Below are 72,089 nucleotides of genomic sequence, written 5' to 3'. Positions count from 1 at the left end.
CTCCCTCCAATTACATACTGACACTCCTTCCCACTCCCTCCAATTACATACTGACACTCCTTCCCCCTCCCTCCAATTACTTACTGACACTCCTTCTCCCCCTCCAATTACATACTGACACTCCTTCACCCTCCCTCCAATTACAGACTGACACTCCTTCCCCCTCCCTCCAATTACATACTGACACTCCTTCCCCCTCCCTCCAATTACATACTGACACTCCTTCCCCCTCCCTCCAATTACACACTGACACTCCTTCCCCCTCCCTCCAATTACATACTGACACTCCTTCCCCCTCCCTCCAATTACACACTGACACTCCTTCCCCCTCCCTCCAATTACATACTGACACTCCTTCCCCCTCCCTCCAATTACATACTGACACTCCTTCCCCCTCCCTCCAATTACACACTGACACTCCTTCCCCCTCCCTCCAATTACATACTGACACTCCTTCCCCCTCCCTCCAATTACATACTGACACTCCTTCCCCCTCCCTCCAATTACATACTGACACTCCTTCCCCCTCCCTCCAATTACATACTGACACTCCTTCCCCCTCCCTCCAATTACATACTGACACTCCTTCCCCCTCCCTCCAATTACATACTGACACTCCTTCCCTCTCCCTCCAATTACATACTGACACTCCTGCCCCCTCCCTCCAATTACATACTGACACTCCTTCCCCCTCCCTCCAATTACATACTGACACTCCTTCCCCCACCCTCCAATTACATACTGACACTCCTTCCCCCTCCCTCCAATTACATACTGACACTCCTTCCCCCTCCCTCCAATTACACACTGACACTCCTGCCCCCTCCCTCCAATTACATACTGACACTCCTTCCCCCTCCCTCCAATTACATACTGACACTCCTTCCCCCTCCCTCCAATTACATACTGACACTCCTTCCCCCTCCCTCCAATCACATACTGACACTCCTTCCCCCTCCCTCCAATTACAGACTGACACTCCTTCCCCCTCCCTCCAATTACATACTGACACTCCTTCCCCCTCCCTCCAATTACATACTGACACTCCTTCCCCCTCCCTCCAATTACATACTGACACTCCTTCCCCCTCCCTCCAATTACATACTGACACTCCTTCCCCCTCCCTCCAATTACAGAGTGACACTCCTTCCCCCACCCTCCAATTACATACTGACACTCCTTCCCCCTCCCTCCAATTACATACTGACACTCCTTCCCCCACCCTCCAATTACATACTGACACTCCTTCCCCCTCCCTCCAATTACAGAGTGACACTCCTTCCCCCACCCTCCAATTACATACTGACACTCCTTCCCCCTCCCTCCAATTACATACTGACACTCCTTCCCCCTCCCTCCAATTACATACTGACACTCCTTCCCCCTCCCTCCAATTACATACTGACACTCCTTCCCCCTCACTCCAATTACATACTGACACTCCTTCCCCGCCCACCAATTACAAAATGACACTCCTTCCCCCTCCCTCCAATTACATACTGACACTCCTTCCCCCTCCCTCCAATTACATACTGACACTCCTTCCCCCTCCCTCCAATTACATACTGACACTCTTTCCCCCTCCCTCCAATTACATACTGACACTCCTTCCCCCTCCCTCCAATTACATACTGACACTCCTTCACCCTCCCTCCAATCACATACTGACACTCCTTCCCCCTCCCTCCAATTACATACTGACACTCCTTCCCCCTCCCTCCAATTACATACTGACACTCCTTCACCCTCCCTCCAATCACATACTGACACTCCTTCCCCCTCCCTCCAATTACATACTGACACTCCTTCACCCTCCCTCCAATTACATACTGACACTCCTTCCCCGCCCACCAATTACAAAATGACACTCCTTCCCCCTCCCTCCAATTACATACTGACACTCCTTCACCCTCCCTCCAATTACATACTGACACTCCTTCACCCTCCCTCCAATTACATAATGACACTCCTTCCTCCACCCTCCAATTACATACTGACACTCCTTCCCCCTCCCTCCAATTACATACTGACACTCCTTCCCCCTCCCTCCAATTACAGACTGACACTCCTTCCCCCTCCCTCCAATTACATACTGACACTCCTTCCCCCTCCCTCCAATTACATACTGACACTCCTTCCCCCCCTCCAATTACATACTGACACTCCTTCCCCCTCCCTCCAATTACATACTGACACTCCTTCACCCTCCCTCCAATTACATACTGACACTCCTTCCCCCTCCCTCCAATTACATACTGACACTCCTTCCCCCTCCCTCCAATTACATACTGACACTCCTTCCCCCTCCCTCCAATTACATACTGACACTCCTTCCCCCTCCCTCCAATTACATACTGACACTCCTTCACCCTCCCTCCAATTACATACTGACACTCCTTCCCCCTCCCTCCAATTACATACTGACACTCCTTCACCCTCCCTCCAATTACATACTGACACTCCTTCCCCCACCCTCCAATTTCATACTGACACTCCTTCCCCCTCCCTCCAATTACATACTGACACTCCTTCCCCCTCCCTCCAATTACATACTGACACTCCTTGCAACTCCCTCCAATTACATACTGACACTCCTTGCAACTCCCTCCAATTACATACTGACACTCCTTCCCCCACCCTCCAATTACATACTGACACTCCTTCCCCCTCCCTCCAATTACATACTGACACTCCTTCCCCCTCCCTCCAATTACAGACTGACACTCCTGCCCCTCCCACCAATTACATACTGACACTCCTTCCCCCTCCCTCCAATTACATACTGACACTCCTGCCCCTCCCACCAATTACATACTGACACTCCTTCCCCCTCCCTCCAATTACATACTGACACTCCTTCCCCCTCCCTCCAATTTCATACTGACACTCCTTCCCCCCACCCTCCAATTACATCCCGACACTCCTTCCCCCTCCCTCCAATTACATACTGACACTCCTTCACCCTCCAATTACATACTGACACTCCTTCCCCCTCCAATTACATACTGACACTCCTTCCCCCTCCCTCCAATTACATACTGACACTCCTTCCCCCTCCCTCCAATTACACACTGACACTCCTTCCCCCACCCTCCAATTACATACTGACACTCCTTCCCCCTCCCTCCAATTACATACTGACACCCCTTCCCCCTCCCTCCAATTACATACTGACACTCCTTCCCCCTCCCTCCAATTACATACCGACACTCCTTCCCCCTCCCTCCAATTACATACTGACACTCCTTCCCCCTCCCTCCAATTACATACTGACACTCCTTCCCCCACCCTCCAATTACATACTGACACTCCTTCCCCCTCCCTCCAATTACATACTGACACTCCTTCCCCCTCCCTCCAATTACATACTGACACTCCTTCCCCCTCCCTCCAATTACATACTGACACTCCTTCCCCCTCCCTCCAATTACATACTGACACTCCTTCCCCCTCCCTCCAATTACATACTGACACTCCTTCCCCCTCCCTCCAATTACAGACTGACACTCCTTCAACCTCCCTCCAATTACATACTGACACTCCTTCCCCCTCCCTCCAATTACATACTGACACTCCTTCCCCCTCCCTCCAATTACATACTGACACTCCTTCCCCCACCCTCCAATTACATAGTGACACTCCTTCCCCCTCCCTCCAATTACATACTGACACTCCTTCACCCTCCCTCCAATTACATACTGACACTCCTTCCCCCTCCCTCCAATTACATACTGACAGTCCTTCCCCCTCCCTCCAATTACATACTGACACTCCTTCCCCCTCCCTCCAATTACACACTGACACTCCTTCCCCCACCCTCCAATTACATACTGACACTCCTTCCCCCTCCCTCCAATTACATACTGACCCTCCTTCCCCCTCCCTCCCATTACATACTGACACTCCTTCCCCCTCCCTCCAATTACATACTGACACTCCTTCCCCCTCCCTCCAATTACAGACTGACACTCCTTCCCCCTCCCTCCCATTACATACTGACCCTCCTTCCCCCTCCCTCCCATTACATACTGACACTCCTTCCCCCTCCCTCCAATTACATACTGACACTCCTTCCCCCTCCCTCCAATTACATACTGACCCTCCTTCCCTCTCCCTCCAATTACATACTGACACTCCTTCCCCCACCCTCCAATTACATACAGACATTAATTCCCTCTCCCTCCAATTACATACTGACACTCCTTCCCCCACCCTCCAATTACATACAGACATTAATTCCCTCTCCCTCCAATTACATACTGACACTCCTTCCCCCTCACTCCAATTACATAATGACACTCCTTCCCCCTCCCTCCAATTACATACTGACACTCCTTCCCCCTCCCTCCAATTACATACTGACACTCATTCCCCCTCCCTCCAATTACATACTGACACTCCTTCCCCCTCACTCCAATTACATACTGACACTCCTTCCCCCTCACTCCAATTACATACTGACACTCCTTCACCCTCCCTCCAATTACATACTGACACTCCTTCACCCTCCCTCCAATTACATACCGACACTCCTTCCCCCTCCCTCCAATTACATACTGACACTCCTTCCCCCTCCCTCCAATTACATACTGACACTCCTTCCCCCTCCCTCCAATTACATACTGACACTCCTTCCCTCTCCCTCCAATTACATACTGACACTCCTTCCCCCTCCCTCCAATTACATACTGACACTCCTTCCCCCTCCCTCCAATTACATACTGACATTCCTTCCCTCTCCCTCCAATTACATACTGACACTCCTTCCCCCTCCCTCCAATTACATACTGACACTCCTTCTCCCCCTCCAATTACATACTGACACTCCTTCCCCCTCCCTCCAATTACATACTGACACTCCTTCTCCCCCTCCAATTACATACTGACACTCCTTCCCTCTCCCTCCAATTACATACAGACATTCCTTCCCTCTCCCTCCAATTACATACTGACACTCCTTCCCCCTCCCTCCAATTACATACAGACATTCCTTCCCTCTCCCTCCAATTACATACTGACACTCCTTCCCCCTCCCTCCAATTACATACTGACACTCCTTCCCCCTCCCTCCAATTACATACAGACATTCCTTCCCTCTCCCTCCAATTACATACTGACACTCCTTCCCCCTCCCTCCAATTACATACAGACATTCCTTCCCTCTCCCTCCAATTACATACTGACACTCCTTCCCTCTCCCTCCAATTACATACTGACACTCCTTCCCCCTCCCTCCAATTACACACTGACCCTCCTTCACCCTCCCTCCAATTACATACCGACACTCCTTCCCTCTCCCTCCAATTACATACTGACACTCCTTCCCCCTCCCTCCAATTACATACTGACACTCCTTCCCCCTCCCTCCAATTACACACTGACCCTCCTTCACCCTCCCTCCAATTACATACCGACACTCCTTCCCTCTCCCTCCAATTACATACTGACACTCCTTCCCCCTCCCTCCAATTACATACTGACACTCCTTCCCCATCCCTCCAATTACAAACTGATACTCCTTCCCCATCCCTCCAATTACAAACTGATACTCCTTCCCCCTCCCTCCAATTACATACTGACACTCCTTCCTCCTCCGTCCAATTACATACCGACACTCCTTCCCCCTCCCTCCAATTACATACTGACACTCCTTCCCCCTCCCTCCAATTACATACTGACACTCCTTCCCTCTCCCTCCAATTACATACTGACACTCCTACCCCCTCCCTCCAATTACATAATGACACTCCTTCACCCTCCCTCCAATTCCATACTGACACTCCCTCCCCCTCCCTCCAATTACATACTGACAATCCTTCCCCCTCCCTCCAATTACATACTGACACTCCTTTCCCCTCCCTCCAATTACATACTGACTCTCCTTCCCCCTCCCTCCAATTATATACTGACACTCCTTCCCCCTCCCTCCAATTACATACTGACACCCCTTCCCCCTCCCTGCAATTACATACCGACACTCCTTCACCCTCCCTCCAATTACATACTGACACTTCTTCCCCCTCCCTCCAATTACATAATGACACTCCTTCACCCTCCCTCCAATTCCATACTGACACTCCTTCCCCCTCCCTCCAATTACATACTGACACTCCTTCCCCCTCCCTCCAATTACATACTGACACTCCTTCCCCCTCCCTCCAATTACATACTGACACTCCTTCCCCCTCCCTCCAATTACATACTGACACTCCTTCCCTCTCCGTCCAATTACACACTGACACTCCTTCCCCCTCCCTCCAATTACACACTGACACTCCTTCCCCCTCCCTCCAATTACAGACTGACACTCCTTCCCCCTCCCTCCAATTACATACTGACACTCCTTCCCCCTCCCTCCAATTACATACTGACACTCCTTCACCCTCCCTCCAATTACACACTGACACTCCTTCCCCCTCCCTCCAATTACATACTGACACTCCTTCCCCCTCCCTCCAATTACAGACTGACACTCCTTCCCCCTCCCTCCAATTGCAGACTGACACCCCTTCCCTCTCCGTCCAATTACATACTGACACTCCTTCCCCCTCCCTCCAATTACATACCGAAACTCCTTCCCCCTCCCTCCAATTACATACTGACACTCCTTCCCCCTCCCTCCAATTACATACTGACCCTCCTTCGCCCTCCCTCCAATTACATACCGACACTCCTTCCCCCTCCCTCCAATTACATACTGACACTCCTTCCCCCTCCCTCCAATTACATACTGACACTCCTTCCCCCTCCCTCCAATTACATACTGACACTCCTTCCCCCTCCCTCCAATTACATACTGACACTCCTTCCCCCTCCCTCCAATTACATACTGACACTCCTTCCCCCACCCTCCAATTACATACTGACACTCCTTCCCCCTCCCTCCAATTACACACTGACACTCCTTCCCCCTCCCTCCAATTACAGACTGACACTCCTTCCCCCTCCCTCCAATTACATAATGACACTCCTTCCCTCTCCCTCCAATTACACACTGACACTCCTTCACCCTCCCTCCAATTCCATACTGACACTCCTTCCCCCTCCCTCCAATTACATACTGACACTCCTTCCCTCTCCCTCCAATTACACACTGACACTCCTTCACCCTCCCTCCAATTACATACTGACACTCCTTCCCCCTCCCTCCAATTACACACTGACACTCCTTCACCCTCCCTCCAATTACATACTGACACTCCTTCCCCCTCCCTCCAATTACACACTGACACTCCTTCCCCCTCCCTCCAATTACAGACTGACACTCCTTCCCCCTCCCTCCAATTACACACTGACACTCCTTCCCCCTCCCTCCAATTACACACTGACACTCCTTCCCCCTCCCTCCAATTACACACTGACACTCCTTCCCCTCCCTCCAATTACACACTGACACTCCTTCCCCCTCCCTCCAATTACAGACTGACACTCCTTCCCCCTCCCTCCAATTACATACTGACACTCCTTCCCCCTCCCTCCAATTACATACTGACACTCCTTCACCCTCCCTCCAATTCCATACTGACACTCCTTCCCCCTCCCTCCAATTACAGACTGACACCCCTTCCCTCTCCGTCCAATTACATACTGACACTCCTTCCCCCTCCCTCCAATTACATACTGACACTCCTTCCCCCTCCCTCCAATTACATACTGACACTCCTTCCCCCTCCCTCCAATTACATACTGACACTCCTTCCCCCTCCCTCCAATTACATACTGACACTCCTTCCCCCTCCCTCCAATTACATACTGACTCTCCTTCCCCCTCCCTCCAATTACATACTGACACTCCTTCCCCCTCCCTCCAATTACATACTGACACTCCTTCCCCCTCCCTCCAATTACATACTGACACTCCTTCCCCCTCCCTCCAATTACAGACTGACACTCCTTCCCCCTCCCTCCAATTACATAATGACACTCCTTCCCCCTCCCTCCAATTACATAATGACACTCCTTCCCCCTCCCTCCAATTACATACTGACACTCCTTCCCCCTCCCTCCAATTACATACTGACACTCCTTCCCCCTCCCTCCAATTACATACTGACACTCCTTCCCCCTCCCTCCAATTACATACTGACACTCCTTCCCCCTCCCTCCAATTACATACTGACACTCCTTCCCCCTCCCTCCAATTACATACTGACTCTCCTTCCCCCTCCCTCCAATTACATACTGACACTCCTTCCCCCTCCCTCCAATTACATACTGACACTCCTTCCCCCTCCCTCCAATTACATACTGACACTCCTTCCCCCTCCCTCCAATTACAGACTGACACTCCTTCCCCCTCCCTCCAATTACATAATGACACTCCTTCCCCCTCCCTCCAATTACATAATGACACTCCTTCCCCCTCCCTCCAATTACATACTGACACTCCTTCCCCCTCCCTCCAATTACATACTGACACTCCTTCCCCCTCCCTCCAATTACATACTGACACTCCTTCCCCCTCCCTCCAATTACATACTGACACTCCTTCCCCCTCCCTCCAATTACATACTGACACTCCTTCCCCCTCCCTCCAATTACATACTGACACTCCTTCCCCCTCCCTCCAATTACAGACTGACACTCCTTCCCCCTCCCTCCAATTACATAATGACACTCCTTCCCCCTCCCTCCAATTACATAATGACACTCCTTCCCCCTCCCTCCAATTACATACTGACACTCCTTCCCCCTCCCTCCAATTACATACTGACACTCCTTCCCCCTCCCTCCAATTACATACTGACACTCCTTCCCCCTCCCTCCAATTACATACTGACACTCCTTCCCCCTCCCTCCAATTACATACTGACACTCCTTCCCCCTCCCTCCAATTACATACTGACACTCCTTCCCCCTCCCTCCAATTACATACTGACACTCCTTCCCCCTCCCTCCCATTACATACTGACACTCCTTCCCCCTCCCTCCAATTACAGACTGACACCCCTTCCCTCTCCGTCCAATTACATACTGACACTCCTTCCCCCTCCCTCCAATTACATACTGACACTCCTTCCCCCTCCCTCCAATTACATACTGACACTCCTTCCCCCTCCCTCCAATTACATACTGACACTCCTTCCCCCTCCCTCCAATTACATACTGACACTCCTTCCCCCTCCCTCCAATTACATACTGACACTCCTTCCCCCTCCCTCCAATTACATACTGACACTCCTTCCCCCTCCCTCCAATTACATACCGACACTCCTTCCCCCACCCTCCAATTACATACTGACACTCCTTCCCCCTCCCTCCAATTACATACTGATACTCCTTCCCCCTCCCTCCAATTACATACTGACACTCCTTCCCCCTCCCTCCAATTACATACTGACACTCCTTCCCCCTCCCTCCAATTACATACCGACACTCCTTCCCCCACCCTCCAATTACATACTGACACTCCTTCCCCCTCCCTCCAATTACATACTGATACTCCTTCCCCCTCCCTCCAATTACATACTGACACTCCTTCCCCCACCCTCCAATTACATACTGACACTCCTTCCCCCTCCCTCCAATTACATACTGACACTCCTTCCCCCTCCCTCCAATTACATACTGACACTCCTTCCCCCTCCCTCCAATTACATACTGACACTCCTTCCCCCTCCCTCCAATTACATACTGACACTCCTTCCCCCTCCCTCCAATTACATACTGACACTCCTTCCCCCTCCCTCCAATTACATAATGACACTCCTTCCCCCTCCCTCCAATTACATACTGACACTCCTTCCCCCTCCCTCCAATTACATACCGACACTCCTTCCCCCTCCCTCCAATTACATACTGACACTCCTTCCCCCTCCCTCCAATTACATAGTGACACTCCTTCCCCCTCCCTCCAATTACATACTGACACTCCTTCCCCCTCCCTCCAATTACATACCGACACTCCTTCCCCCTCCCTCCAATTACATACTGACACTCCTTCCCCCTCCCTCCAATTACATACTGACACTCCTTCCCCCTCCCTCCAATTACATACTGACACTCCTTCCCCCTCCCTCCAATTACACACTGACACTCCTTCCCCCTCCCTCCAATTACATACTGACACTCCTTCCCCCTCCCTCCAATTACATAATGACACTCCTTCCCCCTCCCTCCAATTACATACTGACACTCCTTCCCCCTCCCTCCAATTACATACTGACACTCCTTCCCCCTCCCTCCAATTACATACTGACACTCCTTCCCCCTCCCTCCAATTACACACTGACACTCCTTCCCCCTCCCTCCAATTACATACTGACACTCCTTCCCCCTCCCTCCAATTACATACTGACACTCCTTCCCCCTCCCTCCAATTACAGACTGACACTCCTTCCCCCTCCCACCAATTACATACTGACACTCCTTCCCCCTCCCTCCAATTACATACTGACACTCCTTCCCCCTCCCTCCAATTACAGACTGACACTCCTTCCCCCCCCCTCCAATTACATACTGACACTCCTTCCCCCTCCCTCCAATTACAGACTGACACTCCTTCCCCCTCCCTCCAATTACAGACTGACACTCCTTCACCTTCCCTCCAATTACATACTGACACTCCTTCACCCTCCCTCCAATTACATACTGACACTCCTTCCCCCTCCCTCCAATTACATACTGAGACTCGTTCACCCTCCCTCCCATTACATACCGACACTCGTTCACCCTCCCTCCCATTACATACTGACACTCCTTCCCCCTCCCTCCAATTACACACTGACACTCCTTCACCTTCCCTCCAATTACATACTGACACTCCTTACCCCTCCCTCCAATTACAGACTGACACTCCTTCCCCCTCCCTCCAATTACATACTGACACTCCTTCCCCCTCCCTCCAATTACAGACTGACACTCCTTCCCTCTCCCTCCAATTACATACTGACACTCCTTCCCCCTCCCTCCAATTACAGACTGACACTCCTTCACCTTCCCTCCAATTACATACTGACACTCCTTCCCCCTCCCTCCAATTACAGACTGACACTCCTTCCCCCTCCCTCCAATTACAGACTGACACTCCTTCACCTTCCCTCCAATTACATACTGACACTCCTTCCCCCTCCCTCCAATTACATACTGACACTCCTTCCCCCTCCCTCCAATTACATACTGACACTCCTTCCCCCACCCTCCAATTACACACTGACACTCCTTCCCCCTCCCTCCAATTACATACTGACACTCCTTCCCCCACCCTCCAATTACACACTGACACTCCTTCCCCCTCCCTCCAATTACAGACTGACACTCCTTCCCCCTCCCTCCAATTACAGACTGACACTCCTTCCCCCTCACTCCAATTACATACTGACACTCCTTCCCCCTCCCTCCAATTACATACTGACACTCCTTCCCCCTCCCTCCAATTACATACTGACACTCCTTCCCCCTCCCTCCAATTACATACTGACACTCCTTCCCCCTCCCTCCAATTACATACTGACACTCCTTCCCCCTCCCTCCAATTACATACTGACACTCCTTCCCCCTCCCTCCAATTACATACTGACACTCCTTCCCCCTCCCTCCAATTACATACTGACACTCCTTCACCCTCCCTCCAATTACATACTGACACTCCTTCCCTCTCCCTCCAATTACATACTGACACTCCTTCCCCCTCCCTCCAATTACATACTGACACTCCTTCCCCCTCACTCCAATTACATACTGACACTCCTTCCCCCTCCCTCCAATTACATACTGACACTCCTTCCCCCTCCCTCCAATTACATACTGACACTCCTTCCCCCTCCCTCCAATTACATACTGACACTCCTTCCCCGTCCCTCCAATTACATACTGACACTCCTTCCCCCTCCCTCCAATTACATACTGACACTCCTTCCCCCTCCCGCCAATTACATACTGACACTCCTTCACCCTCCCTCCAATTACACACTGACACTCCTACCCCCTCCCTCCAATTACATACTGACACTCCTTCCCCCTCCCTCCAATTACATACTGACACTCCTTCACCATCCCTCCAATTACATACTGAGACTCCTTCCCCCTCCCTCCAATTACATACTGACACTCCTTCACCATCCCTCCAATTACATACTGAGACTCCTTCCCCCTCCCTCCAATTACATACTGACACTCCTTCCCCCTCCCTCAAATTACATACTGACACTCCTTCCCCCTCCCTCCAATTACATACTGACACTCCTTCCCCCTCCCTCCAATTACATACTGACTCTCCTTCCCCCTCCCTCCAATTACATACTGACACTCCTTCCCCCTCCCTCCAATTACATACTGACACTCCTTCCCCCTCCCACCAATTACATACTGACACTCCTTCACCATCCCTCCAATTACATACTGAGACTCCTTCCCCCTCCCTCCAATTACATACTGATACTCCTTCCCCCTCCCTCCAATTACATACTGACACTCCTTCCCCCACCCTCCAATTACATACTGACACTCTGTCCCCCTCCCTCCAATTACATACTGACACTCCTTCCCCCTACCTCCAATTACATACCGACACTCCTTCCCCCTCCCTCCAATTACATACTGACACTCCTTCCCCCTCCCTCCAATTACATACTGACACTCCTTCCCCCTCCCTCCAATTACATACTGACACTCCTTCACCCTCCCTCCAATTACATACCGACACTCCTTCCCCCTCCCTCCAATTACATACTGACACTCCTTCCCCCTCCCTCCAATTACATACTGACACTCCTTCCCCCTCCCTCCAATTACATACTGACACTCCTTCCCCCTCCCTCCAATAACATACTGACACTCCTTCCCCCTCCCTCCAATTACATACTGACACTCCTTCCCCCTCCCACCAATTACATACTGACACTCCTTCCCCCTCCCTCCAATTATATACTGACACTCCTTCCCCCTCCCTCCAATTATATACTGACACTCCTTCACCCTCCCTCCAATTTCATACTGACACTCCTTCCCCCTCCCTCCAATTACATACTGACACTCCTTCCCCCTCCCTCCAATTACATACTGACACTCCTTCCCCCTTCCTCCAATTACATACTGACACTCCTTCCCCCTCCCTCCAATTACATACTGACACTCCTTCCCCCTCCCTCCAATTACATACTGACACTCCTTCCCCCACCCTCCAATTACATACTGACACTCCTTCCCCCTCCCTCCAATTACATACCGACATTCCTTCCCTCTCCCTCCAATTTCATACTGACACTCCTTCACCCTCCTTCCAAATACATACTGACACTCCTTCCCTCTCCCTCCAATTACATACTGACACTCCTTCCCCCTCCTTCCAATTACTACTTACACTCCTTCCCTCTCCCTCCAATTACATACTGACACTCCTTCCCTCTCCCTCCAATTATATACTGACACTCCTTCCCTCTCCCTCCAATTATATACTGACACTCCTTCCCTCTCCCTCCAATTACATACTGACACTCCTTCCCTCTCCCTCCAATTACATACTGACACTCCTTCCCTCTCCCTCCAATTATATACTGACACTCCTTCCCTCTCCCTCCAATTACATACTGACACTCCTTCCCTCTCCCTCCAATTACATACCGACACTCCTTCCCCCACCCTCCAATTACATACTGACACTCCTTCCCCCTCCCTCCAATTACATACTGACACTCCTTCCCCTCCCTCCAATTACGTACTGACACTCCTTCCCCCTCCCTCCAATTACATACCGACATTCCTTCCCTCTCCCTCCAATTACATACTGACACTTCTTCCCTCTCCCTCCAATTACATACTGACACTCCTTCCCCCTCCCTCCAATTACATACTGACACTCCTTCACCCTCCCTCCAATTACATACTGACACTCCTTCCCCCACCCTCCAATTACATACTGACACTCCTTCCCTCTCCCTCCAATTACATGCTGACACTCCTTCCCTCTCCCTCCAATTATATACTGACACTCCTTCCCTCTCCCTCCAATTACATACTGACACTCCTTCCCCCTCCCTCCAATTACATACTGACACTCCTTCCCCCACCCTCCAATTACATACTGACACTCCTTCCCCCACCCTCCAATTACATACTGACACTCCTTCCCGCACCCTCCAATTACATACTGACACTCCTTCCCCCTCCCTCCAATTACATACTGACACTCCTTCCCCCTCCCTCCAATTACATACTGACACTCCTTCCCCCTCCCTCCAATTACACACTGACACTCCTTCCCCCACCCTCCAATTACATACTGACACTCTGTCCCCCTCCCTCCAATTACATACTGACACTCCTTCCCCCTCCCTCCAATTACATACTGACACTCCTTCCCCCACCCTCCAATTACATACTGATACTCCTTCGCCCTCCCTCCAATTACATACTGACACTCCTTCCCCCTCCCTCCAATTACATCCTGACTCTCCTTCCCCCTCCCTCCAATTGCATACCGACACCCCTTCCCCCTCCCTCCAATTACATACTGACACTCCTTCCCCCACCCTCCAATTACATACTGATACTCCTTCGCCCTCCCTCCAATTACATACTGACACTCCTTCCCCCTCCCTCCAATTACATCCTGACTCTCCTTCCCCCTCCCTCCAATTGCATACCGACACCCCTTCCCCCTCCCTCCAATTATATACTGACACTCCTTCCCCCTCCCTCCAATTACATACTGACACTCCTTCCCCCTCCCTCCAATTACATACCGACACTCCTTCCCCCTCCCTCCAATGACGTACTGACACTCCTTCCCTCTCCCTCCAATTACATAATGACACTCCTTCCCCCACCCTCCAATTACATACTGACATTCCTTCCCTCTCCCTCCAATTACATAATGACACTCCTTCCCCCTCCCTCCAATTACATACTGACACTCCTTCCCCCTCCCTCCAATTACGTACTGACACTCCTTCCCCCTCCCTCCAATTACATACCGACATTCCTTCCCTCTCCCTCCAATTACATAGCGACATTCCTTCCCTCTCCCTCCAATTACATACTGACACTCCTTCCCCCTCCCTCCAATTACATACTGACACTGCTTCCCCCTCCCTCCTATTACATACTGACACTCCTTCCCTCTCCCTCCAATTACATACTGACACTCCTTCACCCTCCCTCCAATTACGTACTGACGCTCCTTCCCCCTCCCTCCAATTACACACTGACACTCCATCACCATCCCTCCAATTACATACTGACACTCCTTCCCTCTCCCTCCAATTATATACTGACACTCCTTCCCCCTCCCTCCAATTACGTACTGACACTCCTTCCCTCTCCCTCCAATTACACACTGACACTCCTTCACCATCCCTCCAATTACATACTGACACTCCTTCCCCCTCCCTCCAATTACACACTGACACTCCTTCACCATCCCTCCAATTACACACTGACACTCCTTCACCATCCCTCCAATTACATACTGACACTCCTTCCCCCCCTCCAATTACATACTGACACTCCTTCCCTCTCCCTCCAATTACATACTGACACTCCTTCCCTCTCCCTCCAATTACACACTGACACTCCTTCACCATCCCTCCAATTACATACTGACACTCCTTCCCCCTCCCTCCAATTACACACTGACACTCCTTCACCATCCCTCCAATTACACACTGACACTCCTTCACCATCCCTCCAATTACATACTGACACTCCTTCCCCCCCTCCAATTACATACTGACACTCCTTCCCCCTCCCTCCAATTACATACTGACACTCCTTCCCCCTCCCTCCAATTACATACTGACACTCCTTCCCTCTCCCCACAATTACATACTGACACTCCTTCCCCCTCCCTCCAATTACACACTGACACTCCTTCCCCCTCCCTCCAATTACATACTGACACTCCTTCCCCCTCCCTCCAATTACATACTGACACTCCTTCCCCCTCCCTCCAATTACATACTGACACTCCTTCCCCCACCCTCCAATTACATACTGACACTCCTTCCCTCTCCCTCCAATTATATACTGACACTCCTTCCCCCTCCCTCCAATTACATACTGACACTCCTTCCCCCACCCTCCAATTACATACCGACACTCCTTCACCATCCCTCCAATTACATACTGACACTCCTTCCCCCTCCCTCCAATTACATACTGACACTCCTTCCCCCACCCTCCAATTACATACCGACACTCCTTCACCATCCCTCCAATTACATACTGACACTCCTTCACCATCCCTCCAATTACATACTGACACTCCTTCCCCCTCCCTCCAATTACATACTGACACTCCTTCACCCTCCCTCCAATTACATACTGACACTCCTTCCCCCTCCCTCCAATTTCATACTGACACTCCTTCCCCCTCCCTCCAATTACATACTGACACTCCTTCCCCCTCCCTCCAATTACATACTGACACTCCTTCCCCCTCCCTCCAATTACATACTGACACTCCTTCCCCCTCCCTCCAATTACATACTGACACTCCTTCCCCCTCCCTCCAATTACATACTGACACTCCTTCCCCCTCCCTCCAATTACATACTGACACTCCTTCCCCCTCCCTCCAATTACATACTGACACTCCTTCCCCCTCCCTCCAATTACATACCGACACTCCTTCCCCCTCCCTCCAATTACATACTGACACTCCTTCCCCCTCCCTCCAATTACATACTGACACTCCTTCCCCCTCCCTCCAATTACATACTGACACTCCTTCACCCTCCCTCCAATTACATACTGACACTCCTTCCCCCTCCCTCCAATTACATACTGACACTCGTTCACCCTCCCTCCAATTACATACTGACACTCGTTCACCCTCCCTCCAATTACATACTGACACTCCTTCCCCCTCCCTCCAATTACATACTGACACTCCTTCCCTCTCCCTCCAATTACATACTGACACTCCTTCCCTCTCCCTCCAATTACACACTGACACTCCTTCCCCCTCCCTCCAATTACATACTGACACTCCTTCCCCCTCCCTCCAATTACATACTGACACTCCTTCCCCCTCCCTCCAATTACATACTGACACTCCTTCCCCCTCCCTCCAATTACATACTGACACTCCTTCCCCCTCCCTCCAATTACATACTGACACTCCTTCCCCCTCCCTCCAATTACATACTGACACCCCTTCCCCCTCCCTCCAATTACATACTGACACCCCTTCCCCCTCCCTCCAATTACATACTGAAACTCCTTCACCTTCCCGACAATTACACACTGAAACTCCTTCACCTTCCCTACAATTACACACTGAAACTCCTTCACCTTCACGACAATTACAGACTGAAACTCCTTCACCTTCCCTGCAATTACAGACTGAAACTCCTTCACCTTCCCTACAATTAAACACTGAAACTCCTTCCCCCTCCCTCCAATTACAGACTGAAACTCCTTCACCTTCCCTGCAATTACAGACTGAAACTCCTTCACCTTCCCTACAATTAAACACTGAAACTCCTTCCCCCTCCCTCCAATTACAGACTGAAACTCCTTCACCTTCCCTACAATTACACACTGAAACTCCTTCACCTTCCCTACAATTACAGACTGAAACTCCTTCACCTTCCCTCCAATTACATACTGACACTCCTTCCCCCTCCCTCCAATTACATACTGACACTCCTTCCCCCTCCCTCCAATTACATACTGACACTCCTTCCCCCTCCCTCCAATTACATACTGACACTCCTTCCCCCTCCCTCCAATTACATACTGACACTCCTTCTCCCACCCTCCAATTACATACTGACACTCCTTCCCCCTCCCTCCAATTACATACTGACACTCCTTCCCCCTCCCTCCAATTACATACTGACACTCCTTCACCCACCCTCCAATTACATACTGACACTCCTTCCCCCTCCCTCCAATTACATACTGACACTCCTTCCCCCTCCCTCCAATTACATACTGACACTCCTTCCCCCTCCCTCCAATTTCATACTGACACTCCTTCCCCCTCCCTCCAATTACATACTGACACTCCTTCCCCCTCCCTCCAATTACATACTGACACTCCTTCCCCCTCCCTCCAATTACATACTGACACTGCTTCCCCCTCCCTCCTATTACATACTGACACTCCTTCCCTCTCCCTCCAATTACATACTGACACTCCTTCCCCCTCCCTCCAATTTCATACTGACACTCCTTCCCCCTCCCTCCAATTTCATACTGACACTCCTTCCCCCTCCCTCCAATTTCATACTGACACTCCTTCCCCCTCCCTCCAATTACATACTGACACTCCTTCCCCCTCCCTCCAATTTCATACTGACACTCCTTCCCCCTCCCTCCAATTACATACTGACACTCCTTCTCCCACCCTCCAATTTCATACTGACACTCCTTCCCCCTCCCTCCAATTACATACTGACACTCCTTCCCCCTCCCTCCAATTACATACTGACACTCCTTCACCCTCCCTCCAATTACATACTGACACTCCTTCCCCCTCCCTCCAATTACATACTGACACTCGTTCACCCTCCCTCCAATTACATACTGACACTCGTTCACCCTCCCTCCAATTACATACTGACACTCCTTCCCCCTCCCTCCAATTCCATACTGACACTCCTTCCCCCTCCCTCCAATTACATACTGACACTCCTTCCCCCTCCCTCCAATTACATACTGACACCCCTTCCCCCTCCCTCCAATTACATACTGACACCCCTTCCCCCTCCCTCCAATTACATACTGAAACTCCTTCACCTTCCCTACAATTACACACTGAAACTCCTTCACCTTCCCGACAATTACAGACTGAAACTCCTTCACCTTCCCTGCAATTACAGACTGAAACTCCTTCACCTTCCCTACAATTACACACTGAAACTCCTTCCCCTTCCCTACAATGACAGACTGAAACTCCTTCACCTTCCCTACAATTACACACTGAAACTCCTTCCCCCTCCCTCCAATTACAGACTGAAACTCCTTCCCCCTCCCTCCAATTACAGACTGAAACTCCTTCACCTTCCCTACAATTACACACTGAAACTCCTTCACCTTCCCTACAATTACAGACTGAAACTCCTTCACCTTCCCTCCAATTACATACTGACACTCCTTCCCCCTCCCTCCAATTACATACTGACACTCCTTCCCCCTCCCTCCAATTACATACTGACACTCCTTCCCCCTCCCTCCAATTACATACTGACACTCCTTCCCCCTCCCTCCAATTACATACTGACACTCCTTCCCCCTCCCTCAAATTACATACTGACACTCCTTCCCCCTCCCTCCAATTACATACTGACACTCCTTCCCCCTCCCTCCAATTACATACTGACACTCCTTCCCCCTCCCTCCAATTACATACTGACACTCCTTCCCCCTCCCTCCAATTACATACTGACACTCCTTCCCCCTCCCTCCAATTACATACTGACACTCCTTCCCCCTCCCTCCAATTACATACCGACACTCCTTCCCCCTCCCTCCAATTACATACTGACACTCCTTCCCCCTCCCTCCAATTACATACCGACACTCCTTCCCCCTCCCTCCAATTACATACTGACACTCCTTCCCCCTCCCTCCAATTACAGACTGACACTCCTTCCCCCTCCCTCCAATTACATACTGACACTCCTTCACCCTCCCACCAATTACATACCGACACCCCTTCCCCCTCCCTCCAATTACATACTGACACTCCTTCCCCCTCCCTCCAATTACATACTGACACTCCTTCCCTCTCCCCCCAATTACATACTGACACTCCTTCCCCCTCCCTCCAATTACATACTGACACTCCTTCCCTCTCCCTCCAATTACATACTGACACTCCTTCCCCCTCCCTCCAATTACATACTGACACTCTTTCCCCCTCCCTCCAATTACATACTGACACTCCTTCCCCCTCCCTCCAATTACATACTGACACTCTTTCCCCCTCCCTCCAATTACATACTGACACTCCTTCCCCCTCCCTCCAATTACATACTGACACTCCTTCCCCCTCCCTCCAATTACACACTGAAACTCCTTCACCTTCCCTACAATTACATACTGACACTCCTTCCCCCTCCCTCCAATTACATACTGACACTCCTTCACCTTCCCTACAATTACACACTGAAACTCCTTCACCTTCCCTACAATTACAGACTGAAACTCCTTCACCTTCCCTACAATTACACACTGAAACTCCTTCAACTTCCCTACAATTACAGACTGAAACTCCTTCACCTTCCCTGCAATTACAGACTGAAACTCCTTCACCTTCCCTACAATTACAGACTGAAACTCCTTCACCTTCCCTGCAATTACAGACTGAAACTCCTTCACCTTCCCTACAATTACAGACTGAAACTCCTTCACCTTCCCTACAATTACAGACTGAAACTCCTTCACCTTCCCTCCAATTACACACTGAAACTCCTTCCCCTTCCCTACAATTACAGACTGAAACTCCTTCACCTTCCCTACAATTACATACTGAAACTCCTTCACCTTCCCTACAATTACAGACTGAAACTCCTTCACCTTCCCTACAATTACAGACTGAAACTCCTTCACCTTCCCTCCAATTACAGACTGAAACTCCTTCACCTTCCCTGCAATTGCAGACTGAAACTCCTTCCCCTTCCCTACAATTACAGACTGAAACTCCTTCACCTTCCCTACAATTGCAGACTGAAACTCCTTCCCCTTCCCTACAATTACAGACTGAAACTCCTTCACCTTCCCTACAATTACATACTGACACTCCTTCCCCTTCCCTACAATTACAGACTGAAACTCCTTCCCCCTCCCTCCAATTACAGACTGAAACTCCTTCACCTTCCCTACAATTACATACTGACACTCCTTCCCTCTCCCTCCAATTACATACTGACACTCCTTCCCCCACCCTCCAATTACATACTGACACTCCTTCCCTCTCCCTCCAATTACATACTGACACTCCTTCCCCTCCCTCCAATTACGTACTGACACTCCTTCCCCCTCCCTCCAATTACATACTGACACTCCTTCCCTCTCCCTCCAATTACATACTGACACTTCTTCCCTCTCCCTCCAATTACATACTGACACTCCTTCCCCCTCCCTCCAATTACATACTGACACTCCTTCACCCTCCCTCCAATTACATACTGACACTCCTTCCCCCTCCCTCCAATTACATACTGACACTCCTTCCCCCTCCCTCCAATTACATACTGACACTCCTTCCCCCTCCCTCCAATTACAGACTGACACTCCTTCCCCCTCCCTCCAATTACATACTGACACTCCTTCCCCCTCCCTCCAATTACAGACTGACACTCCTTCCCCCTCCCTCCAATTACATACTGACACTCCTTCCCCCTCCCTCCAATTACAGACTGACACCCCTTCCCCCTCCCTCCAATTACATACTGACACTCCTTCCCCCTCCCTCCAATTTCATACTGACACTCCTTCCCCCTCCCTCCAATTACATACTGACACTCCTTCCCCCTCCCTCCAATTACATACTGACACTCCTTCCCCCTCCCTCCAATTACAGACTGACACCCCTTCCCCCTCCCTCCAATTACATACTGACACTCCTTCCCCCTCCCTCCAATTTCATACTGACACTCCTTCCCCCTCCCTCCAATTTCATAATGACACTCCTTCCCCCTCCCTCCAATTACATACTGACACTCCTTCCCCCTCCCTCCAATTGCAGACTGACACCCCTTCCCCCTCCCTCCAATTACATACTGACACTCCTTCACCCTCCCTCCAATTACATACTGACACTCCTTCCCCCTCCTCTCCAATTACATACTGACACTCCTTCACCCTCCCTCCAATTACATACTGACACTCCTTCCCCCTCCCTCCAATTACATACTGACACTCCTTCCCTCTCCCTCCAATTACATACTGACACTCCTTCACCCTCCCTCCAATTACATACTGACACTCCTTCCCCCTCCCTCCAATTACATACTGACACTCCTTCCCTCTCCCTCCAATTACATACTGACACTCCTTCCCCCTCCCTCCAATTACATACTGACACTCCTTCCCCCTCCCTCCAATTACATACTGACACTCCTTCCCCCTCCCTCCAATTACATACTGACACTCCTTCCCCCTCCCTCCAATTACAGACTGACACCCCTTCCCCCTCCCTCCAATTACATACTGACACTCCTTCCCCCTCCCTCCAATTACATACCGACACTCCTTCCCCCTCCCTCCAATTACATACTGACACTCCTTCCCCCTCCGCTCCAATTACATACTGACACTCCTTCACCCTCCCTCCAATTTCATACTGACACCCCTTCCCCCTCCCTCCAATTACATACTGACACTCCTTCCCCCTCCCTCCAATTACATACTGACACTCCTTCCCCCTCCCTCCAATTACATACTGACACTCCTTCCCCCTCACTCCAATTACATACCGACACTCCTTCACCCTCCCTCCAATTACATACTGACACTCCTTCCCCCTCCCTCCAATTACATACTGACACTCCTTCCCCCACCCTCCAATTACATACTGACACTCCTTCCCCCTCCCACCAATTACATACTGACACTCCTTCCCCCTCCCTCCAATTACATACTGACACTCCTTCCCCCTCCCTCCAATTACATACTGACACTCCTTCTCCCTCCCTCCAATTACATACTGACACTCCTTCCCCCTCCCACCAATTACATACTGACACTCCTTCCCCCTCCCTCCAATTACATACTGACACTCCTTCCCCCTCCCTCCAATTACATACTGACACTCCTTCCCCCTCCCTCCAATTTCATACTGACACTCCTTCCCCCTCCCTCCAATTACATACTGACACTCCTTCCCCCTCCCTCCAATTACATACTGACACTCCTTCCCCCTCCCTCCAATTACATACCGACACTCCTTCCCCCTCCCACCAATTACATACTGACACTCCTTCCCCCTCCCTCCAATTACATACTGACACTCCTTCCCCCTCCCTCCAATTACATACTGACACTCCTTCCCCCTCCCTCCAATTACATACTGACACTCCTTCCCCCTCCCTCCAATTACATACTGACACTCCTTCCCCCTCCCTCCAATTACATACTGACACTCCGTCCCCCTCCCTCCAATTACATACTGACACTCCTTCCCCCACCCTCCAATTACATACTGAGACTCCTTCCCCCTCCCTCCAATTACATACTGACACTCCTTCCCGCTCCCTCCAATTACATACTGACACTCCTTCCCCCTCCCTCCAATTACATACTGACACTCCTTCCCCCTCCCTCCAATTACACACTGACACTCCTTCCCCCTCCCTCCAATTACATACTGACACTCCTTCACCCTCCCTCCAATTACATACTGACACTCCTTCCCCCTCCCTCCAATTACAGACTGACACTCCTTCCCTCTCCCTCCAATTACAGACTGACACTCCTTCCCCCTCCCTCCAATTACATACTGACACTCCTTCCCCCTCCCTCCAATTACATACTGACACTCCTTCCCCCTCCCTCCAATTACATACCGACACTCGTTCACCCTCCCGCCAATTACATACTGACACTCCTTCCCTCTCCCTCCAATTACATACTGACACTCCTTCCCCCACCCTCCAATTACATACTGACACTCCTTCCCTCTCCCTCCAATTACATACTGACACTCCTTCCCCCACCCTCCAATTACATACTGACACTCCTTCCCCCTCCCTCCAATTACATACTGACACTCCTTCCCCCTCCCTCCAATTACAGACTGACACTCCTTCCCCCTCCCTCCAATTACACACTGACACTCCTTCCCCCTCCCTCCAATTACATACTGACACTCCTTCCCCCCCTCCAATTACATACTGACACTCCTTCCCCCACCCTCCAATTACATACTGACACTCCTTCCCCCTCCCTCCAATTACATACTGACACTCCTTCCCCCTCCCTCCAATTAAATACTGAGACTCCTTCCCCCACCCTCCAATTACATACTGACACTCCTTCACCCTCCCTCCAATTACATACTGACACTCCTTCACCCTCCCTCCAATTACATACTGACACTCCTTCCCCCTCCCTCCAATTACATACTGACACTCCTTCCCCCTCCCTCCAATTACATACCGACACTCCTTCCCCCTCCCGCCAATTACATTCCGACACTCCTTCCCCCACCCTCCAATTACATACTGACACTCCTTCCCCCACCCTCCAATTACATACTGACACTCCTTCCCCCACCCTCCAATTACATACTGACACTCCTTCCCCCACCCTCCAATTACATACTGACACTCCTTCCCCCTCCCTCCAATTACATACTGACACTCCTTCCCCCTCCCTCCAATTACATACTGACACTCCTTCCCCCTCCCTCCAATTACATACTGACACTCCTTCCCCCTCCCTCCAATTACATACCGACACTCCTTCCCTCTCCCTCCAATTACATACTGACACTCCTTCCCCCTCCCTCCAATTACATACTGACACTCCTTCCCCCTCCCTCCCATTACATACTGACACTCCTTCCCCCTCCCTCCAATTACATACTGACACTCCTTCACCCTCGCTCCAATTACATACTGACACTCCTTCCCCCTCCCTCCAATTACATACTGACACTCCTTCCCCCTCCCTCCAATTACATACTGACACTCCTTCCCCCTCCCTCCAATTACATACTGACACTCCTTCCCCCTCCCTCCAATTACAGACTGACACTCCTTCCCCCTCCCTCCAATTACACACTGACACTCCTTCCCCCTCCCTCCAATTACATACTGACACTCCTTCCCCCTCCCTCCAATTACATACTGACACTCCTTCACCCTCCCTCCAATTACATACTGACACTCCTTCACCCTCCCTCCAATTACATTCCGACACTCCTTCCCCCACCCTCCAATTACATACTGACACTCCTTCCCCCACCCTCCAATTACATACTGACACTCCTTCCCCCACCCTCCAATTACATACTGACACTCCTTCCCCCACCCTCCAATTACATACTGACACTCCTTCCCCCTCCCTCCAATTACATACTGACACTCCTTCCCCCTCCCTCCAATTACATACTGACACTCCTTCCCCCTCCCTCCAATTACATACTGACACTCCTTCCCCCTCCCTCCAATTACATACCGACACTCCTTCCCTCTCCCTCCAATTACATACTGACACTCCTTCCCCCTCCCTCCAATTACATACTGACACTCCTTCCCCCTCCCTCCCATTACATACTGACACTCCTTCCCCCTCCCTCCAATTACATACTGACACTCCTTCACCCTCCCTCCAATTACATACTGACACTCCTTCCCCCTCCCACCAATTACATACTGACACTCCTTCCCCCTCCCTCCAATTACATACTGACACTCCTTCCCCCTCCCTCCAATTACATACTGACACTCCTTCCCCCTCCCTCCAATTACATACTGACACTCCTTCACCCTCGCTCCAATTACATACTGACACTCCTTCACCCTCCCTCCAATTACATACTGACACTCCTTCCCCCTCCCACCAATTACATACTGACACTCCTTCCCCCTCCCTCCAATTACATACTGACACTCCTTCCCCCTCCCTCCAATTACATACTGACACTCCTTCACCCTCCCTCCAATTACATACTGACACTCCTTCACCCTCCCTCCAATTACATACTGACACTCCTTCCCCCTCCCTCCAATTACATACTGACACTCCTTCCCCCTCGCTCCAATTACATACTGACACTCCTTCCCCCTCCCTCCAATTACATACTGACACTCCTTCCCCCTCCCTCCAATTACATACTGACACTCCTTCCCCCTCCCTCCAATTACATACTGACACTCCTTCCCCCTCCCTCCAATTACATACTGACACTCCTTCACCCTCCCTCCAATTACATACCGACACTCCTTCCCCCTCCCTCCAATTACATACTGACACTCCTTCCCCCACCCTCCAATTACATACTGACACTCCTTCCCCCACCCTCCAATTACATACTGACACTCCTTCCCCCACCCTCCAATTACATACTGACACTCCTTCACCCTCCCTCCAATTACATACTGACACTCCTTCCCCCACCCTCCAATTACATACTGACACTCCTTCCCCCTCCCTCCAATTACACACTGACACTCCTTCCCCCTCCCTCCAATTACATACTGACACTCCTTCCCCCTCCCTCCAATTACACACTGACACTCCTTCCCCCTCCCTCCAATTACATACTGACACTCCTTCCCCCACCCTCCAATTACATACTGACACTCCTTCCCCCTCCTCCAATTACATACTGACACTCCTTCCCTCTCCCTCCAATTACATACTGACACTCCTTCCCCCTCCCACCAATTACATACTGACACTCCTTCCCCCTCCCTCCAATTACATACTGACACTCCTTCCCCCTCCCTCCAATTACATACTGACACTCCTTCCCTCTCCCTCCAATTACATACTGACACTCCTTCCCCCTCCCACCAATTACATACTGACACTCCTTCCCCCTCCCTCCAATTACATACTGACACTCCTTCCCTCTCCCTCCAATTAAACACTGACACTCCTTCCCCCTCCCTCCAATTACATACTGACACTCCTTCCCCCTCCCTACAATTACATACTGACACTCCTTCACCCTCCCTCCAATTACACACTGACACTCCTTCACCCTCCCTCCAATTACATACTGACACTCCTTCCCCCTCCCTCCAATTACATACTGACACTCCTTCCCCCTCCCTCCAATTACATACCGACACTCCAGTCCCCACCCTCCAATTACAGACTGACACTCCTTCCCCCTCCCTCCAATTACATACTGACACTCCTTCCCCCACCCTCCAATTACATACTGACACTCCTTCCCCCACCCTCCAATTACATACTGACACTCCTTCCCCCTCCCTCCAATTACATACTGACACTCCTTCCCCCACCCTCCAATTACATACTGACACTCCTTCCCCCACCCTCCAATTACATACTGACACTCCTTCCCCCTCCCTCCAATTACATACTGACACTCCTTCCCCCTCCCTCCAATTACATACTGACACTCCTTCCCCCACCCTCCAATTACATACTGACACTCCTTCCCCCACCCTCCAATTACATACTGACACTCCTTCCCCCTCCCTCCAATTACATACTGACACTCCTTCCCCCTCCCTCCAATTACACACTGACACTCCTTCCTCCTCCCTCCAATTACATACTGACACTCCTTCCCCCTCCCTCCAATTACATACTGACACTCCTTCCCCCTCCCTCCAATTACATACTGACACTCCTTCCTCCTCCCTCCAATTACATACTGACACTCCTTCCCCCTCCCTCCAATTACATACTGACACTCCTTCCCCCTCCCTCCAATTACATACTGACACTCCTTCACCCTCCCTACAATTACATACTGACACTCCTTCCCCCTCCCTCCAATTACATACTGACACTCCTTCCCCCTCCCTCCAATTACATACTGACACTCCTTCCCCCACCCTCCAATTACATACTGACACTCCTTCCCCCACCCTCCAATTACATACTGACACTCCTTCCCCCTCCCTCCAATTACATACTGACACTCCTTCCCCCACCCTCCAATTACATACTGACACTCCTTCCCCCACCCTCCAATTACATACTGACACTCCTTCCCTCTCCCTCCAATTACATACTGACACTCCTTCCCCCTCCCTCCAATTACATACTGACACTCCTTCCTCCTCCCTCCAATTACATACTGACACTCCTTCCCCCTCCCTCCAATTACATACTGACACTCCTTCACCCTCCCTACAATTACATACTGACACTCCTTCACCCTCCCTCCAATTACATACTGACACTCCTTCCCCCTCCCTCCAATTACATACTGACACTCCTTACCCCTCCCTCCAATTACATACTGACACTCCTTCCCGCACCCTCCAATTACATATTGACACTCCTTCCCCCTCCCTCCAATTACATACTGACACTCCTTCCCCCTCCCTCCAATTACATACTGACACTCCTTCCCCCTCCCTCCAATTACATCCTGACACTCCTTCCCCCTCCCTCCAATTACATACTGACACTCCTTCCCCCTCCCTCCAATTACATCCTGACACTCCTTCCCTCTCCCTCCAATTACAAACTGAGACTCCTTCCCGCACCCTCCAATTACATACTGACACTCCTTCACCCTCCCTCCAATTACATACTGACACTCCTTCCCCCTCCCTCCAATTTCATACTGACACTCCTTCCCCCTCCCTCCATTTACATACCGACACTCCTTCCCCCACCCTCCAATTACATACTGACACTCCTTCCCCCTCCCTCCAATTACTTACTGACACTCCTTCCCCCTCCCTCCAATTACATACTGACACTCCTTCCCCCTCCCTCCAATTACATACTGACACTCCTTCCCCCTCCCTCCAATTACATACTGACACTCCTTCCCCCACCCTCCAATTACATACTGACACTCCTTCACCCTCCAATTACATACTGACACTCCTTCCCCCTCCCTCCAATTACTTACTGACACTCCTTCCCCCTCCCTCCAATTACATACTGACACTCCTTCCCCCTCCCTCCAATTACATACTGACACTCCTTCCCCCTCCTCCAATTACATACTGAAACTCCATCCCCCTCCCTCCAATTACATACTGATACTCCTTCCCCCACCCTCCAATTACATACTGACACTCCTTCCCCCTCCTCCAATTACATACTGAAACTCCATCCCCCTCCCTCCAATTACATACTGACACTCCTTCCCCCTCCCTCCAATTACTTACTGACACTCCTTCCCCCTCCCTCCAATTACATACTGACACTCCTTCCCCCTCCCTCCAATTACATACTGACACTCCTTCCCCCTCCTCCAATTACATACTGAAACTCCATCCCCCTCCCTCCAATTACATACTGACACTCCTTCCCCCTCCCTCCAATTACATACTGACACTCCTTCCCCCACCCTCCAATTACATACTGACACTCCTTCACCCTCCAATTACATACTGACACTCCTTCCCCCTCCCTCCAATTACTTACTGACACTCCTTCCCCCTCCCTCCAATTACATACTGACACTCCTTCCCCCTCCCTCCAATTACATACTGACACTCCTTCCCCCTCCCTCCAATTTCATACTGACACTCCTTCCCCCTCCCTCCATTTACATACCGACACTCCTTCCCCCACCCTCCAATTACATACTGACACTCCTTCCCCCTCCCTCCAATTACTTACTGACACTCCTTCCCCCTCCCTCCAATTACATACTGACACTCCTTCCCCCTCCCTCCAATTACATACTGACACTCCTTCCCCCTCCCTCCAATTACATACTGACACTCCTTCCCCCTCCCTCCAATTACATACTGACACTCCTTCCCCCTCCCTCCAATTACATACTGACACTCCTTCCCCCTCCCTCCAATTACATACCGACACTCCTTCCCCCACCCTCCAATTACATACTGACACTCCTTCACCCTCCCTCCAATCACATACTGACACTCCTTCCCCCTCCCTCCAATGACAAACTGACACTCCTTCCCTCTCCCTCCAATTACATACTGAAACTCCTTCCCCCTCCCTCCAATGACAAACTGACACTCCTTCCCCCTCCCTCCAATGACAAACTGACACTCCTTCCCTCTCCCTCCAATTAAATACTGAAACTCCTTCCCCCTCCCTCCAATGACAAACTGACACTCCTTCCCCCCAATTACATACTGACACTCCTTCCCCCTCCCTCCAATTAAATACTGACACTCCTTCCCCCTCCCTCCAATGACAAACTGACACTCCTTCCCCCCAATTACATACTGACACTCCTTCCCTCTCCCTCCAATTAAATACTGAAACTCCTTCCCCCTCCCTCCAATTAAATACTGAAACTCCTTCCCTCTCCCTCCAATTACATACTGACACTCCTTCCCCCTCCCTCCAATTACATACTGACACTCCTTCCCCCTCCCTCCAATTACATACTGACACTCCTTCCCCCACCCTCCAATTACATACTGACACTCCTTCCCCCACCCTCCAATTACATACTGACACTCCTTCCCCCACCCTCCAATTACATACTGACACTCCTTCCCCCTCCCTCCAATTACATACCGACACTCCTTCCCCCTCCCTCCAATTACATACTGACACTCCTTCCCTCTCCCTCCAATTACATACTGACACTCCTTCCCCCTCCCTCCAATTACATACTGACACTCCTTCCCCCTCCCTCCAATTACATACTGACACTCCTTCCCCCACCCTCCAATTACATACTGACACTCCTTCCCCCACCCTCCAATTACATACTGACACTCCTTCCCCCTCCCTCCAATTACACACTGACACTACTTCCCCCTCCCTCCAATTACATACTGACACTCCTTCCCCCACCCTCCAATTACATAATGACACTCCTTCCCCCTCCCTCCAATTACATACTGACACTCCTTCCCCCTCCCTCCAATTACATACTGACACTCCTTCCCCCACCCTCCAATTACATACTGACACTCCTTCCCCCTCCCTCCAATTACATACTGACACTCCTTCCCCCTCCCTCCAATTACATACTGACACTCCTTCCCCCACCCTCCAATTACATACTGACACTCCTTCCCCCACCCTCCAATTACATACTGACACTCCTTCCCCCTCCCTCCAATTACATACTGACACTCCTTCCCCCTCCCTCCAATTACATACTGACACTCCTTCCCCCACCCTCCAATTATATACTGACACTCCTTCCCCCTCCTCTCCAATTATATACTGACACTCCTTCCCCCTCCTCTCCAATTACATACTGACACTCCTTCACCCTCCCTCCAATTACATACTGACACTCCTTCACCCTCCCTCCAATTACATACTGACACTCCTTCCCCCTCCCTCCAATTACATACTGACACTCCTTCACCCTCCCTCCAATTACATACTGACACTCCTTCACCCTCCCTCCAATTACATACTGACACTCCTTCCCCCTCCCTCCAATTACACACTGACACTCCTTCCCCCTCCCTCCAATTACATACTGACACTCCTTCCCCCTCCCTCCAATTACATACTGACACTCCTTCCCCCTCCCTCCAATTTCATACTGACACTCCTTCCCTCTCCCTCCAATTTCATACTGACACTCCTTCCCCCTCCCTCCAATTACATACTGACACTCCTTCCCCCTCCCTCCAATTACATACTGACACTCCTTCCCCCTCCCTCCAATTACATACTGACACTCCTTCCCCCACCCTCCAATTACATACTGACACTCCTTCCCCCTCCAATTACATACTGAAACTCCTTCACCCTCCAGAACATTTTGGAGGGGGAGGGCGAACAGCCAGCTGTCGTGGTGCACATCGGCATCAACGATATAGGTAAAAAAGGGGATGAGGTCCTAAAAGCAGAATATAGGGAGTTAGGAGGTAAATTAAAAAATAGGACCTCAAAGGTAGTAATCTCAGGATTGCTGCCAGTGCCACGTGCTATTCAGAGTAGAAATAGGAGGATATTTCAAATGAATACGTGGCTAGAGGAATGGTGCAAGGGGGAGGGATTCAAATTCCTGGGACACTGGAAACGGTTCTGGGGGAGGTGGGACCAGTACAAACCGGATGGTCTGCACCTGGGCAGGGCCGGGACCGCTGTCCTAGGAGGAGTGTTTGCTAGTGCTGTTGGGGAGGGTTTAAACTAAAGTGGCAGGGGGTTGGGAACCTGAGCAGGGAGAGAGAGGAAAGCGTAACAGGAAGGGACAGAAGGTATGGAGTAATAGGTAAAGTGTTAAAAAAGGAAAAAGCAGGAACTAAGCGTCACAAAACAGATTTGAAAGTTCTTTATCTGAATGCACGTAGCATTCGTAATAAAATGGACGAGTTAACGGCACAAATAACTACGTATGGGTATGATCTTGTGGCCATTACAGAAACATGGCTGCAGGGTGACAACGACTGGGAATTAAATATGCCAGGGTATTTAACAATCAGGAAGGACAGGCAGGAAGGAAGGGGAGGTGGGGTGGCTATGTTAATAAAGGAAGGAATCACTGTAATACAGAGAAATGATATTGGGACAAAGCATCAAGATAATGAAACAGTTTGGGTGGAGATAAGGAATAATAAGGGGAAAAAAACATTAGTGGGCGTAGTATATAGGCCTCCTAATAGTTGCAACTCTGCTGGAAGAAGTATTAATCAGGAGATAGTCGGGGCATGTAATAAGGGAACAGCCATAATTATGGGGGATTTTAATTATCATATTAACTGGACAAATCAAATTGGGCAGAGCAGCCTTGAGGACGAGTTCATTGAGTGCATCAGGGATGGATTTCTTGAGCAGTATGTAACTGATCCTACAAGGGGGCAGGCAACCTTGGACCTGGTCCTGTGTAATGAGTCAGGATTAATTAATAATGTCCTAGTTAAGGATCCCCTTGGAACGAGCGACCACAACATGGTTGAATTCCATATCCAATTAGAGGGTGAGAAGGTTGATTCTCAAACAAGCGTACTGAGCTTGAATAAAGGAGACTATGATGGTATGAGAGCGGAATTGATTAAAGTGGACTGGGAAAATAGATTAAAGGGTAAGACGGTACATGAGCAGTGGTGTTCATTTAGGGAGTTATTTTACAACTTTCAAAATACATATATTCCACTGAGGAAAAAAGGGTGTAAAAGAAATGACAGCCACCCGTGGCTAAGTAAAGAAATCAAGGATAGTATCCGACTAAAAACAAGGACATATAAGGTAGCCAAACTTAGTGGGAGGATAGAAGATTGGGAATTCTTCAAAAGACAGCAAAAAGTAACTAAAGGATTGATTAAGAAAGGGAAGTTAGATTATGAAAAGAAATTAGCAAAAAATATAAAAACAGATAGCAAGAGTTTCTATAGTTATATAAAAAGAAAAAGGGTGGCTAAGGCAAACATAGGTCCCTTAGAGGATGAGACCGGGAAATTAATGGTGGGAAACATGGAGATGGCAAAAATGCTGAACAAATATTTTGTTTCAGTCTTTACAGTAGAGGACACTAAGAATATCCCAACACTGGACAAACAGGGGACTCTCGGGGGGGAGGAGCTAAATACGATTAAAATCACTCAAGAGATGGTACTCAGTAAAATAATGGGACTCAAGGCGGATAAATCCCCTGGACCTGATGGCTTCCATCCTAGGGTCTTGAGGGAAGTGGCAGTAGGGATTGTGGATGCTTTGGTGATAGTTTTCCAAAATTCCCTGGACTCAGGAGAGGTCCCGGCAGATTGGAAAACTGCTAATGTAACACCGTTATTTAAAAAGGGTAGTAGGCAGAAGGCTGGAAATTATAGGCCAGTTAGCTTAACATCTGTGGTGGGTAAAATTTTGGAGTCTATTATTAAGGAGACAGTAACGGAACATTTAGATAAGCATAATTTAATAGGACAAAGTCAGCATGGCTTTATGAAGGGGAAGTCATGTCTGACAAATTTGCTTGAGTTCTTCGAGGATATAACGTATAGGGTGGATAAAGGGGAACCAGTGGACGTAGTGTATTTAGACTTCCAGAAGGCATTCGACAAGGTGCCACATAAAAGATTATTACTTAAGATAAAAAATCACGGGATTGGGGGTAATATTCTGGCATGGGTGGAGGATTGGTTATCAAACAGGAAGCAGAGAGTTGGGATAAATGGTTCATTTTCGGACTGGCAACCAGTAACCAGTGGTGTTCCACAGGGGTCGGTGCTGGGTCCCCAACTCTTTACAATCTATATTAATGATTTGGAGGAGGGGACCGAGTGCAACATATCAAAATTTGCAGATGATACAAAGATGGGAGGGAAAGTAGAGAGTGAGGAGGACATAAAAAACCTGCAAGGGGATATAGACAGGCTGGGTGAGTGGGCGGAGATTTGGCAGATGCAATATAATATTGGAAAATGTGAGGTTATGCACTTTGGCAGGAAAAATCAGAGAGCAAGTTATTTTCTTAATGGCGAGAGACTGGAAAGTACTGCAGTACAAAGGGATCTGGGGGTCCTAGTGCAAGAAAATCAAAAAGTTGGTATGCAGGTGCAGCAGGTGATCAAGAAAGCCAACGGAATGTTTGCTTTTATTGCTCGGGGGATAGAATATAAAAACAAGGAGGTATTGCTGCAGTTATATAAGGTATTGGTGAGACCGCACCTGGAATACTGCATACAGTTTTGGTCTCCATACTTAAGAAAAGACATACTTGCTCTCGAGGCAGTACAAAGAAGGTTCACGCGGTTAATCCCGGGGATGAGGGGGCGGACATATGAGGAGAGGTTGAGTAGATTGGGACTCTACTCATTGGAGTTCAGAAGAATGAGAGGCGATCTTATTGAAACATATAAGATTGTGAAGGGGCTTGATCGGGTGGATGCGGTAAGGATGTTCCCAAGGATGGGTGAAACTGGAACTAGGGGGTATAATCTTAGAATAAGGGGCTGCTCTTTCAAAACTGAGATGAGGAGAAACTTCTTCACTCAGAGGGTGGTAGGTCTGTGGAATTTGCTGCCCCAGGAAGCTGTGGAAGCTACATCATTAGATAAATTTAAAACAGAAATAGACAGTTTCCTAGAAGTAAAGGGAATTAGGGGTTATGGGGAGCGGGCAGGAAATTGGACATGAAGCTGAGTTCGGATCGGTCAATGCCCTGTGGGTGGCGGAGAGGGCCCAGGGGCTATGTGGCCGGGTCCTGCTCCGACTTCTTGTGTTCTTTAGATTTGTGGTTGGGATCAGATCAGCCATGATCTTATTGAATGGCGGAGCAGGCTCGAGGGGCCGATTGGCCTACTCCTGCTCCAATTTCTTATGTTCTTATGTTCCCTAACATCCATGCCTTTCTCAACCGTAAATACCGATGTGAAATATTCATTCAGGATCTCACCCATCTCTTGTGGTTCCGCACATAGATGACCTTGTTGATCCTTAAGAGGCCCTACTCTCTCCCTAGTTACCCTTTTGCCCTTTATGTATTTGTAGAAGCTCTTTGGATTCACCTTTGCCTGATCTGCCAAAGCAATCTCATATCCCCTTTTTGCCCTCCTGATTTCTCTCTTAACTCTACTCCGGCAATCTCTATACTCTTCAAGGGATCCACTTGATCCCAGCTGCCTATGCATGTCATATGCCTCCTTCTTATTTTTGACTAGTGCCTCAATCTCCCGAGTCATCCAAGGTTCCCTACTTCTACCAGCCTTGCCCTTCACTTTATAAGGAATGTGCTTACCCTGAACCCTGGTTAACACACTTTTGAAAGCCTCCCACTTACCAGACGTCCCTTTGCCTGCCAACAGACTCTCCCAATCAACTTCTGAAAGTTCCTGTCTAATACCATGAAAATTGGCCTTTCCCCAATTTAGAATTTTAACTTTTGGGCCAGACCTATCCTTCTCCAAAGCTATCTTAAAACTAATGGAATTATGATCACTGGTCCCAAAGTGATCCCTCACTAACACTTCTGTCACCTGCCCTTCCTTATTTCCCAAGAGGAGGTCAAGTTTTGCCCCCTCTCTAGTCGGGCCATCCACATACTGAATGAGAAATTCCTCCTGAATACACTCAACAAATTTCTCTCCATCCAAGCCCCTAATGCTATGGCTGTCCCAGTCAATGTTGGGAAAGTTAAAGTCCCCTACTATTACCACCCTATTTTTCTTGCAGCTGTCTGTAATCTCCTTACATATTTGCTCCTCAATTTCCCGTTGACTATTTTGGGGTCTGTAGTACAATCCTATCAAAGTGATCACTCCCTTCTTATTTTTCAGTTCTACCCATATAGACTCAGTGGGCGAACCCTCGGATATATCCCCTCTCACTACTGCCGTGATGTTCTCCCTAATCAAGAACGCAACTCCCCCTCCTCTCTTACCTCCTGCTCTATCTTTCCTATAGCATCTGTACCCTGGAACATTGAGCTGCCAGTCCTGCCCCTCCCTTAGCCATGTTTCAGTAATAGCTATAACATCCCAGTCCCATGTACCCATCCATGCCCTGAGTTCATCTGCCTTGCCCATCAGACTTCTTGCATTGAAATAAATGCAGTTTAATCTAGACTTCCCTTGGTCTTTGCCCTGCTTTCTCAGACCATCTGTCCGGTCATGTTCTGTACACTCTCCCTTACTGCCTTTTGTTTCTGTCACCACTTTATTTCCCACTGACTTCCTGCATCGGTTCCCATCCCCCTGCCACATTAGTTTAAACCCTCCCCAACAGCACTGGCAAACACTCCCCCTAGGACATTGGTTCCAGTCCTGCCCAGATGCAGACCGTCCAATTTGTACTGGTCCCACCTCCCCCAGAACCGGTTCCAATGGCCCAGGAATTTGAATCCCTCCCTCTTGCACCATCTCTCAAGCCACGTATTCATCTTAGCTATCCTGTCATTCCTACTCTGACTAACCCGTGGCACTGGTAGCAACCCTGAGATTACTTTGAGGTCCTACTCTTTATTTTAACTCCTAACTCCCTAAATTCAGCTTGTAGGACCTCATCCTGTTTTTTACCTATATCGTTGGTGCCTATATGCACCACGACAACTGGCTGTTCACCCTCCCCCTCCAGAATGTCCTGCAGCCGCTCCGAGACATCCCTGACCCTTGCACCAGGGAGGCAACATACCATCCTGGAGTCTCGGTTGCGTCCGCAGAAACGCCTGTCTATTCCCCTTACAATCGAGTCCCCTATCACTATAGCTCTGCCACTCTTTTTCCTGCCCTCCTGTGCAGCAGAGCCACCCACGGTGCCATGAACCTGGCCACTGCCACCTACCCTGGTGAGCCAACAGTATCCAAAACGGTATACCTGTTTTGGAGGGAGATGACCGCAGGGGACCCCTGCACTGCCTTCCTACTCTTCCTCTGTCTCTTGGTCACCCATTCACTATCTCCCTCAGTAATTTTTATCTGCGGTATGACCAATTCACTGAACGTGCTATCCACGACTTTCTCAGCATCGCGGATGCTCCAAAGTGAGTCCATCCGCAGTGACTGTGGGATTGGTTTACATCAGACAGGAGGAGATTGGGGTCAGTGACTGTGGGATTGGTTTATATCAGACAGGAGGAGATTGGTGTCAGTGACTGTGGGATTGGTTTATATCAGACAGGAGGAGATTGGTGTCAGTGACTGGGATTGGTTTATATCAGACAGGAGGTGATTGGTGTCAGTGACTGGGATTGGTTTATATCAGACAGGAGGAGATTGGTGTCAGTGAGTGTGGGATTGGTTTATATCAGACAGGAGGAGATTGGTGTCAGTGAGTGTGGGATTGGTTTATATCAGACAGGAGGAGATTGGTGTCAGTGACTGCGATTGGTTTATATCAGACAGGAGGAGATTGGTGTCAGTGAGTGTGGGATTGTTTTATATCAGACAGGAGGAGATTGGTGTCAGTGACTGTGGGATTGGTTTATATCAGACAGGAGGGGATTGGTGTCAGTGACTGTGGGATTGGTTTATATCAGACAGGAGGGGATTTGTGTCAGTGACTGTGGGATTGGTTTATATCAGACAGGAGGAGATTGGTGTCAGTGACTGTGGGATTGGTTTATATCAGACAGGAGGAGATTGGTGTCAGTGACTGTGGGATTGGTTTATATCAGACAGGAGGAGATTGGGGTCAGTGACTGGGATTGGTTTATATCAGACAGGAGGAGATTGGTGTCAGTGAGTGTGGGATTGGTTTATATCAGACAGGAGGAGATTGGTGTCAGTGACTGTGGGATTGGTTTATATCAGACAGGAGAAGATTGGTGTCAGTGACTGGGATTGGTTTATATCAGACAGGAGGAGATTGGTGTCAGTGACTGTGGGATTGGTTTACATCAGACAGGAGGAGATTGGTGTCAGTGACTGTGGGATTGGTTTATATCAGACAGGAGGTGATTGGTGTCAGTGACTTGGATTGGTTTTTCTCAGACAAGAGGAGATTGGTGTCAGTGACTTGGATTGGTTTTTCTCAGACAGGAGGAGATTGGTGTCAGTGACTGGGATTGGTTTATATCAGACAGGAGGTGATTGGTGTCAGTGACTGGGATTGGTTTATATCAGACAGGAGGAGATTGGTGTCAGTGACTGTGGGATTGGTTTATATCAGACAGGAGGAGATTGGGGTCAGTGACTGTGGGATTGGTTTATATCAGACAGGAGGAGATTGGTGTCAGTGACTGGGATTGGTTTATATCAGACAGGAGGAGATTGGTGTCAGTGACTGTGGGATTGGTTTATATCAGACAGGAGGAGATTGGGGTCAGTGACTGTGGGATTGGTTTATATCAGACAGGAGGAGATTGGTGTCAGTGACTGGGATTGGTTTATATCAGACAGGAGGAGATTGGTGTCAGTGACTGTGGGATTGGTTTATATCAGACAGGAGGAGATTGGGGTCAGTGACTGTGGGATTGGTTTATATCAGACAGGAGGAGATTGGTGTCAGTGACTGGGATTGGTTTATATCAGACAGGAGGAGATTGGTGTCAGTGACTGGGATTGGTTTATATCAGACAGGAGGAGATTGGTGTCAGTGAGTGTGGGATTGGTTTATATCAGACAGGAGGAGATTGGTGTCAGTGACTGTGCGATTGGTTTATATCAGACAGGAGGAGATTGGGGTCAGTGACTGTGGGATTGGTTTATATCAGACAGGAGGAGATTGGGGTCAGTGACTGGGATTGGTTTATATCAGACAGGAGGAGATTGGTGTCAGTGAGTGTGGGATTGGTTTATATCAGACAGGAGGAGATTGGTGTCAGTGACTGTGCGATTGGTTTATATCAGACAGGAGGAGATTGGGGTCAGTGACTGGGATTGGTTTATATCAGACAGGAGGAGATTGGTGTCAGTGACTGGGATTGGTTTATATCAGACAGGAGGAGATTGGGGTCAGTGAATGGGATTGGTTTATATCAGACAGGAGGAGATTGGTGTCAGTGACTGTGGGATTGGTTTATATCAGACAGGAGGAGATTGGTGTCAGTGACTGGGATTGGTTTGTATCAGACAGGAGGAGATTGGTGTCAGTGACTGGGATTGGTTTATATCAGACAGGAGGAGATTGGTGTCAGTGAGTGTGGGATTGGTTTATATCAGACAGGAGGAGATTGGTGTCAGTGAGTGGGATTGGTTTATATCAGACAGGAGGAGATTGGTGTCAGTGACTGGGATTGGTTTATATCAGACAGGAGGAGATTGGTGTCAGTGACTGGGATTGGTTTATATCAGACAGGAGGAGATTGGTGTCAGTGAGTGTGGGATTGGTTTATATCAGACAGGAGGAGATTGGTGTCAGTGACTGGGATTGGTTTATATCAGACAGGATGAGATTGGTGTCAGTGACTGTGGGATTGGTTTATATCAGACAGGAGGAGATTGGTGTCAGTGACTGGGATTGGTTTATATCAGACAGGAGGAGATTGGTGTCAGTGACTGTGGGATTGGTTTATATCAGACAGGAGGAGATTGGTGTCAGTGACTGGGATTGGTTTATATCAGACAGGAGGAGATTGGTGTCAGTGACTGGGATTGGTTTATATCAGACAGCACGACATTGGTGTCAGTGACTGGGATTGGTTTATATCAGACAGGAGGAGATTGGTGTCAGTGAGTGTGGGATTGGTTTATATCAGACAGGAGGCGATTGGTGTCAGTGAGTGTGGGATTGGTTTATATCAGACGGGAGGACATTGGTGTCAGTGACTGGGATTGGTTTATATCAGTCAGGAGGAGATTGGTGTCAGTGACTGTGGGATTGGTTTCTATCAGACAGGAGGAGATTGGTGTCAGTGAGTGTGGGATTGGTTTATATCAGACAGGAGGAGATTGGTGTCAGTGACTGTGGGATTGGTTTATATCAGACAGGAGGAGATAGGTGTCAGTGACTGTGGGATTGGTTTATATCAGACAGGAGGAGATTGGTGTCAGTGAGTGGGATTGGTTTATATCAGACAGGAGGAGATTGGTGTCAGTGACTGTGGGATTGGTTTATATCAGACAGGAGGAGATTGGGGTCAGTGAGTGTGGGATTGGTTTATATCAGACAGGAGGAGATTGGGGTCAGTGACTGTGGGATTGGTTTATATCAGACAGGAGGAGATTGGTGTCAGTGACTGGGATTGGTTTATATCAGACAGGAGGAGATTGGTGTCAGTGACTGGGATTGGTTTATATCAGACAGGAGGAGATTGGTGTCAGTGAATGTGCGATTGGTTTATATCAGACAGGAGGTGATTGGTGTCAGTGACTGTGCGATTGGTTTATATCAGAGTGGAGGAGATTGGTGTCAGTGACTGGGAATGGTTTATATCAGACAGGAGGTGATTGGTGTCAGTGACTGGGATTGGTTTATATCAGACAGGAGGAGATAGGTGTCAGTGACTGTGGGAATGGTTTATATCAGACAGGAGGAGATTGGTGTCAGTGACTGTGGGATTGGTTTATATCAGACAGGAGGAGATTGGTGTCAGTGACTGTGGGATTGGTTTATATCAGACAGGAGGAGATTGGTGTCAGTAACAGTGGGATTGGTTTATATCAGACAGGAGGAGATTGGTGTCAGTGACTGGGATTGGTTTATATCAGACAGGAGGAGATTGGTGTCAGTAACAGTGGGATTGGTTTATATCAGAGTGGAGGAGATTGGTGTCAGTGACTGGGATTGGTTTATATCAGACAGGAGGAGATTGGTGTCAGTGACTGGGATTGGTTTATATCAGACAGGAGGAGATTGGTGTCAGTGACTGTGGGATTGGTTTATATCAGACAGGAGGGGATTGGTGTCAGTGACTGTGGGATTGGTTTATATCAGACAGGAGGGGATTGGTGTCAGTGACTGTGGGATTGGTTTATATCAGACAGGAGGAGATTGGTGTCAGTGACTGTGGGATTGGTTTATATCAGACAGGAGGAGATTGGTGTCAGTGACTGTGGGATTGGTTTATATCAGACAGGAGGAGATTGGTGTCAGTGACTGGGATTGGTTTATATCAGACAGGAGGAGATTGGTGTCAGTGAGCGGGATTGGTTTATATCAGACAGGAGGAGATTGGTGTCAGTGACTGTGGGATTGGTTTATATCAGACAGGAGGAGATTGGTGTCAGTGACTGTGGGATTGGTTTATATCAGACAGGAGGAGATTGGTGTCAGTGACTGGGATTGGTTTATATCAGACAGGAGGTGCTTGGTGTCAGTGACTTGGATTGGTTTTTCTCAGACAGGAGGAGATTGGTGTCAGTGACTGTGGGATTGCTTTATATCAGACAGGAGGAGATTGGTGTCAGTGACTGTGGGATTGGTTTATATCAGACAGGAGGAGATTGGTGTCAGTGACTGTGGGATTGGTTTATATCAGACAGGAGGAGATTGGTGTCAGTGAGTGTGGGATTGGTTTATATCAGACAGGAGGAGATTGGTGTCAGTGACTGGGATTGGTTTATATCAGACAGGAGGAGATTGGTGTCAGTGACTGGGATTGGTTTATATCAGACAGGAGGAGATTGGTGTCAGTGACTGTGGGATTGGTTTATATCAGACAGGAGGAGATTGGTGTCAGTGACTGGGATTGGTTTATATCAGACAGGAGGAGATTGGTGTCAGTGAATGTGGGATTGGTTTATATCAGACAGGAGGAGATTGGTGTCAGTGACTGGGATTGGTTTATATCAGACAGGAGGAGATTGGTGTCAGTGAATGTGGGATTGGTTTATATCAGACAGGAGGAGATTGGTGTCAGTGACTGGGATTGGTTTATATCAGACAGGAGGAGATTGGTGTCAGTGACTGGGATTGGTTTATATCAGACAGGAGGAGATTGGTGTCAGTGACTGGGATTGGTTTATATCAGACAGGAGGAGATTGGTGTCAGTGACTGTGGGATTGGTTTATATCAGACAGGAGGAGATTGGTCTCAGTGACTGGGATTGGTTTATATCAGACAGGAGGAGATTGGTTTCAGTGACTGTGGGATTGGTTTATATCAGACAGGCGGAGATTGGTGTCAGTCAGTGTGGGATTGGTTTATATCAGACAGGAGGAGATTGGTCTCAGTGACTGTGGGATTGGTTTATATCAGACAGGAGGAGATTGGTGTCAGTGACTGGGATTGGTTTATATCAGACAGGAGGAGATTGGTTTCAGTGACTGTGGGATTGGTTTATATCAGACAGGCGGAGATTGGTGTCAGTCAGTGTGGGATTGGTTTATATCAGACAGGAGGAGATTGGTGTCAGTGACTGGGATTGGTTTATATCAGACAGGAGGAGATTGGGGTCAGTGACTGTGGGATTGGTTTATATCAGACAGTCGGAGATTGGTGTCAGTGAGTGGGAATGGTTTATATCAGACAGGAGGAGATTGGTGTCAGTGAGTGGGATTGGTTTATATCAGACAGGAGGTGATTGGTGTCAGTGACTGGGACTGGTTTATATCAGACAGGAGGAGATTGGTGTCAGTGACTGGGATTGGTTTATATCAGACAGGAGGAGATTGGTGTCAGTGAGTGGGAATGGTTTATATCAGACAGGAGGAGATTGGTGTCAGTGAGTGTGGGATTGGTTTCTATCAGACAGGAGGAGATTGGTGTCAGTGACTGGGATTGGTTTATATCAGACAGGAGGAGATTGGTGTCAGTGACTGGGATTGGTTTATATCAGACAGGAGGTGATTGGTGTCAGTGACTGGGACTGGTTTATATCAGACAGGAGGAGATTGGTGTCAGTGACTGGGATTGGTTTATATTAGACAGGAGGGGATTGGTGTCAGTGAGTGTGGGATTGGTTTATATCAGACAGGAGGAGATTGGTGTCAGTGACTGTGGGATTGGTTTATATCAGACAGGAGGAGATTGGTGTCAGTGACTGTGGGATTGGTTTATATCAGACAGGAGGGGATTGGTCTCAGTGACTGTGGGATTGGTTTATATCAGACAGGAGGGGATTGGTGTCAGTGACTGTGGGATTGGTTTATATCAGACAGGAGGAGATTGGTGTCAGTGACTGGGATTGGTTTATATCAGACAGGAGGAGATTGGTCTCAGTGACTGTGGGATTGGTTTATATCAGACAGGAGGGGATTGGTGTCAGTCACTGTGGGATTGGTTTATATCAGACAGGAGGAGATTGGTGTCAGTGACTGTGGGATTGGTTTATATCAGACAGGAGGAGATTGGTGTCAGTGAGTGTGGGATTGGTTTATATCAGACAGGAGGAGATTGGTGTCAGTGACTGGGATTGGTTTATATCAGACAGTCGGAGATTGGTGTCAGTGACTGGGATTGGTTTATATCAGACAGGAGGAGATTGGTCTCAGTGACTGTGGGATTGGTTTGTATCAGACAGGAGGGGATTGGTGTCAGTGACTGTGGGATTGGTTTATATCAGACAGGAGGGGATTGGTGTCAGTGACTGTGGGATTGGTTTATATCAGACAGGAGGAGATTGGTGTCAGTGACTGGGATTGGTTTATATCAGACAGGAGGAGATTGGTGTCAGTGACTGGGATTGGTTTATATCAGACAGGAGGAGATTGGTGTCAGTGACTGGGATTGGTTTATATCAGACAGGAGGAGATTGGTGTCAGTGACTGGGATTGGTTTATATCAGACAGGAGGAGATTGGTGTCAGTGACTGGGATTGGTTTATATCAGACAGGAGGAGATTGGTGTCAGTGAGTGTGGGATTGTTTTATATCAGACAGGAGGAGATTGGTGTCAGTGACTGTGGGATTGGTTTATATCAGACAGGAGGAGATTGGTGTCAGTGACTGGGATTGGTTTATATCAGACAGGAGGAGATTGGTGTCAGTGACTGTGGGATTGGTTTATATCAGACAGGAGGAGATTGGTGTCAGTGACTGGGATTGGTTTATATCAGACAGGAGGAGATTGGTGTCAGTGACTGGGATTGGTTTATATCAGACAGGAGGAGATTGGTGTCAGTGACTGGGATTGGTTTATATCAGACAGGAGGAGATTGGTGTCAGTGACTGGGATTGGTTTATATCAGACAGGAGGAGATTGGTGTCAGTGACTGGGATTGGTTTATATCAGACAGGAGGAGATTGGTGTCAGTGAGTGTGGGATTGTTTTATATCAGACAGGAGGAGATTGGTGTCAGTGACTGTGGGATTGGTTTATATCAGACAGGAGGAGATTGGTGTCAGTGACTGGGATTGGTTTATATCAGACAGGAGGAGATTGGTGTCAGTGACTGGGATTGGTTTATATCAGACAGGAGGAGATTGGTGTCATTGACTGTGGGATTGGTTCATATCAGACAGGAGGAGATTGGTGTCAGTGACTGGGATTGGTTTATATCAGACAGGAGGAGATTGGTGTCAGTGACTGGGATTGGTTTATATCAGACAGGAGGAGATAGGTGTCAGTGACTGGGATTGGTTTATATCAGACAGGAGGAGATTGGTGTCAGTGACTGGGATTGGTTTATATCAGACAGGAGGAGATAGGTGTCAGTGACTGGGATTGGTTTATATCAGACAGGAGGGGATTGGTGTCAGTGACTGGGATTGGTTTATATCAGACAGGAGGAGATTGGTGTCAGTGAGTGTGGGATTGGTTTATATCAGACAGGAGGAGATTGGTGTCAGTGAGTGTGGGATTGGTTTATATCAGACAGGAGGAGATTGGTGTCAGTGACTGTGGGATTGGTTTATATCAGACAGGAGGAGATTGGTGTCAGTGACTGGGATTGGTTTATATCAGACAGGAGGAGATTGGTGTCAGTGACTGGGATTGGTTTATATCAGACAGGAGGAGATTGGTGTCAGTGACTGTGGGATTGGTTCATATCAGACAGGAGGAGATTGGTGTCAGTGACTGGGATTGGTTTATATCAGATAGGAGGAGATTGGTGTCAGTGACTGGGATTGGTTTATATCAGACAGGAGGAGATTGGTGTCAGTGACTGGGATTGGTTTATATCAGACAGGAGGAGATAGGTGTCAGTGACTGTGGGATTGGGTTATATCAGACAGGAGGAGATTGGTGTCAGTGACTGGGATTGGTTTATATCAGACAGGAGGAGATTGGTGTCAGTGACTGTGGGATTGGTTCATATCAGACAGGAGGTGATTGGTGTCAGTGAATGTGGGATTGGTTTATATCAGACAGGAGGAGATTGGTGTCAGTGACTGGGATTGGTTTATATCAGACAGGAGGAGATTGGTGTCAGTGAGTGTGGGATTGGTTTATATCAGACAGGAGGAGATTGGTGTCAGTGACTGGGATTGGTTTATATCAGACAGGAGGAGATTGGTGTCAGTGACTGGGATTGGTTTATATCAGACAGGAGGAGATTGGTGTCAGTGACTGTGGGATTGGTTTATATCAGACAGGAGGAGATTGGTGTCGGTGAGTGTGGGATTGGTTTATATCAGACAGGAGGAGATTGGTGTCAGTGACTGTGGGATTGGTTTATATCAGACAGGAGGAGATTGGTGTCAGTGACTGGGATTGGTTTATATCAGACAGGAGGAGATTGGTGTCAGTGACTGTGGGATTGGTTTATATCAGACAGGAGGAGATTGGTGTCAGTGACTGTGGGATTGGTTTATATCAGACAGGAGGAGATTGGTGTCAGTGACTGGGATTGGTTTATATCAGACAGGAGGAGATTGGTGTCAGTGACTGTGGGATTGGTTTATATCAGACAGGAGGAGATTGGTGTCAGTGACTGTGGGATTGGTTTATATCAGACAGGAGGAGATTGGTGTCAGTGACTGGGATTGGTTTATATCAGACAGGAGGAGATTGGTGTCAGTGACTGTGGGATTGGTTTATATCAGACAGGAGGAGATTGGTGTCAGTGAGTGTGGGATTGGTTTATATCAGACAGGAGGAGATTGGTGTCAGTGACTGTGGGATTGGTTTATATCAGACAGGAGGAGATTGGTGTCAGTGACTGTGGGATTGGTTTATATCAGACAGGAGGAGATTGGTGTCAGTGACTGTGGGATTGGTTTATATCAGACAGGAGGAGATTGGTGTCAGTGAGTGTGGGATTGGTTTATATCAGACAGGAGGAGATTGGTGTCAGTGACTGGGATTGGTTTATATCAGACAGGAGGAGATAGGTGTCAGTGACTGGGATTGGTTTATATCAGACAGGAGGAGATTGGTGTCAGTGAGTGTGGGATTGGTTTATATCAGACAGGAGGAGATTGGTGTCAGTGACTGGGATTGGTTTATATCAGACAGGAGGTGATTGGTGTCAGTGACTGGGATTGGTTTATATCAGACAGGAGGAGATTGCTGTCAGTGACTGGGATTGGTTTATATCAGACAGGATGAGATTGGGGTCAGTGACTGTGGGATTGGTTTATATCAGAAAGGAGGAGATTGGTGTCAGTGACTGTGGGATTGGTTTATATCAGACAGGAGGAGATTGGTGTCGGTGAGTGTGGGATTGGTTTATATCAGACAGGAGGAGATTGGTGTCAGTGACTGTGGGATTGGTTTATATCAGACAGGAGGAGATTGGTGTCAGTGACTGGGATTGGTTTATATCAGACAGGAGGAGATTGGTGTCAGTGACTGTGGGATTGGTTTATATCAGACAGGAGGAGATTGGTGTCAGTGACTGTGGGATTGGTTTATATCAGACAGGAGGAGATTGGTGTCAGTGACTGGGATTGGTTTATATCAGACAGGAGGAGATTGGTGTCAGTGACTGTGGGATTGGTTTATATCAGACAGGAGGAGATTGGTGTCAGTGACTGTGGGATTGGTTTATATCAGACAGGAGGAGATTGGTGTCAGTGACTGGGATTGGTTTATATCAGACAGGAGGAGATTGGTGTCAGTGACTGTGGGATTGGTTTATATCAGACAGGAGGAGATTGGTGTCAGTGAGTGTGGGATTGGTTTATATCAGACAGGAGGAGATTGGTGTCAGTGACTGTGGGATTGGTTTATATCAGACAGGAGGAGATTGGTGTCAGTGACTGTGGGATTGGTTTATATCAGACAGGAGGAGATTGGTGTCAGTGACTGTGGGATTGGTTTATATCAGACAGGAGGAGATTGGTGTCAGTGAGTGTGGGATTGGTTTATATCAGACAGGAGGAGATTGGTGTCAGTGACTGGGATTGGTTTATATCAGACAGGAGGAGATAGGTGTCAGTGACTGGGATTGGTTTATATCAGACAGGAGGAGATTGGTGTCAGTGAGTGTGGGATTGGTTTATATCAGACAGGAGGAGATTGGTGTCAGTGACTGGGATTGGTTTATATCAGACAGGAGGTGATTGGTGTCAGTGACTGGGATTGGTTTATATCAGACAGGAGGAGATTGCTGTCAGTGACTGGGATTGGTTTATATCAGACAGGATGAGATTGGGGTCAGTGACTGTGGGATTGGTTTATATCAGAAAGGAGGAGATTGGTGTCAGTGACTGTGGGATTGGTTTATATCAGACAGGAGGAGATTGGTCTCAGTGACTGTGGGATTGGTTTATATCAGACAGGAGGGGATTGGTGTCAGTGACTGTGGGATTGGTTTATATCAGAAAGGAGGAGATTGGTGTCAGTGACTGTGGGATTGGTTTATATCAGACAGGAGGAGATTGGTGTCAGTGACTGTGGGATTGGTTTATATCAGACAGGAGGAGATTGGGGTCAGTGACTGGGATTGGTTTATATCAGACAGGAGGAGATTGGTGTCAGTGACTGTGCGATTGGTTTATATCAGACAGGAGGAGATTGGTGTCAGTGACTGTGGGATTGGTTTATATCAGACAGGAGGAGATTGGTGTCAGTGACTGTGCGATTGGTTTATATCAGACAGGAGGAGATTGGTGTCAGTGAGTGTGGGATTGGTTTATATCAGACAGGAGGGGATTGGTGTCAGTGACTGGGATTGGTTTATATCAGACAGGGGGAGATTGGTGTCAGTGACTGTGGGATTGGTTTATATCAGACAGGAGGAGATTGGTGTCAGTGACTGGGATTGGTTTATATCAGACAGGAGGAGATTGGTGTCAGTGACTGGGATTGGTTTATATCAGACAGGAGGAGATTGATGTCAGTGACTGTGGGATTGGTTTATATCAGACAGGAGGAGATTGGTGTCAATGACTGGGATTGGTTTATATAAGACAGGAGGAGATTGGTGTCAGTGACTGGGATTGGTTTATATCAGAGTGGAGGAGATTGGTGTCAGTGAGTGTGGGATTGGTTTATATCAGACAGGAGGAGATTGGTGTCAGTGACTGGGATTGGTTTATATCAGACAGGAGGAGATTGGTGTCAGTGACTGTGGGATTGGTTTATATCAGACAGGAGGAGATTGGTGTCAGTGACTGGGATTGGTTTATATCAGACAGAAGGAGATTGGTGTCAGTGACTGGGATTGGTTTATATCAGACAGGAGGAGATTGGTGTCAGTGACTGGGATTGGTTTATATCAGACAGGAGGAGATTGGTGTCAGTGACTGGGATTGGTTCATATCAGACAGGAGGAGATTGGTGTCAGTGACTGTGGGATTGGTTTATATCAGACAGGAGGAGATTGGTCTCAGTGACTAGGATTGGTTTATATCAGACAGGAGGAGATTGGTGTCAGTGACTGTGGGATTGGTTTATATGAGACAGGAGGAGATTGGTGTCAGTGACTGTGGGATTGGTTTATATCAGACAGGAGGAGATTGGTGTCAGTGACTGTGGGATTGGTTTATATCAGACAGGAGGAGATTGGTGTCAGTGAGTGGGATTGGTTTATATCAGACAGGAGGAGATTGGTGTCAGTGACTGTGGGATTGGTTTATATCAGACAGGAGGAGATTGGTGTCAGTGAGTGGGATTGGTTTATATCAGACAGGAGGAGATTGGTGTCAGTGACTGGGATTGGTTTATATCAGACAGGAGGAGATTGGTGTCAGTGACTGTGGGATTGGTTTATATCAGACAGGAGGAGATTGGTGTCAGTGACTGGGATTGGTTTATATCAGACAGGAGGAGATTGGTGTCAGTGAGTGTGGGATTGGTTTATATCAGACAGGAGGAGATTGGTGTCAGTGACTGTGGGATTGGTTTATATCAGACAGGAGGTGATTGGTGTCAGTGACTGTGGGATTGGTTTATATCAGACAGGAGGAGATTGGTGTCAGTGACTGTGGGATTGGTTTATATCAGACAGGAGGACATTGGTGTCAGTGACTGGGATTGGTTTATATCAGACAGGAGGAGATTGGTGTCAGTGACTGTGGGATTGGTTTATATCAGACAGGAGGTGATTGGTGTCAGTGACTGTGGGATTGGTTTATATCAGACAGGAGGAGATTGGTGTCAGTGACTGGGATTGGTTTATATCAGACAGGAGGAGATTGGTGTCAGTGAGTGTGGGATTGGTTTATATCAGACAGGAGGAGATTGGTGTCAGTGACTGTGGGATTGGTTTATATCAGACAGGAGGAGATTGGTGTCAGTGACTGTGGGATTGGTTTATATCAGACAGGAGGAGATTGGTGTCAGTGACTGGGATTGGTTTATATCAGACAGGAGGAGATTGGTGTCAGTGACTGGGATTGGTTTATATCAGACAGGAGGAGATTGGTGTCAGTGACTGTGGGATTGGTTTATATCAGACAGGAGGAGATTGGTGTCAGTGACTGTGGGATTGGTTTATATCAGACAGGAGGAGATTGGTGTCAGTGACTGGGATTGGTTTATATCAGACAGGAGGAGATTGGTGTCAGTGAGTGTGGGATTGGTTTATATCAGACAGGAGGAGATTGGGGTCAGTGACTGTGGGATTGGTTTATATCAGACAGGAGGAGATTGGTGTCAGTGAGTGTGGGATTGGTTTATATCAGACAGGAGGAGATTGGTGTCAGTGACTGTGGGATTGGTTTATATCAGACAGGAGGAGATTGGTGTCAGTGAGTGTGGGATTGGTTTATATCAGACAGGAGGAGATTGGTGTCAGTGAGTGTGGGATTGGTTTATATCAGACAGGAGGACATTGGTGTCAGTGACTGGGATTGGTTTATATCAGACAGGAGGAGATTGGTGTCAGTGACTGTGGGATTGGTTTATATCAGACAGGAGGTGATTGGTGTCAGTGACTGTGGGATTGGTTTATATCAGACAGGAGGAGATTGGTGTCAGTGACTGGGATTGGTTTATATCAGACAGGAGGAGATTGGTGTCAGTGAGTGTGGGATTGGTTTATATCAGACAGGAGGAGATTGGTGTCAGTGACTGTGGGATTGGTTTATATCAGACAGGAGGAGATTGGTGTCAGTGACTGTGGGATTGGTTTATATCAGACAGGAGGAGATTGGTGTCAGTGACTGGGATTGGTTTATATCAGACAGGAGGAGATTGGTGTCAGTGACTGGGATTGGTTTATATCAGACAGGAGGAGATTGGTGTCAGTGACTGTGGGATTGGTTTATATCAGACAGGAGGAGATTGGTGTCAGTGACTGTGGGATTGGTTTATATCAGACAGGAGGAGATTGGTGTCAGTGACTGGGATTGGTTTATATCAGACAGGAGGAGATTGGTGTCAGTGAGTGTGGGATTGGTTTATATCAGACAGGAGGAGATTGGGGTCAGTGACTGTGGGATTGGTTTATATCAGACAGGAGGAGATTGGTGTCAGTGAGTGTGGGATTGGTTTATATCAGACAGGAGGAGATTGGTGTCAGTGACTGTGGGATTGGTTTATATCAGACAGGAGGAGATTGGTGTCAGTGAGTGTGGGATTGGTTTATATCAGACAGGAGGAGATTGGTGTCAGTGAGTGTGGATTGGTTTATATCAGACAGGAGGAGATTGGTGTCAGTGAGTGTGGGATTGGTTTATATCAGACAGGAGGAGATTGGTGTCAGTGACTGTGGGATTGGTTTATATCAGACAGGAGGAGATTGGTTTCAGTGACTGTGGGATTGGTTTATATCAGACAGGAGGAGATTGGTGTCAGTGACTGGGATTGGTTTATATCAGACAGGAGGAGATTGGTGTCAGTGAGTGTGGGATTGGTTTATATCAGACAGGAGGAGATTGGTGTCAGTGACTGGGATTGGTTTATATCAGACAGGAGGAGATTGGTGTCAGTGACTGGGATTGGTTTATATCAGACAGGAGGAGATTGGTGTCAGTGACTGGGATTGGTTTATATCAGACAGGAGGAGATTGGTGTCAGTGACTGTGGGATTGGTTTATATCAGACAGGAGGAGATTGGTGTCAGTGAGTGTGGGATTGGTTTATATCAGACAGGAGGAGATTGGTGTCAGTGACTGGGATTGGTTTATATCAGACAGGAGGTACAGGAGGAGATTGGTGTCAGTGACTGGGATTGGTTTATATCAGACAGGAGGAGATTGGTGTCAGTGAGTGTGGGATTGGTTTATATCAGACAGGAGGAGATTGGTGTCAGTGACTGGGATTGGTTTATATCAGACAGGAGGAGATTGGTGTCAGTGACTGGGATTGGTTTATATCAGACAGGAGGAGATTGGTGTCAGTGAGTGTGGGATTGGTTTATATCAGACAGGAGGAGATTGGTGTCAGTGACTGTGGGATTGGTTTATATCAGACAGGAGGAGATTGGTGTCAGTGAGTGTGGGATTGGTTTATATCAGACAGGAGGAGATTGGTGTCAGTGACTGTGGGATTGGTTATATCAGACAGGAGGGGATTGGTGTCAGTGAGTGTGGATTGGTTTATATCAGACAGGAGGAGATTGGTGTCAGTGACTGGGATTGGTTTATATCAGACAGGAGGAGATTGGTGTCAGTGACTGGGATTGGTTTATATCAGACAGGAGGAGATTGGTGTCAGTGAGTGTGGGATTGGTTTATATCAGACAGGAGGAGATTGGTGTCAGTGACTGGGATTGGTTTATATCAGACAGGAGGAGATTGGTGTCAGTGACTGTGGGATTGGTTTATATCAGACAGGAGGAGATTGGTGTCAGTGACTGGATTGGTTTATATCAGACAGGAGGAGATTGGTGTCAGTGACTGTGGGATTGGTTTATATCAGACAGGAGGAGATTGGTGTCAGTGACTGGGATTGGTTTATATCAGACAGGAGGAGATTGGTGTCAGTGAGTGTGGGATTGGTTTATATCAGACAGGAGGAGATTGGTGTCAGTGACTGGGATTGGTTTATATCAGACAGGAGGAGATTGGTGTCAGTGACTGTGGGATTGGTTTATATCAGACAGGAGGAGATTGGTGTCAGTGACTGGGATTGGTTTATATCAGACAGGAGGAGATTGGTGTCAGTGAGTGTGGGATTGGTTTATATCAGACAGGAGGAGATTGGTGTCAGTGACTGGGATTGGTTTATATCAGACAGGAGGAGATTGGTGTCAGTGACTGTGGGATTGGTTTATATCAGACAGGAGGAGATTGGTGTCAGTGAGTGTGGGATTGGTTTATATCAGACAGGAGGAGATTGGTGTCAGTGACTGTGGGATTGGTTTATATCAGACAGGAGGAGATTGGTGTCAGTGACTGGGATTGGTTTATATCAGACAGGAGGAGATTGGTGTCAGTGACTGGGATTGGTTTATATCAGACAGGAGGAGATTGGTGTCAGTGACTGGGATTGGTTTATATCAGACAGGAGGAGATTGGGGTCAGTGACTGTGGGATTGGTTTATATCAGACAGGAGGAGATTGGTGTCAGTGAGTGTGGGATTGGTTTATATCAGACAGGAGGAGATTGGTGTCAGTGACTGTGGGATTGGTTTATATCAGACAGGAGGAGATTGGGGTCAGTGAGTGTGGATTGGTTTATATCAGACAGGAGGAGATTGGTGTCAGTGAGTGTGGATTGGTTTATATCAGACAGGAGGAGATTGGTGTCAGTGACTGTGGATTGGTTTATATCAGACAGGAGGAGATTGGTGTCAGTGACTGTGGGATTGGTTTATATCAGACAGGAGGAGATTGGTGTCAGTGAGTGGGATTGGTTTATATCAGACAGGAGGAGATTGGTGTCAGTGACTGGGATTGGTTTATATCAGACAGGAGGAGATTGGTGTCAGTGACTGGGATTGGTTTATATCAGACAGGAGGAGATTGGGGTCAGTGACTGTGGGATTGGTTTATATCAGACAGGAGGAGATTGGTGTCAGTGACTGGGATTGGTTTATATCAGACAGGAGGAGATTGGTGTCAGTGACTGGGATTGGTTTATATCAGACAGGAGGAGATTGGGGTCAGTGACTGTGGGATTGGTTTATATCAGACAGGAGGAGATTGGGGTCAGTGAGTGTGGGATTGGTTTATATCAGACAGGAGGAGATTGGTGTCAGTGAGTGTGGGATTGGTTTATATCAGACAGGAGGAGATTGGTGTCAGTGACTGTGGGATTGGTTTATATCAGACAGGAGGAGATTGGTGTCAGTGACTGTGGATTGGTTTATATCAGACAGGAGGAGATTGGTGTCGGTGAGTGTGGGATTGGTTTATATCAGACAGGAGGAGATTGGTGTCAGTGAGTGTGGGATTGGTTTATATCAGACAGGAGGAGATTGGTGTCAGTGAGTGTGGGATTGGTTTATATCAGACAGGAGGAGATTGGTGTCAGTGACTGTGGGATTGGTTTATATCAGACAGGAGGAGATTGGTGTCAGTGAGTGTGGGATTGGTTTATATCAGACAGGAGGAGATTGGTGTCAGTGACTGTGGGATTGGTTTATATCAGACAGGAGGACATTGGTGTCAGTGACTGTGGGATTGGTTTATATCAGACAGGAGGAGATTGGTGTCAGTGAGTGTGGATTGGTTTATATCAGACAGGAGGAGATTGGTGTCAGTGACTGTGGGATTGGTTTATATCAGACAGGAGGACATTGGTGTCAGTGACTGTGGGATTGGTTTATATCAGACAGGAGGAGATTGGTGTCAGTGAGTGTGGGATTGGTTTATATCAGACAGGAGGAGATTGGTATCAGTGACTGTGGGATTGGTTTATATCAGACAGGAGGGGATTGGTGTCAGTGACTGTGGGATTGGTTTATATCAGACAGGAGGGGATTGGTGTCAGTGACTGTGGGATTGGTTTATATCAGACAGGAGGAGATTGGTGTCAGTGACTGGGATTGGTTTATATCAGACAGGAGGAGATTGGTGTCAGTGACTGTGGGATTGGTTTATATCAGACAGGAGGAGATTGGTGTCAGTGAGTGTGGGATTGGTTTATATCAGACAGGAGGAGATTGGTGTCAGTGACTGGGATTGGTTTATATCAGACAGGAGGAGATTGGTGTCAGTGACTGTGGGATTGGTTTATATCAGACAGGAGGAGATTGGTGTCAGTGACTGGGATTGGTTTATATCAGACAGGAGGAGATTGGTGTCAGTGACTGTGCGATTGGTTTATATCAGACAGGAGGAGATTGGTGTCAGTGACTGGGATTGGTTTATATCAGACAGGAGGAGATTGGTGTCAGTGACTGTGGGATTGGTTTATATCAGACAGGAGGAGATTGGTGTCAGTGACTGTGGGATTGGTTTATATCAGACAGGAGGAGATTGGTGTCAGTGACTGGGATTGGTTTATATCAGACAGGAGGAGATTGGTGTCAGTGAGTGTGGGATTGGTTTATATCAGACAGGAGGAGATTGGTGTCAGTGACTGGGATTGGTTTATATCAGACAGGAGGAGATTGGTGTCAGTGACTGGGATTGGTTTATATCAGACAGGAGGAGATTGGGGTCAGTGACTGTGGGATTGGTTTATATCAGACAGGAGGAGATTGGGGTCAGTGAGTGTGGGATTGGTTTATATCAGACAGGAGGAGATTGGTGTCAGTGAGTGTGGGATTGGTTTATATCAGACAGGAGGAGATTGGTGTCAGTGACTGTGGGATTGGTTTATATCAGACAGGAGGAGATTGGTGTCAGTGACTGTGGGATTGGTTTATATCAGACAGGAGGAGATTGGTGTCGGTGAGTGTGGGATTGGTTTATATCAGACAGGAGGAGATTGGTGTCAGTGAGTGTGGGATTGGTTTATATCAGACAGGAGGAGATTGGTGTCAGTGAGTGTGGGATTGGTTTATATCAGACAGGAGGAGATTGGTGTCAGTGAGTGTGGGATTGGTTTATATCAGACAGGAGGAGATTGGTGTCAGTGAGTGTGGGATTGGTTTATATCAGACAGGAGGAGATTGGTGTCAGTGACTGTGGGATTGGTTTATATCAGACAGGAGGACATTGGTGTCAGTGACTGTGGGATTGGTTTATATCAGACAGGAGGAGATTGGTGTCAGTGAGTGTGGGATTGGTTTATATCAGACAGGAGGAGATTGGTGTCAGTGACTGTGGGATTGGTTTATATCAGACAGGAGGACATTGGTGTCAGTGACTGTGGGATTGGTTTATATCAGACAGGAGGAGATTGGTGTCAGTGAGTGTGGGATTGGTTTATATCAGACAGGAGGAGATTGGTGTCAGTGACTGTGGGATTGGTTTATATCAGACAGGAGGAGATTGGTGTCAGTGAGTGTGGGATTGGTTTATATCAGACAGGAGGAGATTGGTGTCAGTGACTGGGATTGGTTTATATCAGACAGGAGGAGATTGGTGTCAGTGACTGTGGGATTGGTTTATATCAGACAGGAGGAGATTGGTGTCAGTGACTGGGATTGGTTTATATCAGACAGGAGGAGATTGGTGTCAGTGACTGTGCGATTGGTTTATATCAGACAGGAGGAGATTGGTGTCAGTGACTGGGATTGGTTTATATCAGACAGGAGGAGATTGGTGTCAGTGACTGTGGGATTGGTTTATATCAGACAGGAGGAGATTGGTGTCAGTGACTGGGATTGGTTTATATCAGACAGGAGGAGATTGGTGTCAGTGAGTGTGGGATTGGTTTATATCAGACAGGAGGAGATTGGTGTCAGTGACTGTGGGATTGGTTTATATCAGACAGGAGGGGATTGGTGTCAGTGACTGTGGGATTGGTTTATATCAGACAGGAGGAGATTGGTGTCAGTGACTGTGGGATTGGTTTATATCAGACAGGAGGAGATTGGTGTCAGTGACTGGGATTGGTTTATATCAGACAGGAGGGGATTGGTGTCAGTGACTGTGGGATTGGTTTATATCAGACAGGAGGAGATTGGTGTCAGTGACTGTGGGATTGGTTTATATCAGACAGGAGGAGATTGGTGTCAGTGACTGGGATTGGTTTATATCAGACAGGAGGGGATTGGTGTCAGTGACTGTGGGATTGGTTTATATCAGACAGGAGGAGATTGGTGTCAGTGACTGGGATTGGTTTATATCAGACAGGAGGAGATTGGTGTCAGTGACTGTGGGATTGGTTTATATCAGACAGGAGGAGATTGGTGTCAGTGACTGGGATTGGTTTATATCAGACAGTCGGAGATTGGTGTCAGTGACTGGGATTGGTTTATATCAGACAGGAGGAGATTGGTGTCAGTGACTGGGATTGGTTTATATCAGACAGGAGGAGATTGGTGTCAGTGAGTGTGGGATTGGTTTATATCAGACAGGAGGAGATTGGTGTCAGTGACTGTGGGATTGGTTTATATCAGACAGGAGGAGATTGGTGTCAGTGACTGTGGGATTGGTTTATATCAGACAGGAGGAGATTGGTGTCAGTGACTGTGGGATTGGTTTATATCAGACAGGAGGACATTGGTGTCAGTGACTGTGGGATTGGTTTATATCAGACAGGAGGAGATTGGTGTCAGTGAGTGTGGGATTGGTTTATATCAGACAGGAGGAGATTGGTGTCAGTGACTGTGGGATTGGTTTATATCAGACAGGAGGAGATTGGTGTCAGTGAGTGTGGGATTGGTTTATATCAGACAGGAGGAGATTGGTGTCAGTGAGTGTGGGATTGGTTTATATCAGACAGGAGGAGATTGGTGTCAGTGAGTGTGGGATTGGTTTATATCAGACAGGAGGAGATTGGTGTCAGTGAGTGTGGGATTGGTTTATATCAGACAGGAGGAGATTGGTGTCAGTGACTGGGATTGGTTTATATCAGACAGGAGGAGATTGGTGTCAGTGACTGGGATTGGTTTATATCAGACAGGAGGAGATTGGTCTCAGTGACTGGGATTGGTTTATATCAGACAGGAGGAGATTGGTGTCAGTGAGTGTGGGATTGGTTTATATCAGACAGGAGGAGATTGGTGTCAGTGAGTGTGGGATTGGTTTATATCAGACAGGAGGAGATTGGTGTCAGTGACTGGGATTGGTTTATTTCAGACAGGAGGAGATTGGTGTCAGTGACTGGGATTGGTTTATATCAGACAGGAGGAGATTGGTGTCAGTGAGTGTGGGATTGGTTTATATCAGACAGGAGGAGATTGGTGTCAGTGACTGTGGGATTGGTTTATATCAGACAGGAGGAGATTGGTGTCAGTGAGTGTGGGATTGGTTTATATCAGACAGGAGGAGATTGGTGTCAGTGACTGGGATTGGTTTATATCAGACAGGAGGAGATTGGTGTCAGTGACTGGGATTGGTTTATATCAGACAGGAGGAGATTGGTGTCAGTGACTGGGATTGGTTTATATCAGACAGGAGGAGATTGGTGTCAGTGACTGTGGGATTGGTTTATATCAGACAGGAGGAGATTGGTGTCAGTGAGTGTGGGATTGGTTTATATCAGACAGGAGGAGATTGGGGTCAGTGACTGTGGGATTGGTTTATATCAGACAGGAGGAGATTGGTGTCAGTGACTGTGGGATTGGTTTATATCAGACAGGAGGAGATTGGTGTCAGTGACTGGGATTGGTTTATATCAGACAGGAGGAGATTGGTGTCAGTGACTGGGATTGGTTTATATCAGACAGGAGGAGATTGGTGTCAGTGACTGTGGGATTGGTTTATATCAGACAGGAGGAGATTGGTGTCAGTGACTGGGATTGGTTTATATCAGACAGTCGGAGATTGGTGTCAGTGACTGGGATTGGTTTATATCAGACAGGAGGAGATTGGTGTCAGTGACTGGGATTGGTTTATATCAGACAGGAGGAGATTGGTGTCAGTGACTGGGATTGGTTTATATCAGACAGGAGGAGATTGGTGTCAGTGACTGGGATTGGTTTATATCAGACAGGAGGAGATTGGTGACAGTGACTGGGATTGGTTTATATCAGACAGGAGGAGATTGGTGTCAGTGACTGGGATTGGTTTATATCAGACAGGAGGAGATTGGTGACAGTGACTGGGATTGGTTTGTATCAGACAGGAGGAGATTGGTGTCAGTGACTGTGGGATTGGTTTATATCAGACAGGAGGAGATTGGTGTCAGTGAGTGGGATTGGTTTATATCAGACAGGAGGAGATTGGTGTCAGTGAGTGTGGGATTGGTTTATATCAGACAGGAGGAGATTGGTGTCAGTGACTGGGATTGGTTTATATCAGACAGGAGGAGATTGGTGTCAGTGACTGGGATTGGTTTATATCAGACAGGAGGGGATTGGTGTCAGTGACTGGGATTGGTTTATATCAGACAGGAGGAGATTGGTGTCAGTGACTGGGATTGGTTTATATCAGACAGGAGGAGATTGGTGTCAGTGAGTGTGGGATTGGTTTATATCAGACAGGAGGAGATTGGTGTCAGTGAGTGGGATTGGTTTATATCAGACAGGAGGAGATTGGTGTCAGTGACTGGGATTGGTTTATATCAGACAGGAGGAGATTGGTGTCAGTGACTGTGGGATTGGTTTATATCAGACAGGAGGAGATTGGTGTCAGTGACTGGGATTGGTTTATATCAGACAGGAGGAGATTGGTGTCAGTGACTGTGGGATTGGTTTATATCAGACAGGAGGAGATTGGTGTCAGTGACTGGGATTGGTTTATATCAGACAGGAGGAGATTGGTGTCAGTAACAGTGGGATTGGTTTATATCAGACAGGAGGAGATTGGTGTCAGTGACTGGGATTGGTTTATATCAGACAGGAGGTGATTGGTGTCAGTGACTGGGATTGGTTTATATCAGACAGGAGGAGATTGGTGTCAGTGACTGGGATTGGTTTATATCAGACAGGAGGAGATTGGTGTCAGTGACTGGGATTGGTTTATATCAGACAGGAGGAGATTGGTGTCAGTGACTGTGGGATTGGTTTATATCAGACAGGAGGAGATTGGTGTCAGTGAGTGTGGGATTGGTTTATATCAGACAGGAGGGGATTGGTGTCAGTGACTGTGGGATTGGTTTATATCAGACAGGAGGAGATTGGTGTCAGTGAGTGTGGGATTGGTTTATATCAGACAGGAGGAGATTGGTGTCAGTGAGTGTGGGATTGGTTTATATCAGACAGGAGGAGATTGGTGTCAGTGACTGGGATTGGTTCATATCAGACAGGAGGAGATTGGTGTCAGTGACTGGGATTGGTTTATATCAGACAGGAGGAGATTGGTGTCAGTGACTGTGGGATTGGTTTATATCAGACAGGAGGAGATTGGTGTCAGTGACTGGGATTGGTTTATATCAGACAGGAGGAGATTGGTGTCAGTGACTGGGATTGGTTTATATCAGACAGGAGGAGATTGGTTTCAGTGACTGTGGGATTGGTTTATATCAGACAGGAGGAGATTGGTGTCAGTGAGTGTGGGATTGGTTTATATCAGAGTGGAGGAGATTGGTGTCAGTGAGTGTGGGATTGGTTTATATCAGACAGGAGGAGATTGGTGTCAGTGAGTGGGAATGGTTTATATCAGACAGGAGGAGATTGGTGTCAGTGACTGTGGGATTGGTTTATATCAGACAGGAGGAGATTGGTGTCAGTGAGTGGGATTGGTTTATATCAGACAGGAGGAGATTGGTGTCAGTGACTGGGATTGGTTTATATCAGACAGGAGGAGATTGGTTTCAGTGACTGTGGGATTGGTTTATATCAGACAGGAGGAGATTGGTGTCAGTGAGTGTGGGATTGGTTTATATCAGAGTGGAGGAGATTGGTGTCAGTGAGTGTGGGATTGGTTTATATCAGACAGGAGGAGATTGGTGTCAGTGAGTGTGGGATTGGTTTATATCAGACAGGAGGAGATTGGTGTCAGTGACTGTGGGATTGGTTTATATCAGACAGGAGGAGATTGGTGTCAGTGACTGGGATTGGTTTATATCAGACAGGAGGAGATTGGTGTCAGTGAGTGTGGGATTGGTTTATATCAGACAGGAGGAGATTGGTGTCAGTGACTGTGGGATTGGTTTATCTCAGACAGGAGGAGATTGGTGTCAGTGAGTGTGGGATTGGTTTATATCAGACAGGAGGAGATTGGTGTCAGTGACTGGGATTGGTTTATATCAGACAGGAGGAGATTGGTGTCAGTGAGTGGGAATGGTTTATATCAGACAGGAGGAGATTGGTGTCAGTGACTGTGGGATTGGTTTATATCAGACAGGAGAAGATTGGTGTCAGTGACTGGGATTGGTTTATATCAGACAGGAGGAGATTGGTGTCAGTGACTGTGTGATTGGTTTATATCAGACAGGAGAAGATTGGTGTCAGTGACTGGGATTGGTTTATATCAGACAGGAGGAGATTGGTGTCAGTGTGGGATTGGTTTATATCAGACAGGAGGAGATTGGTGTCAGTGACTGGGATTGGTTTATATCAGACAGGAGGAGATTGGTGTCAGTGACAGGGATTGGTTTATATCAGACAGGAGGAGATTGGTGTCAGTGACTGTGTGATTGGTTTATATCAGACAGGAGAAGATTGGTGTCAGTGACTGGGATTGGTTTATATCAGACAGGAGGAGATTGGTGTCAGTGACTGGGATTGGTTTATATCAGACAGGAGGAGATTGGTGTCAGTGAGTGTGTGATTGGTTTATATCAGACAGGAGGAGATTGGTGTCAGTGACTGTGGGATTGGTTTATATCAGACAGGAGGAGATTGGTGTCAGTGAGTGTGGGATTGGTTTATATCAGACAGGAGGAGATTGGTGTCGGTGACTGTGGGATTGGTTTATATCAGACAGGAGGAGATTGGTGTCAGTGACTGGGATTGGTTTATATCAGACAGGAGGAGATTGGTGTCAGTGACTGTGGGATTGGTTTATATCAGACAGGAGGAGATTGGTGTCAGTGACTGTGGGATTGGTTTATATCAGACAGGAGGAGATTGGGGTCATTGACTGGGATTGGTTTATATCAGACAGGAGGAGATTGGTGTCAGTGACTGTGGGATTGGTTTATATCAGACAGGAGGAGATTGGTGTCAGTGAGTGTGTGATTGGTTTCTATCAGACAGGAGGAGATTGGGGTCAGTGACTGGGATTGGTTTATATCTGACAGGAGGAGATTGGTGTCAGTGACTGGGATTGGTTTATATCAGACAGGAGGAGATTGGTGTCAGTGACTGTGGGATTGGTTTATATCAGACAGGAGGAGATTGGTGTCAGTGACTGTGGGATTGGTTTATATCAGACAGGAGGAGATTGGTGTCAGTGAGTGTGGGATTGGTTTATATCAGACAGGAGGAGATTGGTGTCAGTGAGTGTGGGATTGGTTTATATCAGACAGGAGGAGATTGGTGTCAGTGACTGTGGGATTGGTTTATATCAGACAGGAGGAGATTGGTGTCAGTGACTGTGGGATTGGTTTATATCAGACAGGAGGAGATTGGTGTCAGTGAGTGTGGGATTGGTTTATATCAGACAGGAGGAGATTGGTGTCAGTGAGTGTGGGATTGGTTTATATCAGACAGGAGGAGATTGGTGTCAGTGAGTGTGGGATTGGTTTATATCAGACAGGAGGAGATTGGTGTCAGTGACTGTGGGATTGGTTTATATCAGACAGGAGGAGATTGGTGTCAGTGACTGTGGGATTGGTTTATATCAGACAGGAGGAGATTGGTGTCAGTGAGTGTGGGATTGGTTTATATCAGACAGGAGGAGATTGGTGTCAGTGACTGGGATTGGTTTATATCAGACAGGAGGAGATTGGTGTCAGTGACTGTGGGATTGGTTTATATCAGACAGGAGGAGATTGGTGTCAGTGACTGTGGGATTGGTTTATATCAGACAGGAGGAGATTGGTGTCAGTGACTGGGATTGGTTTATATCAGACAGGAGGAGATTGGTGTCAGTGACTGTGCGATTGGTTTATATCAGACAGGAGGAGATTGGTGTCAGTGAGTGTGGGATTGGTTTATATCAGACAGGAGGAGATTGGTGTCAGTGACTGGGATTGGTTTATATCAGACAGGAGGAGATTGGTGTCAGTGACTGTGGGATTGGTTTATATCAGACAGGAGGAGATTGGTGTCAGTGACTGTGGGATTGGTTTATATCAGACAGGAGGAGATTGATGTCAGTGACTGGGATTGGTTTATATCAGACAGGAGGAGATTGGTGTCAGTGACAGTGGGATTGGTTTATATCAGAGTGGAGGAGATTGGTGTCAGTGACAGGGATTGGTTTATATCAGACAGGAGGAGATTGGTGTCAGTGACTGTGGGATTGGTTTATATCAGACAGGAGGAGATTGGTGTCAGTGACTGGGGTTGGTTTATATCAGACAGGAGGAGATTGGTGTCAGTGACTGTGGGATTGGTTTATATCAGACAGGAGGTGATTGGTGTCAGTGACTGTGGGATTGGTTTATATCAGACAGGAGGAGATTGGTGTCAGTGACTGGGATTGGTTTATATCAGACAGGAGGAGATTGGTGTCAGTGAGTGTGGGATTGGTTTATATCAGACAGGAGGAGATTGGTGTCAGTGACTGTGGGATTGGTTTCTATCAGACAGGAGGAGATTAGTGTCAGTGACTGTGGGATTGGTTTATATCAGACAGGAGGAGATTGGGGTCAGTGACTGTGGGATTGGTTTATATCAGACAGGAGGAGATTGGTGTCAGTGACTGTGGGATTGGTTTATATCAGACAGGAGGAGATTGGTGTCAGTGAGTGTGGGATTGGTTTATATCAGACAGGAGGAGATTGGTGTCAGTGACTGTGGGATTGGTTTATATCAGACAGGAGGAGATTGGAGTCAGTGACTGTGGGATTGGTTTATACTAGACAGGAGGAGATTGGTGTCAGTGACTGTGGGATTGGTTTATATCAGACAGGAGGAGATTGGTGTCAGTGACTGTGGGATTGGTTTATATCAGACAGGAGGAGATTGGTGTCAGTGAGTGTGGGATTGGTTTATATCAGACAGGAGGAGATTGGTGTCAGTGACTGGGATTGGTTTATATCAGACAGGAGGAGATTGGTGTCAGTGAGTGTGGGATTGGTTTATATCAGACAGGAGGAGATTGGTGTCAGTGAGTGTGGGATTGGTTTATATCAGACAGGAGGAGATTGGGGTCAGTGACTGTGGGATTGGTTTATATCAGAAAGGAGGAGATTGGTGTCAGTGAATGTGGGATTGGTTTATATCAGACAGGAGGAGATTGGTGTCAGTGACTGTGGGATTGGTTTATATCAGACAGGAGGAGATTGGTGTCAGTGACTGGGATTGGTTTATATCAGACAGGAGGAGATTGGTGTCATTGACTGTGGGATTGGTTTATATCGGACAGGAGGAGATTGGTGTCAGTGACTGTGGGATTGGTTTATATCAGACAGGAGGAGATTGGTGTCAGTGACTGGGATTGGTTTATATCAGACAGGAGGAGATTGGTGTCAGTGACTGGGATTGGTTTATATCAGACAGGAGGAGATTGGTGTCAGTGACTGTGGGATTGGTTTATATCCGACAGGAGGAGATTGGTGTCAGTGACTGTGGGATTGGTTTATATCAGACAGGAGGAGATTGGTGTCAGTGAGTGTGGGATTGGTTTATATCAGACAGGAGGAGATTGGTGTCAGTGACTGTGGGATTGGTTTATATCAGACAGGAGGAGATTGGGGTCAGTGACTGTTGGATTGGTTTATATCAGACAGGAGGAGATTGGTGTCAGTGAGTGTGGGATTGGTTTATATCAGACAGGAGGAGATTGGTGTCAGTGAGTGTGGGATTGGTTTATATCAGACAGGAGGAGATTGGTGTCAGTGACTGGGATTGGTTTATATCAGACAGGAGGAGATTGGTGTCAGTGACTGGGATTGGTTTATATCAGACAGGAGGAGATTGGTGTCAGTGACTGTGGGATTGGTTTATATCAGACAGGAGGAGATTGGTGTCAGTGACTGTGGGATTGGTTTATATCAGACAGGAGGAGATTGGTGTCAGTGACTGTGCGATTGGTTAATATCAGACAGGAGGAGATTGGTGTCAGTGAGTGTGGGATTGGTTTATATCAGACAGGAGGAGATTGGTGTCAGTGACTGGGATTGGTTTATATCAGACAGGAGGAGATTGGTGTCAGTGACTGTGGGATTGGTTTATATCAGACAGGAGGAGATTGGTGTCAGTGACTGTGGGATTGGTTTATATCAGACAGGAGGAGATTGATGTCAGTGACTGGGATTGGTTTATATCAGACAGGAGGAGATTGGTGTCAGTGACAGTGGGATTGGTTTATATCAGAGTGGAGGAGATTGGTGTCAGTGACAGGGATTGGTTTATATCAGACAGGAGGAGATTGGTGTCAGTGACTGGGATTGGTTTATATCAGACAGGAGGAGATTGGTGTCAGTGACTGTGGGATTGGTTTATATCAGACAGGAGGAGATTGGTGTCAGTGACTGGGGTTGGTTTATATCAGACAGGAGGAGATTGGTGTCAGTGACTGTGGGATTGGTTTATATCAGACAGGAGGTGATTGGTGTCAGTGACTGTGGGATTGGTTTATATCAGACAGGAGGAGATTGGTGTCAGTGACTGGGATTGGTTTATATCAGACAGGAGGAGATTGGTGTCAGTGAGTGTGGGATTGGTTTATATCAGACAGGAGGAGATTGGTGTCAGTGACTGTGGGATTGGTTTCTATCAGACAGGAGGAGATTAGTGTCAGTGACTGTGGGATTGGTTTATACAGACAGGAGGAGATTGGGGTCAGTGACTGTGGGATTGGTTTATATCAGACAGGAGGAGATTGGTGTCAGTGACTGTGGGATTGGTTTATATCAGACAGGAGGAGATTGGTGTCAGTGAGTGTGGGATTGGTTTATATCAGACAGGAGGAGATTGGTGTCAGTGACTGTGGGATTGGTTTATATCAGACAGGAGGAGATTGGAGTCAGTGACTGTGGGATTGGTTTATACTAGACAGGAGGAGATTGGTGTCAGTGACTGTGGGATTGGTTTATATCAGACAGGAGGAGATTGGTGTCAGTGACTGTGGGATTGGTTTATATCAGACAGTCGGAGATTGGTGTCAGTGACTGGGATTGGTTTATATCAGACAGGAGGAGATTGGTGTCAGTGAGTGTGGGATTGGTTTATATCAGACAGGAGGAGATTGGTGTCAGTGACTGGGATTGGTTTATATCAGACAGGAGGAGATTGGTGTCAGTGACTGGGATTGGTTTATATCAGACAGGAGGAGATTGGTGTCAGTGAGTGTGGGATTGGTTTATATCAGACAGGAGGAGATTGGTGTCAGTGACTGGGATTGGTTTATATCAGACAGGAGGAGATTGGTGTCAGTGAGTGTGGGATTGGTTTATATCAGACAGGAGGAGATTGGGGTCAGTGACTGTGGGATTGGTTTATATCAGAAAGGAGGAGATTGGTGTCAGTGAATGTGGGATTGGTTTATATCAGACAGGAGGAGATTGGTGTCAGTGACTGTGGGATTGGTTTATATCAGACAGGAGGAGATTGGTCTCAGTGACTGTGGGATTGGTTTATATCAGACAGGAGGAGATTGGTGTCATTGACTGTGGGATTGGTTTATATCGGACAGGAGGAGATTGGTGTCAGTGACTGTGGGATTGGTTTATATCAGACAGGAGGAGATTGGTGTCAGTGACTGTGGGATTGGTTTATATCAGACAGGAGGAGATTGGTCTCAGTGACTGTGGGATTGGTTTATATCAGACAGGAGGAGATTGGTGTCATTGACTGTGGGATTGGTTTATATCGGACAGGAGGAGATTGGTGTCAGTGACTGTGGGATTGGTTTATATCAGACAGTCGGAGATTGCTGTCAGTGACTGGGATTGGTTTATATCAGACAGGAGGAGATTGCTGTCAGTGACTGGGATTGGTTTATATCAGACAGGAGGAGATTGGTGTCAGTGAGTGTGGGATTGGTTTATATCAGACAGGAGGAGATTGGTGTCAGTGACTGTGGGATTGGTTTATATCAGACAGGAGGAGATTGCTGTCAGTGACTGGGATTGGTTTATATCAGACAGGAGGAGATTGGTGTCAGTGACTGTGGGATTGGTTTATATCAGACAGGAGGAGATTGGTGTCAGTGAGTGTGGGATTGGTTTATATCAGACAGGAGGAGATTGGTGTCAGTGACTGTGGGATTGGTTTATATCAGAAAGGAGGAGATTGGGGTCAGTGACTGTGGGATTGGTTTATATCAGAAAGGAGGAGATTGGTGTCAGTGACTCTGGGATTGGTTTATATCAGACAGGAGGAGATTGGTGTCAGTGACTGTGATTGGTTTATATCAGACAGGAGGAGATTGGTGTCAGTGACTGTGGGATTGGTTAATATCAGACAGGAGGAGATTGGTGTCAGTGACTGGGATTGGTTTATATCAGACAGGAGGAGATTGGTGTCAGTGACTGGGATTGGTTTATATCAGACAGGAGGAGATTGGTGTCAGTGACTGGGATAGGTTTATATCAGACAGGAGGAGATTGGTGTCAGTGAGTGTGGGATTGGTTTATATCAGACAGGAGGAGATTGGTGTCAGTGAGTGTGGGATTGGTTTATATCAGACAGGAGGAGATTGGTGTCAGTGACTGTGGGATTGGTTTATATCAGACAGGAGGAGATTGGTGTCAGTGACTGTGGGATTGGTTTATATCAGACAGGAGGGGATTGGTGTCAGTGACTGGGATTGGTTTATATCAGACAGGAGGAGATTGGTGTCAGTGACTGGGATTGGTTTATATCAGACAGGAGGAGATTGGTGTCAGTGAGTGTGGGATTGGTTTATATCAGACAGGAGGAGATTGGTGTCAGTGACTGGGATTGGTTTATATCAGACAGGAGGAGATTGGTGTCAGTGACTGTGGGATTGGTTTATATCAGACAGGAGGAGATTGGTGTCAGTGACTGTGGGATTGGTTTATATCAGACAGGAGGAGATTGGTGTCAGTGACTGTGGGATTGGTTTATATCAGACAGGAGGGGATTGGTGTCAGTGACTGGGATTGGTTTATATCAGACAGGAGGAGATTGGTGTCAGTGACTGGGATTGGTTTATATCAGACAGGAGGAGATTGGTGTCAGTGACTGGGATTGGTTTATATCAGACAGGAGGAGATTGGTGTCAGTGAGTGTGGGATTGGTTTATATCAGACAGGAGGAGATTGGTGTCAGTGAGTGTGGGATTGGTTTATATCAGACAGGATGAGATTGGTGTCAGTGACTGGGATTGGTTTATATCAGACAGGAGGAGATTGGTGTCAGTGAGTGTGGGATTGGTTTATATCAGACAGGAGGAGATTGGTGTCAGTGAGTGTGGGATTGGTTTATATCAGACAGGATGAGATTGGTGTCAGTGACTGGGATTGGTTTATATCAGACAGGAGGAGATTGGTGTCAGTGACTGTGGGGATTGGTTTATATCAGACAGGAGGAGATTGGTGTCAGTGAGTGTGGGATTGGTTTATATCAGACAGGAGGAGATTGGTGTCAGTGACTGGGATTGGTTTATATCAGACAGGGTGAGATTGGTGTCAGTGAATGTCGGATTGGTTTATATCAGACAGGAGGGGATTGGTGTCAGTGAGTGTGGGATTGGTTAAGATCAGACAGGAGGAGATTGGTGGCAGTGACTGGGATTGGTTTATATCAGACAGGAGGGGATTGGTGTCAGTGAGTGTGGGATTGGTTAAGATCAGACAGGAGGAGATTGGTGTCAGTGACTGTGGGATTGGTTCATATCAGACAGGAGGTGATTGGTGTCAGTGACTGGGATTGGTTTATATCAGACAGGAGGAGATTGGTGTCAGTGACTGGGATTGGTTTATATCAGACAGGAGGAGATTGGTGTCAGTGACTGGGATTGGTTTATATCAGACAGGAGGAGATTGGTGTCAGTGACTGTGGGATTGGTTTATATCAGACAGGAGGTGATTGGTGTCAGTGACTTTGGGATTGGTTTATATCAGACAGGAGGAGATTGGTGTCAGTGACTGTGGGATTGGTTTATATCAGACAGGAGGAGATTGGTGTCAGTGAGTGTGGGATTGGTTTATATCAGACAGGAGGAGATTGGTGTCAGTGACTGGGATTGGTTTATATCAGACAGGAGGAGATTGGTGTCAGTGACTGGGATTGGTTTATATCAGACAGGAGGAGATTGGTGTCAGTGAGTGTGGGATTGGTTTATATCAGACAGGAGGAGATTGGTGTCAGTGACTGTGGGGATTGGTTTATATCAGACAGGAGGAGATTGGTGTCAGTGAGTGTGGGATTGGTTTATATCAGACAGGAGGAGATTGGTGTCAGTGACTGGGATTGGTTTATATCAGACAGGAGGAGATTGGTGTCAGTGACTGTGGGATTGGTTTATATCAGACAGGAGGAGATTGGTGTCAGTGACTGGGATTGGTTTATATCAGACAGGAGGAGATTGGTGTCAGTGACTGGGATTGGTTTATATCAGACAGGAGGAGATTGGTGTCAGTGAGTGTGGGATTGGTTTATATCAGACAGGAGGAGATTGGTGTCAGTGACTGGGATTGGTTTATATCAGACAGGAGGAGATTGGTGTCAGTGACTGTGGGATTGGTTCATATCAGACAGGAGGTGATTGGTGTCAGTGACTTTGGGATTGGTTTATATCAGACAGGAGGAGATTGGTGTCAGTGACTGGGATTGGTTTATATCAGACAGGAGGAGATTGGTGTCAGTGACTGTGGGATTGGTTTATATCAGACAGGAGGAGATTGGTGTCAGTGACTGGGATTGGTTTATATCAGACAGGAGGAGATTGGTGTCAGTGACTGGGATTGGTTTATATCAGACAGGAGGAGATTGGGGTCAGTGACTGGGATTGGTTTATATCAGACAGGAGGAGATTGGTGTCGGTGAGTGTGGGATTGGTTTATATCAGACAGGAGGAGATTGGTGTCAGTGACTGGGATTGGTTTATATCAGACAGGAGGAGATTGGTGTCAGTGACTGGGATTGGTTTATATCAGACAGGAGGAGATTGGTGTCAGTGACTGTGGGATTGGTTTATATCAGACAGTCGGAGATTGGTGTCAGTGACTGTGGGATTGGTTTATATCAGACAGGAGGAGATTGGTGTCATTGACTGTTGGATTGGTTTATATCAGACAGGAGGAGATTGGTGTCAGTGACTGTGGGATTGGTTTATATCAGACAGTCGGAGATTGGTGTCAGTGACTGTGGGATTGGTTTATATCAGACAGGAGGAGATTGGTGTCAGTGACTGGGATTGGTTTATATCAGACAGGAGGAGATTGGTGTCAGTGACTGGGATTGGTTTATATCAGACAGGAGGAGATTGGTGTCAGTGAGTGTGGGATTGGTTTATATCAGACAGGAGGAGATTGGTGTCAGTGAGTGTGGGATTGGTTTATATCAGACAGGAGGAGATTGGTGTCAGTGACTGTGGGATTGGTTTATATCAGACAGGAGGAGATTGGTGTCAGTGACTGTGGGATTGGTTTATATCAGACAGGAGGGGATTGGTGTCAGTGACTGGGATTGGTTTATATCAGACAGGAGGAGATTGGTGTCAGTGACTGGGATTGGTTTATATCAGACAGGAGGAGATTGGGGTCAGTGACTGGGATTGGTTTATATCAGAAAGGAGGAGATTGGTGTGAGTGACTGGGATTGGTTTATATCAGACAGGAGGAGATTGGTGTCAGTGAGTGTGGGATTGGTTTATATCAGACAGGAAGAGATTGGTGTCAGTGACTGGGATTGGTTCATATCAGAAAGGAGGAGATTGGTGTGAGTGACTGGGATTGGTTTATTTCAGACAGGAGGAGATTGGTGTCAGTGACTGGGATTGGTTTATATCAGACAGGAGGAGATTGGTGTCAGTGACTGGGATTGGTTTATATCAGACAGGAGGAGATTGGTGTCAGTGACTGTGGGATTGGTTTATATCAGACAGGAGGAGATTGGGGTCAGTGAGTGTGGGATTGGTTTATATCAGACAGGAGGAGATTGGTGTCAGTGACTGGGATTGGTTTATATCAGACAGGAGGAGATTGGTGTCAGTGACTGGGATTGGTTTATATCAGACAGGAGGAGATTGGTGTCAGTGACTGGGATTGGTTTATATCAGACAGGAGGAGATTGGTGTCAGTGACTGTGGGATTGGTTTATATCAGACAGGATGAGATTGGGGTCAGTGACTGTGGGATTGGTTTATATCAGACAGGAGGAGATTGGTGTCAGTGAGTGTGGGATTGGTTTATATCAGACAGGAGGAGATTGGTGTCAGTGACTGTGGGATTGGTTTATATCAGACAGGAGGAGATTGGTGTCAGTGACTGTGATTGGTTTATATCAGACAGGAGGAGATTGGTGTCAGTGACTGTGGGATTGGTTAATATCAGACAGGAGGAGATTGGTGTCAGTGACTGGGATTGGTTTATATCAGACAGGAGGAGATTGGTGTCAGTGACTGGGATTGGTTTATATCAGACAGGAGGAGATTGGTGTCAGTGACTGGGATTGGTTTATATCAGACAGGAGGAGATTGGTGTCAGTGAGTGTGGGATTGGTTTATATCAGACAGGAGGAGATTGGTGTCAGTGAGTGTGGGATTGGTTTATATCAGACAGGAGGAGATTGGTGTCAGTGACTGTGGGATTGGTTTATATCAGACAGGAGGAGATTGGTGTCAGTGACTGTGGGATTGGTTTATATCAGACAGGAGGGGATTGGTGTCAGTGACTGGGATTGGTTTATATCAGACAGGAGGAGATTGGTGTCAGTGACTGGGATTGGTTTATATCAGACAGGAGGAGATTGGTGTCAGTGAGTGTGGGATTGGTTTATATCAGACAGGAGGAGATTGGTGTCAGTGACTGGGATTGGTTTATATCAGACAGGAGGAGATTGGTGTCAGTGACTGTGGGATTGGTTTATATCAGACAGGAGGAGATTGGTGTCAGTGACTGTGGGATTGGTTTATATCAGACAGGAGGAGATTGGTGTCAGTGACTGTGGGATTGGTTTATATCAGACAGGAGGGGATTGGTGTCAGTGACTGGGATTGGATTATATCAGACAGGAGGAGATTGGTGTCAGTGACTGGGATTGGTTTATATCAGACAGGAGGAGATTGGTGTCAGTGAGTGTGGGATTGGTTTATATCAGACAGGAGGAGATTGGTGTCAGTGACTGTGGGGATTGGTTTATATCAGACAGGAGGAGATTGGTGTCAGTGAGTGTGGGATTGGTTTATATCAGACAGGAGGAGATTGGTGTCAGTGACTGGGATTGGTTTATATCAGACAGGGTGAGATTGGTGTCAGTGAATGTCGGATTGGTTTATATCAGACAGGAGGGGATTGGTGTCAGTGAGTGTGGGATTGGTTAAGATCAGACAGGAGGAGATTGGTGGCAGTGACTGGGATTGGTTTATATCAGACAGGAGGGGATTGGTGTCAGTGAGTGTGGGATTGGTTAAGATCAGACAGGAGGAGATTGGTGTCAGTGACTGTGGGATTGGTTCATATCAGACAGGAGGTGATTGGTGTCAGTGACTGGGATTGGTTTATATCAGACAGGAGGAGATTGGTGTCAGTGACTGGGATTGGTTTATATCAGACAGGAGGAGATTGGTGTCAGTGACTGGGATTGGTTTATATCAGACAGGAGGAGATTGGTGTCAGTGACTGTGGGATTGGTTTTTTCAGACAGGAGGTGATTGGTGTCAGTGACTTTGGGATTGGTTTATATCAGACAGGAGGAGATTGGTGTCAGTGACTGGGATTGGTTTATATCAGACAGGAGGAGATTGGTGTCAGTGACTGTGGGATTGGTTTATATCAGACAGGAGGAGATTGGTGTCAGTGACTGGGATTGGTTTATATCAGACAGGAGGAGATTGGTGTCAGTGACTGGGATTGGTTTATA

Source organism: Heptranchias perlo, unplaced genomic scaffold, assembly GCF_035084215.1.
Source record: "Heptranchias perlo isolate sHepPer1 unplaced genomic scaffold, sHepPer1.hap1 HAP1_SCAFFOLD_191, whole genome shotgun sequence".
Lineage (NCBI taxonomy): Eukaryota > Metazoa > Chordata > Chondrichthyes > Hexanchiformes > Hexanchidae > Heptranchias > Heptranchias perlo.
The sequence above is the reverse complement of the archived record's forward strand: the minus strand, read 5'-3'. Positions refer to the sequence as shown.